The sequence below is a fragment of the Primulina eburnea genome, chromosome 14, assembly GCF_022965805.1.
Source record: "Primulina eburnea isolate SZY01 chromosome 14, ASM2296580v1, whole genome shotgun sequence".
NCBI lineage: Eukaryota > Viridiplantae > Streptophyta > Magnoliopsida > Lamiales > Gesneriaceae > Primulina > Primulina eburnea.
Window position 1 is genome coordinate 21,505,421 of NC_133114.1, and position 72,089 is coordinate 21,577,509.

The 72,089-nt window shown below is 37.3% G+C and overlaps 2 protein-coding genes across 4 annotated transcripts; one reads left to right on the forward strand and one right to left on the reverse strand.

Moving 5' to 3' along the window:
* Positions 1-12,807: 12,807 nt before the first annotated feature.
* Positions 12,808-45,397, forward strand: LOC140811547 (protein CASP). Of its 2 annotated transcripts, none has more exons than XM_073169488.1 (20): positions 12,808-13,026; positions 13,202-13,325; positions 13,984-14,094; positions 14,224-14,402; positions 20,904-21,053; positions 22,892-22,980; positions 23,129-23,238; positions 23,320-23,414; positions 24,286-24,341; positions 24,957-25,122; positions 26,100-26,192; positions 39,888-40,016; positions 40,215-40,334; positions 40,512-40,592; positions 41,404-41,511; positions 41,623-41,766; positions 41,846-41,947; positions 42,448-42,527; positions 44,885-44,977; positions 45,101-45,397. In XM_073169488.1, exons 2-20 carry the CDS (start codon positions 13,229-13,231, stop codon positions 45,156-45,158), a joined length of 2,061 nt encoding a protein of 686 aa, XP_073025589.1. In that variant the 5' UTR covers positions 12,808-13,026; positions 13,202-13,228; the 3' UTR covers positions 45,159-45,397. The 2 variants fall into 2 exon arrangements, with proteins under 2 accessions (XP_073025589.1, XP_073025590.1); XM_073169489.1 differs by having other exon boundaries at positions 12,826-13,026; positions 13,180-13,325.
* A 2,547-nt stretch (positions 45,398-47,944) lies between these two features.
* LOC140811844 (uncharacterized) lies at positions 47,945-55,811 on the reverse strand. 2 transcript variants are annotated; one of them, XM_073169945.1, is made up of 7 exons: positions 55,110-55,811; positions 49,263-49,379; positions 48,977-49,155; positions 48,779-48,872; positions 48,618-48,695; positions 48,421-48,522; positions 47,945-48,310 (listed from the first exon to the last, which is right to left on the reverse strand). In XM_073169945.1, the coding sequence occupies exons 1-7, from the start codon at positions 55,599-55,601 to the stop codon at positions 48,176-48,178; spliced, it is 1,197 nt and encodes a 398-aa protein (XP_073026046.1). In that variant the 5' UTR covers positions 55,602-55,811; the 3' UTR covers positions 47,945-48,175. The 2 variants fall into 2 exon arrangements, 1 of the variants encoding a protein (XP_073026046.1); XR_012113549.1 differs by having other exon boundaries at positions 48,187-48,310; positions 48,421-48,485.
* Positions 55,812-72,089: the final 16,278 nt, after the last annotated feature.

Genomic DNA, 72,089 nt, shown 5'->3' on the forward strand with positions numbered 1-72,089 from the left:
CAGAAGCAGGAGGCAGCCGTCATTGGAGAAAGACACGAGAAATCGGAGCGCATACACGCACAACCGGAGAAGACGGACAAAGAAAGATCACGAAGATGAACAACAACAAATCCGGGGACGGAGATGCCACTTCTGATTTGTCACCTCTTCTTCCGCTTCTTTATTTTACTATGTTGCGATGTCTAAAACGTTTAACATGTCTTGTTTTCGCTTGGATTTCTTGATATACTAATTTTCTAGTATAGAGAATGATGTAGCCTTGTTGATACGATGATTTGATACAATAGTTTATTTGATTGAATTCCGCTCTTGTTTAATTGTGTTTTCTGTGTTTATTTCACTGCAATTTACTGGCCATAAATTGTATGTTATTTGATTAATTTTATAACTCGGGAGAGGGACTAGGATTATAAATCATTAGAAACACATCGTTGAATGTTTATAACGTTCGAAAGGCGTATAACTTTAATTTAGCGAGGCTTGGGTAAGAACATTGTTTGCATTTATCGATGAAACTTAGATTTTAATTAGGAATATTAGAATCGAAGTTTGATTGGTACAGTTTATTCGTCACTTGGGAAAGGGGGAATAAAATAATTAAGTGTTCTTGGTCATTAAATAATTGGAATTCATTAATGTAAATTTAACTGGGAATAATTATCGTGGAAACTTGGTGAAATCATTTCTCTAGATGTTTTCTCTCATTGTTGTTTCTCAACTCGGTGATTAAATTAATTCTTTGTTTTCAATTAGTCCGATTAAACAAACCAAATCTCTTTTGACTTTTTTAAATAAAGTTGAGATTATTTTAATTACAAGCATTGATATAATTTAGTTTACACTCCTCGTGATATCGACATTCGTACTCAAAATTACATTTTACTATAACTTGACGTCGTGCGCTTGCGAGCAATTAAGAAAACACGCAACAAAATGCAAAATCTAATCTGTCTTTTTTCGGTTATTCAGTTACACAGGATATACAAATATATAAGTGTTTCTTAACGAATGATTATTTCGAGTGTTTTCCGCTTGGTTCTATACCAAACTCGATCTAATTTCATCGATGTATACATTCTTAGAACACGAGGTATTGTAGTTCTGGGAGAATATTTTGTTTGAAGCACCTCAAGGTGCTCTACAAACGATCCTTCATCATGTCATCATATACGTATTCATTTTCATTTAATTGAATTCAGTTCATTAGTTGTGACTTTCATATCAGCTCTATCGTATCAGCTCTATTCGATGGATTCATCTATGTGTAACCACGATACCGAGCGGTGGGGACATCAGCAAAAACATTACCCGTCCAATGAGCCTTGGCACTTAGATTTTGCTTCTCGATAGCTTCAGTTTTGTATCGGTAACTGATCAGTTTCAAAGCCTGATCGTTTCAGCTTTTTGCGCACTTACGTAAATTTGTTAGAAACAAAACAACAAGTTTTGTTAACCTCAAAATCAAGATTGCGATCATGAAATATTCCAACAATCTTTCCCTTTGATGATCACTAAACTTGTTAAAATAAAGTGATTTTAAAAATAAAACCTTTAAACAGAAGATAATCTTCCCCCTTTGTGAGAATCAAAAATATTTAAAATATTTAAACAAATAAAATTGAATTTTTAGTTCGAGGGATAAATGGTTAAAAACAATTAAAGGCTCCCCCTCATGAACTGAATTAAAAACGAACCCTTTAAAAATATAATCATTTACGTGTTTAATGAAGTTTTAGCATCTTTTAACATTCATGAAATTGAGACAAAAAATCTTAAGATAGAAGTTCAATTACATAGATACTAACTTGATAAACATGATATTCATTTAATCAAATACGTGTCCCTTGTATCATACATTTAAGCACACCAACATGTGTAAGGGAAATTGCTACTACAATAACAAATTTTTAAACAACTTCAAATGTCAATCAGTTTACACATAATAGAACTGAATATACCAATAAATGGTTGCCTTGAACGCTTGAAATGCTGCATCGATCTTGAGTTTCTTAGCCAGAAGAACAACTAATTGCCTTGAACTTGATCTATGTGCTGGCTAACTGGTCTAGCTGATGCAAACTGGAATCAACTTGATGTGGAACCGCATTGATAATCTAATTTGATCTGATATGACAATGAAATGGCGGTATAATGATGATGATTAAGCTGCTAATCATCCAACATTTCAGCTGGCAGTTGGGTTTCGTCTGTTGATCAGTTGAACTGGTAAGCTGGAAACTAAAATCCGATCCGCTGAGCAGTTTAGCTATTTTGTTGTCAGTTTGGACGCAAAACCCTACAAGTTGCTAAAACATCAATATTACGAAGGCGAAAGAAGTGGCTAAAATGTTAGTTACAGATCAAAAAATATTCCCTCTTCCCACGTTAAACTCATATAAATTTTTTTAGAGGATTTTGAATGTCATTTTAAATATCATTTTGAAACATTTTTTAAAATATCAGTTTTCAAATGTTCTTCTTAGTACAGCTAACTCTGATAACAATTGATGAGATCGGTTCTAGGCACCTACGAGGGTGCTTCAAACACAATATTCTCAATGAGCTGCAATAGCTCGTGTTCTAATAATGTAAACACCGATGAATTAAATTGAGTTTGATTTTAAGCCAAGCGGAAAATACTCGAAGTAATCCTTCGTTAAGAAAGTTGATCAATTTAAAGCTTTTAGCTTGTGTCAACTGATTAACTGAAATAAAGGGATCGGCTCTTGCTTGTATCAGTTAAGTTATGATAAAAACTAAAGTGATATGAGCTCGAACTAATCAAAAATCAGTTTAAAAACAAAATTTAAACAATTAAATACACAAGATATGCTTATTGATGTTCGAAGACTTCAACTGCTCCTACGTAACCCCTTTTACCACCTCGGGTAGGATCCACTAGAAGACTGATTTACACAACACCTTGTACAAACCCACTCAGCTTAGGACTTACGCTACTGACTAACTGAACTCTTAGTCTAGGCTGAAGGCAACACCTTTCCACCCAACACTTGTTAACATCTATATGTCAAAGACTACATACACAAGTTTAATGTCTTTGTGCAAGACTCACTCAGCTTATCAATACGCTCTATTCTCTGTGTATATGTGAGTGATGGTGTGTGCGTGTGTGAGAACTGATTTATTGATACAACACGAAAGTGTTCTCACACACTGAGAGAATTGTGTTTCTTATTTAAGTTGATAACACTTTGAAGTGTTCCCTTAAATCTGGCTGGTTGCTTCTTGTAAGCTAATATGAACACTTGTTTTTCCACACCCTTTCTTCACACACTTATTTATTGATGGTCTTGATTTTGTATTTATAGAGGCAATGTGACCGTACATCAAGACTAATCAAATGTGTTTGTTGTGTTTGAATTTATTCCTCAAAATTTGTGTCTTGTTTTTTCTGACAGCCATTCTGGAACGTCTCGATTGTAAGCTCTATTGCAATGTTTATTATTGTCCTTTTATTGGACAATTGCTTTCTTTAATACGCACAGCTGGATTCCACTTAGATAAGCTTGTCTTGTTCTGCAAATGGGTTGGCTCCGAACTGATGCTCTGAACTAGTCATTTGAACTGGTTTGGTGAAACAGTTGGCTCGTCAGCAGAACAGATTTCACTGATTCAGTTGAACTAGTCAGTTGAGTTCTTCATCAGCTGGCCGGGCTTCTGAAGGTCTTCTGCTGAACCACCTATTAACTGAACTGGTCTCTGATATTTCAGTTGGACTGGCTCATTTTGGGCAATCAGTTGAAACTTACAGTTTGTGTCTTGATAGCTTCAGTTTTGGCTCGATAATTGATCTGTTCAAAGCCTGATCAGTTTCAGCTTTCTGCACACTTAGGTAAATTCGTTAGAAACAAAACAAAAGGTTTTGTTAACATCAAAATCAATATTGCTAACATGTAATATTTTAACAAAGAGGCCCTAATGTGAGGGATGAGCACACACAAACACAGACACGTGGAATGATGGATAATATAAGTTTGATTTTCGAGATTTATAAGCAACTTTCCCTTGTATAATTAATAATCTTAACATCTGTGTTGGAAACAAGATTCTGGAGTTTGACAAAACGTAAATCAATCAATTAACAAAATATGAATCAACTGATGCGCACAAGCATTTTCGGCAACTGAAGACAGTTGATACAATGATAACAAAGTAAAATGATCAGTTGAAACTGATTAGTTAAAAACATAGTGTTTTAAAAGCTTCTCAATTGAAGACATCTCGGGAAAGACCAAAGGAGACAAACAAATTACAAGAGCGTCGCACCTCGATCACTACATAGAACAAAGTGTTTCGGCTATTGCATTTAAGATGCCGTATCACAATCAATGAAGAGAACATTGCCCAAGAATGATGAAATGGCAATCAACGGATACTAGAATTCAAATGCATATCAAAGTTACCGTTGAAAAAGAAGTATAAATATAACTGAAGAACAGCAGATGAAGCAGTGAGACAATCATTCAATCTTAAGCTTGCTGTTACTCTGTCAAAATCTTAGCTCACTCTCTTTTGAATTACTCGTAGCAATCAAGGCTACAATCTGAGCTTATTAGCACTCTCTAAAAGTTGTTAGACTCAATTGTGCTAATATCAGTTACGTACTGAAAACACTGTGTATAACTAAGAGTTTCAGTTTTGGCAGTTGTAAGTCCAAACTGAAGTGGGTCTGTACAAGTGTTGTACTTGATCAAAGTCTTTTAGTAAATATCTGATCGAGCAAAACTTGCACAGTAAAATCTCCAATAAAAATAAATAAAAATTCAGGCTCGAAATAATCGCAAGTGCACGATGTCAAGTTATAGTAAAACGTATAAGAGTACGAGTATCGATCCCACAGAGATTGATTAGACAAATTTACTTTAAATTAAATTCTTTAATTAATTAAAACGACAATTGAATTACTTATTAACTAAATTAATACTAAAACACTAAATTGAAACAAACACATTAAAAATAATATAAACTAAAATAATAAATAAGCGAGTGTTAGGATCTCGGTTCACCTACCCGTCATTAATTTAATTAATTAATATCGACACTGATTTACGCTTTTGACAGGATTTCCTAAGCAATTAACATACTCTCTCGAGCTATGCTAAACTAATTCTACACGAAAGAATAATAAAATCTCTTTTATTATTTACTAACGGTGAATTGCATGTCGATCTATGAAATCCCTTAGTTTTCGCTCTACTGGACTATGACTACCAACGTGTATCCAACTTCATATCTCTATGTAAATTGTAGATCCACGGATTATGCTACTTGTTCCTATCGCAAGTTATTCTCTCGAACTCACCCACAATATTAGATATTATTAAAGTTAGCTAGGCTTTAACAATTCAATGTAAAATAATAGCACAATCAAGAATGAATCAAAAGTCGAGAATTAAATATTCAAACAACGGTTCGGGGTCGGATCCCCTAAATCCTAACTACAATAAAAGAGTAAAGAGAAAACGCTGTTGAGTTCTTGTTCCGGTTCCGTTGAGCTATCGCCTGCTACCGTGCTCTCCCTTCCAAATCGCGGCGCCTCTTCTCGTGTATTAGGTTAGGTGGTTTTATAGAGTCCATAAAATTTGGAAACAAATCTTCTCGGATTTCTTCGCTCGCTAGGGCGGCCACTTTTGACCGCTGGGGCGAGTGGTTCTCGAATAGAAATCCTTGGCCGCGTCTTTGGTCTCGCTGGGGCGGTCACTTTTGACCGCCCTAGCGAGAGGTTCGCGCAAATACTCCTCGGCTGGATTAAAATGCTCGCTGGGGCGGTCACTTTTGACCGCCCTAGCGAGGCATTCTCGCTGCTCTGCATATAAAATCCCCCTTTTTGGTCCAATTCCTACAAAACAACCACCAAATACACGAGATCAGCCCAATGCTAAATAATGCTAAATGAATGCCAAATTAAACTAAAACAAACTAATATGATGCATGAATGCGACTCAAAACTAACACTAAAAACACGTAAAAACGAGTCCTATCAACCCCCTCATACTAACCTTTTGCTCGCCCTCGAGCAAAATAGGTGACAAGACACAACAAAAACTAAAAACAAAAACAAAAATCAAATAAATAAAATAAAATGAAAACTAATTCAATGATATGTAATGGCTCAACTCATGCATCAACAAATCTTAAGTATATTTTCCATTGATCAATGTACAACACAAGTCATCGCACACCCCTTGACATTTCCACAATAATTTTTATGCGTTGAACGTGAACGTGTGTGAGTGCAATGTTGTTTCCAGTATCGTGTCTTTCAAGTAGATTCATTCCTGAAATTTGCAAGATAACTCGATTTACATGTTAAATCAAGTTCACTTTCATGCTCCAGTCTCCACTCATTGCTAACCAGTAAGTACAACTAATTAGGACTTCATATTTGCACATTAGGATTCACTTATTATCAGAGTATAGTCAATTGATTAAAAGACGGGAATACACAGCTCATTTTCATTATGCACTTGTCAAATTTTTTTTTATCCGACATTCCTCGTCTCCTTACATCTCCAACTTTTTAGCCTAGGAATAGGATTTCATTCCTTTATTTGGCTCCCCCTCACCTTACATCTCCTTTTTTTTTTTTTTTTTTTTCAATAGTTCTTTTTTACAAAAAACTTTTTTTTTTTTTTTAAGTGCACAATTTTCACCATGTACTCCATATTCAAATCCATAAAAAAAATTTTCTAATTCATTATTGTGCCACTGGTTAGTAACTCATTTCATAGACATGCACTCAAGTTCAACTCACACCTCATGCTTCTCAAATTCCCCACAAAAATTCAAAATTGCACTACTATTCACAAAATTCACTAGTTACAACATGTGTTTAAAAATATTCAACATTCAAGCAAAAATTTCATGCTTCAACAACAGGGGTGTTTAAAACTTAATGAAGAAACAAGATCAATGAGCATGTTTATCATCAATTCGCATTCATCATTGGCCAAATTTCATCATCCAATTTTTTTTTTTTTTATTTTTTTTTAAATGATACCAAATAACTAAAAGAAAATACCTACCCCACCCCCTCATACTAAAGTCGTGCAATGTCCTCATTGCACTAGACGACATAGAAAAATTAAATAGATAAATAAAACCAAACAACTAAATGCATGCATAAAAAAAAAAAAAATTATTAATAATTAATAATTTAATAAAAATAAAATAAAAACTCCCCTGGTTGATTATATTGTAGTAGTTGTAGACATCAATCATCTCCTATTGTACGAGCTCCTAAGGCCATCAATCTCCCACGTCTTCCAGTATGCTCACCTGGCACAAAAGAAATTGAGCAAAATCAAATAACCACGAAACCCGGACTCAATGCAACAACTAAAATTAAAATAAATAACTAAAATATAAAACGCTTGGGTTGCCTCCCAAGTAGCGCCTGATTTCTAGTCGTCGGCTTGACCCTCCGAAGTCCTTATCAAAGAGCGGCTGATGCCCAAAGTAAGTGTCATATGACACCACATCTGGGTCTGGATTCCTAATGCCCTCAAGTCTGGCTAGATATAGGCACATTAAGCTCGTCACCTCAACAACACACAACTCTGAATAATCGGCATGAGATGAGAAAAATAGTGTCGGCACTCCTCTATCAGAAAATTCTTCAAAAATCTCTTCCGACTGAGGCTCATTTACCAGCGAAGGATCAAACAACTCTAGATTTTCAGTCTTATCCAACTCATTCTCACTATCTTGGTTGTTTGAGTCATCATCATCAAACCAAACCGGATCGATCACCGGTTGAGTATCTCGCTTCACTTCATGTTCTCGGCGACTCTGAAAGATGGATTTCTTGATATTCTCTATTTGCTCCTCAAGGTTGCGCAGAGAATTAATTTGATTTTCTATAGCTGCCTCAGTCAGTGCCACATACCTATCCACGGTATCTTCTAGTTGAGTCGTGATCAGTTCATGGCTATCTCTCTCATCATTTTGAAACTCAAATGGTTGGTCTATAAACTCTGGGTAATGATCTTGTGTGTATTGATGACTCCAACACTGTGGTGAAAGATCCCAATATCTATGGTAGTCAAAGTCCGCCATATCACCCAACAAAAGTATCATTTTCTCATCATCTCGGCAAAATAGTGGACTGCCTGTTGTTAGTGCTCCGTCGATCACCCATCTTCGTGTTAGTGCATCCAAACCATTAAGGAAAAATTTAAGAAGAGAATAGTTAGAAAAATCATGATACAGGAAATTGTTTTCTAAATAATCGAATCTCCCCCATGCTGCGTAAAAAGGCTCTCCGCGTTGTTGGGCAAATCTTGTGAATACTTTTCGATGAAACATCTCAAAATATTGCACAAGAAAATTTCTTGCAAAAAGAAAATAGAAAACGGTAGATCACGCTGGAATAAAATAAAATAAATAACTAAAAAAAATTAAATTAACTAAAGAAAATAACAAAAAGAAAAATTTGTCAATTTCAATCCCCGGCAACGGCGCCAAAAACTTGATCGAGCAAAACTTGCACAGTAAAATCTCCAATAAAAATAAATAAAAATTCAGGCTCGAAATAATCGCAAGTGCACGATGTCAAGTTATAGTAAAACGTATAAGAGTACGAGTATCGATCCCACAGAGATTGATTAGACAAATTTACTTTAAATTAAATTCTTTAATTAATTAAAACGACAATTGAATTACTTATTAACTAAATTAATACTAAAACACTAAATTGAAACAAACACATTAAAAATAATATAAACTAAAATAATAAATAAGCAAGTGTTAGGATCTCGGTTCACCTACCCGTCGTTAATTTAATTAATTAATATCGACACTGATTTACGCTTTTGACAGGATTTCCTAAGCAATTAACATACTCTCTCGAGCTATGCTAAACTAATTCTACACGAAAGAATAATAAAATCTCTTTTATTATTTACTAACGGTGAATTGCATGTCGATCTATGAAATCCCTTAGTTTTCGCTCTACTGGACTATGACTACCAACGTGTATCCAACTTCATATCTCTATGTAAATTGTAGATCCACGGATTATGCTACTTGTTCCTATCGCAAGTTATTCTCTCGAACTCACCCACAATATTAGATATTATTAAAGTTAGCTAGGCTTTAACAATTCAATGTAAAATAATAGCACAATCAAGAATGAATCAAAAGTCGAGAATTAAATATTCAAACAACGGTTCGGGGTCGGATCCCCTAAATCCTAACTACAATAAAAGAGTAAAGAGAAAACGCTGTTGAGTTCTTGTTCCGGTTCCGTTGAGCTATCGCCTGCTACCGTGCTCTCCCTTCCAAATCGCGGCGCCTCTTCTCGTGTATTAGGTTAGGTGGTTTTATAGAGTCCATAAAATTTGGAAACAAATCTTCTCGGATTTCGTCGCTCGCTAGGGCGGCCACTTTTGACCGCTGGGGCGAGTGGTTCTCGAATAAAAATCCTTGGCCGCGTCTTTGGTCTCGCTGGGGCGGTCACTTTTGACCGCCCTAGCGAGAGGTTCGCGCAAATACTCCTCGGCTGGATTAAAATGCTCGCTGGCCGCCCTAGCGAGGCATTCTCGCTGCTCTGCATATAAAATCCCCCTTTTTGGTCCAATTCCTACAAAACAACCACCAAATACACGAGATCAGCCCAATGCTAAATAATGCTAAATGAATGCTAAATTAAACTAAAATAAACTAATATGATGCATGAATGCGACTCAAAACTAACACTAAAAACACGTAAAAACGAGTCCTATCAATATCCTATCTTTGTGATAGAAGGGGTGACGTAGGAGTAATTAAATTCTCTGAACATCCAGAAACAAATCTTGCATATTTCTTTCAGTTTTTGTATTCTATCTTTCAGTCAGTTACTTTCCGCAACTACTCCAGTTTAACTGATTGTTATTGACCAACAAGATTCCGAGTTTCAGTTTGTCACTAAACTGAACTCAAATATTCTTAAAGAACAACTTTAAGTGTGAGTGTTTATTCAACCCTCCTTCTAAACACTCTTAGTGTGATAACCGATCCTATCAATCTGTTTGCTTAAAACACCATTAAAATTAGTAGATAAGGTATGAATTACCTGTCACAGGAGTCGCGTTGAGCTCACATATCATACTACTCAAGTTCAACTCGTTTTAAGTTTTGTAGCTCGATCTTGACTCGAACTCGATCGAATATTTAATTTCAAGTTCGAGATCGACTTGTGAAAATATCGAGTTACTCGAGCTCGTACTCGAAAATCTCACAAATGTTTGTAGCATAATTTTAGAATTTTAATGTATTTATATAGATAGAAATATAATTATAAATCCTCCAAAAAAGTTGATATATAATTACTCGAGTAGCTCACGAGCTCGAATAGAAACAATTAAAACTCGTACTCGATTCGAGTGAAAAGTTGAGTTACTCAGACTCGAATTGAGCTGGTCAAACAAGATCGAGTTAAGTTTTGACCAAACCGCTCATAAAAAAAAAATTACGTTATACGAGATGTGCTGTGCTAGAATTATGCAAGTAACAATAATTAAATGGCTTCACAATTGATACATATATATATATATATATATATATATATATATATATATATATATATATATATATATATATAAATACAAAAAAAAAACTAGTAATAATAAATATCCAAAATTATTATATTTGTCTTTGAAACGTCCCTCACTCCTACTTTAATTAAATAACACTAGAAATTTTTTTATACATAACTCACGAAAATAACTCTTCATTGAAAATAATTAATTAAAGCTTCAATTTGGGAAAATGCTAAATGAAAACTTAATTTGATACCATATCCATATAAATTTCAAAGTCTAAAAAAAGTACTCGAACATCCATAAAATCAAGTATTAAAAACTTCTCAAAAATAAAAATTAAACTTTCATTAAATCCTTTAAAACAACGCGGAAACGTGGGGTCTTCGGGTGTGTATTGTCCAGTCTATTCCAATCTGTTCAAGAGTCGAAGCCTCCAGCCTCATCATTTTCCTCAAATGCAACTATCAAACCTTGTGAGTCTAATGACTCAACATATTCTAACAATGATAGCAATTAATATATTTACAAACACATGCATTTAAAAAGAATACATTTAATAAAATACCTCTAAATAAAAAAAAAATCGTGAGCACACATATTTTCATAATTCATTTAAAATACTTAAAATTAAATAGCGTTTCCCCATCATTTATCGTAACTCATTTTTGGTGAAATTTGATCATTGAAAGTGACCATCATTTATTATATGTTCGATTGATCAATCTATAAACTATTTACCTGGCGGCAGGACATCAGCAACTCTTGTCACTGGAACATTGTCTAAGATAAAGTAAGTTCACCGCACCGAGCCCATGCATCCCACGTTGCTCCTCCCGACTCCATCCCTTAGCCACTATCTTAGACACTCCTCTAACCCTAGACCAAGCCCCCATACATCCCTTCTCCAGCCCCAACCCTTGGCCAAACCGTGAACCGAAGGTGGAACCCAGAAGAGGACAAGTGGCGCATTCCCTTCGGCGACATCACACGTGCAGCCGTTGTAGCCCGCCTCCCAGTCCTTTGGTTGACTTCCAGACGACCTCGTAAAACCATACATCTAAAATCTAGACATCCCTCCCAAGCGTCCCTTATGGCAGCAACGTTCTGTTGTATCAATAATCGTCCAAAACATATGTTAAAACAAACACACATATTATGGTTTGAATGATGCAAAAAGGAAGGGTTTAGAACGTGCTTTTGCGTTTAAAACACTTGAAATACGAATATCGGTGTGGTGGAACGCCAGTGACAAACAAATGACTATTTCTACCCTTTTTCCTTGACAAAACCGACCAGAAACCTACCTTCAGGTGCAAGGGAGTCGAGTGCTGGAAGAAAGAATGAGGCAATTGCAAGGAATCGGCCGCCGCTCTTCACGTAACTTGTGTGTGTGCGTGTAGGTGTTTAGGTGTGCGCGCGCGTTTAGCTTAGGACGCTTAAAAAAATAAATAATAAAAGACTTCCTAATCACTTAATTAATGAACTTATTTAACAATTGTTTTTAATTAATTAATTAGGTCCATTAAGATTAATAAAATCATTATACCTCAAATTAAAATATTTAAAAACACCTATTTCCAAAATTTCATATAAATTACATAAATTCCTTGTTCCCACTAATTAATTTAAATTTGACCCTAAAAATACTAAAAATTCTTAAATTATTTAAAATATATATTTTCTTAACTAAACATAAAAATTTAACTTTTAAATATTTAACACCTTGATCCTCTCCGTCCCTCTAACCCCGACCAACCACCGATATTTTCCTTAAAGCATTTAAATTATAAAACCATTCAAAATTACATAATTATTATTTAGTCATTCAAAATATATCATTCTTGCATCTAAAATCATTTAATTAAAATAATTTAGTTTAAAAATTTTTATGCATGCGATTTATGTAACCGGATTTTTGAACGTTACCATCTCATATCTGCTCACTTTTTATTATAATATTACATAGCAAGGGATAATTATCTTTAAATAAAAATTAATTATTTTAAAATAACATGTTACAAACAAAATATTCATGAAACCTTTTGTAAATATATATTTTAAAAATTAATCAAAATTGAAAATAAAAAAAATAAATTTGTGTAGTTATGAATATTTACATAAAAAATAAATTTTTAAATAATTTTCTTACATTAATTTTTTTAGTATACTTTTTGTATACTTCGTAGGAAAATTGAATATACCAGTAATATTTTATAAAAAGTAAATTGGGGAATAATGCTCATTTATTTTATAAACAAAAGGAAAAGGAACACATAAATTTCCTATTACTCGATGAAATAACTTCGCCTACGGTTGCTGCTCTCAGCTTTGCCAAAGACCGAGGGAACAGACTCAGGGACTCGAAGATTTCCGACGACTGGGGTTCTGCCGCCGTTGAAAGCTGACGGATTGCGGTGGCAAGGTTGCTCACGAGAATTAGCTAAGTATTTGGGAGCCTGGAGGTAATGTGAATCACAAGGTGAGAGACGAATCACTGACAATTCTGATTTTATAGATTTCAAAATCAATTATGATTTTTATTTGGTTTTTTTTTTTGTATTTTTTTTTTGTATTTCTATAGTGGAATTATCGAGAGTATTTGGTATATTTAATCACTGTAATTTGATTGAAGTTTGAGTGTAAATTGATTGAAGTTTGAGCGCTTCGGATCGAGATCGGCAATGGAAGGATCGGTCGGAGGGGGAGGTTTGGAGAGGGAAAAATGGACTCCATTGTCTTCCTCTAGCAATGTTTCTGCTGTCGCTACTTTCTGGAAAGGTATTTTTTGTGTAGATTGTCTTAGTTCGCGAGTTTTACGATCTACTTGGTTTCTGCATATTTCCAAGTGCGATTTGCTTTAATTTTTTTTTTAAATTTCTTGATTACCGCGATTCAGCTTTCTTTCATGATTAAACTTGGAAATTCGTACAGTAATTTTTGGCTTTCTGAAATCCAAGATTGACCTCCCATTTCATCCTTTGCTATTTTTTGACGGATTGGTGTTTTTAAGATTATAGGTGTCAAATGTAGTGTTGCAGCTTGAACTAAAAGCAAGATGTTCATTAGAACAGTAGAAGTTTCCTTTGAGATGATTTTGAAATGTTCTTTTTTTAATTAGAAACAAAATATAAGTTAGATAAACTATGGATGGATACGACGAACTGCATGCTGATATTCTGAGGAATAAGTTGAGAAACCAACTTGGCTAACCTGTTTCAACCTAATCATATTACACCATTATTGATCTAGACTAATATATGTTGCCACTCAAGTAATAATGAACTTAATGGAGTTTATTATCTGTCAAGATGCATTGCAATTATTCTTTAATAGGAGATGCTGCTTATAACGATACAAAGCATACATGTTTCATTCACCTTGAGAAAGGAAAAAGGTTGATGTTTAAAATGAAATGTGTAAATTTTATTACTTGCAGATTTTGATTTAGAGAAAGAAAGGAGCATCTTGGACGAGCAAGGACTGAGAATTGCAGAAAATCAAGAAAACAGCCAGAAAAATCGCCGAAAGCTTGCAGAAAGCACTAGAGGTATTGATTTATCTGATCAACAATTAGATATTTGTCATCATTCTGCGATACATGATTGTGAAAAGTGAAGCTTCAACATTTCAATAAATCAGTGCCAGCTTATTGTATGTTATTTTTTCATGCTAACAGATTTTAAGAAGGCTTCCAATGAAGAGAAGTTGGGGTTGTTCAAAGCATTACTTAAGGATTATCAAGAAGAGGTTGATAAACTAACCAAGAGAGCGAAATTCGGAGAAAATGCTTTTCTTAACATTTATCAAAAACTTTATGAAGCCCCAGATCCTTATCCACTTCTTACTTCCATTGCGGTCAGTTGCCTTTTCTTAAAGGGTTATTTTTCATATAGTTAGTTATTCATGTGAATACTATGAGATATTACACTTTTCTCTTTCCTAGAAACAAATATTTTTTTTATGTTGTGCAGCATTTGTAATTGATTTGCCACCTGGTGTAAACAAAGTAATTGATTTGGTTTCATCTTGTGGCAATAATGCCATAACACAGAAAGCGAATATGAGTTAGCACTCTGGTTTTTCAGGTTTACACAGGCCACTTAGGATTTGATTGGTTAGCGTTGACATTTGGTTGTGCACCTGATAGATAGGAATAGCTACCTTAATATTTTTGCCGCTTTATTACTACATTCAACCACTAGCCACTCTACTTCCTCTAGTTACTTCCTATTAGAGAATATAGGAATGGAATAATTAATTTTATTCTAGTGAAAAGAAAGAATACAATTTATAATTAGTAATGATACAAGAGAACTATTCTAGGAAACTAATAACTGTAGAAGAAATGCTTCTAGGAAATTAAATGAAATAAAAATCAGTTTGTATTGAGACACGTATCTTATAAAAGATTGTAAATTTAATGTGGTATCGTCCAACAATCTCCCTCAAGCTGACTTGTGTGGATGTCTTCCATAGCTAGCTTGCTGAGTAGAGGTTCAAACTCTTTATTGGTACGTCTTTGGTATATCAACGACCCCTTGAGAGGTTAGTACATATGAAACGCAATTGGGTCACTTCAAATATTGTAGGCTGTTACAGTTTCTAAACATCATATATTTCCCAGGGGTTCCCTTTAGGTGCCTTAATGTTCTGTAAATAGCATCAACGTGTTCCTATCTCAGTGAGTGCCTGAATTGTCTCACCAAGCTTATTGCAAAAGCTATATCAGGACTTGTATGTGACAAGTAGATTAATCTACCTACCAATCTTTGAAAATTATCTTTCGGTCACATCTATAGGTTTTGCGGGATTAAGCTTTATATTAGCTTCAATTGGAGTCTCAGCAGCCTTGCACCTCAGAAGTATTGTCTCTTTGAGTAGATCTAGAATGTACTTTCTTTGGTTTGCAATGATTTCTTCTCGTGATCTTGCAAATTCCATACTGAGAAAGTACTTTAGTAGTTCTAGGCCTTTTGATCTCAAAGCCTTCCTTTTTTTTTCTTTAAATGTGCCAAATTTTCAAGCGAATTCCCTGTTAAGATACTATGATCTGCATAGACAATAAAAAATGCAATTTTAGTTTTATTAGACTGTTTATATAACAATGTATAGTTGACGTGGCTCTGAAAATAACCATAGCTTTTTACAAATTTTGCAAAGCTTTTGAAACAAGCTCTTCGAGATTGTTTAAGCCATGTAAGGAATATCCGAGCTTGCAAACTTTGTTACAGCCGATTACCTCTTCAAATCCTTGTGGGAAACTCATAGAATCTTCCTCTTCTAAAACTCCATATTGGAAAGTGTGCTTTATGATCACTGGGTGAGTCTACAATTTCCTATGTCCCCCTTTTCCTCAAAGCCTTCATCTTTTCTGTCATTGTTTCTTCCTAAATGTTTCTTGGTACAAACAAGTTGGAAATATTGGATATAAAGGCCGCATGCATTTTTGAAAGCTTACCATAGGATAGATATTTGGAGATTGGATGATCAGTACAGGAGCGTTTTCCTTTCCTATTAGCTATAGGATTATCAAGATTGTCTAGTGGGTTTTTAGGACTAGATATGATACTAGGCTTGGAAAATTCATCAGGACAGGAAATGCTAGTTGATGAAGAAGTGTCTAGAGTACCTGAATCTTTTCTAGGTTTACTGCCAGGGTGTTAGATTGAGCTTGAGCTAAAGGAGTAGTGGGATCTCTACTCTTTTGATGATTCTTTCTCCTTGTGTAGACATGAAACTATAGATTTTGTATCTTAGGAACTGTAGATACCACTTCTCCTCATATGATAGAGTTAGCAATGCCAACAAAATGGTATTAGGAATAACAGTTTCATTTTCATTATCACGATTCACAGGTTTTTGTAGAGATAAAGTGGTGGGAATAATGTCCCAAAAAATATCTGTCTCTTTGGTTCTTCCCCAGGAGAGAAATTTTGTGAAAGTCTGGTTGATGTTCAAGGAAAGTAACATCCGTAGTTATTGTAGTCTTCCTAGTCTTTAGATTAAAACACTTGTAGCCTTTCTTGTTTGGTGCATAACCATCAAATTACTTTTTTCAGCCCTTGGATCTAATTTGAGTATCCTTTACTTGATAAATGGATAGAGCATCCAAATAATTTAGGAGGCAGATAAGATATTATACGTGTTTTCGGAAAATATTGCTCACGTCAATTTAGGGGTGTATTATAGTTCAAAACACTAGTAGACATTCTATTTATCAAATATGATGCAGTTAAAATAGCTTCTCCCCATAGGCGCACGGAAAACATAACTGCACGAGCAACTTCAAGTCGGTGTTTATTTTTACGTTCGGCAATACCTTTTTGCTGAGGTATATTAACACAAGTAGATGAATAATGAATGTCAGTTTCTTTCAAAAAGTTCCCAAGACTTCTTTAAAGTACTTTATTCTGTGATCGATATGAAGAATTCCAATTTTTCTTTGAAATCGATTTTCGATCAAAGAAACTTTTAATTAAAATTCCATCTTCAAACTTTTTGCTAATTAAATTAAATAAATCCATTTAGAGGGATATGATCATCAATAAAAGTCACCAACCATCTCTTACCGGACAAAGTATTGATTTTTGAGGGACCTCAAACATAACTAAAAAAGTCTTGAAGCTGATAAGGTCTTGAGGGATAAACAGTTATGTGACTTTTGATAAATGCAGTTTTCACAAAAAAACTTAGAAGAATCCTTTGCTAAAGCATAATCTGATCCTTAACAGAGATCAAACTAGTACTACTAAGACCTTTGATGTCTTTAATTTTAGATTCTGAATCTTCCGAATAGTAAAGGCCATCTATCTGTTTAGCACTGGCAATCGTCTTCCCTGAGCCTTGTTCCTGGAAGATGCAGTGAGATTCAAAGAAGATGGCACTACATTTATAACCTTTAGATAATTTCCTAACTGATAGAAGGTTACAAGCAAGTTTAGGGATATGAAGAATATATTTAAGAGAAAAAGTGTTAGATAAATTAGCGGGCTACTATCAAAAGTTTAGGCTTTCTTGGGTTAGCGGGCTACTATCAAAAGTTGGTACAAAATTATGGAATTATTGCTGCCCATTAACCAACATGCTGAAGAAACATGACTTCTCATGGTCCGGAGACAGCTTACGTGCCTTTGACACTCTGAAGAAGGCACTAGCATCAACCCTGTGCTGGCCCTTCCCGACTTCTCTTTCACTTTTATAGTGGAATGTGATGCATCATAATCTGGGCTTGGAGCCATCCTACAACAGCAAGGCCAGCCCATCGCATTTTTCAGTAGCACCCTTGCCCAACGTCTCAACAAACTACCGGTATATGAAAAGTAGTTGATTGGACTCACCAAGGCGGTACGACATTGGCGGTCTTATTTTTGGGGAAGCTCTTTTATTCTCCGCATAGATCATTATATCCTCAAATTCTTGTTGGAGCAACGCATCTCAACTTCACCACATCATTGGATAAGTAAATTAATGAGGTATGATTTTAAGGTAGAGTATCGCGCAGACAAACCCAATATAGTTAGCTGATGCTCTCTCGCGTCCAAATGACGATGAAGGTTGCTTGATGGCCATTTCAAAACCTAACTGGGACTTTGTGGCAGCAGTTCGAGAAACACAGTTCACCAATCTTGAAGTGCAGATCATAGTCCAGGAACTAATGCGTGGTGATGTGCTAGGACCATGGGAATTCCAGGATGGCATCTTAAGGTTCAAGTCCAAGATTTACGTTCCCCTTCACACAACTCTAACAACACCTATTGTGGCCATGGTCAATGAGAGTTGCCATGAGAGGCCGTGGTTTCTATTGGCCAGGCATGAAGCAACGGGTTCAGGATTTCGTCTCTAATTGTTCTACTTGCCAGCACAACAAAACTTAAGCTGTGAAGCCTGTAGAACTCCTACAGCCCTTGCCAACTCCTCATTTGGGCAGATATCTCGATGGATTTCATAGAAGGACTACCACGCTTGCAAGAGAAGAATGCCATTTTGGTGGTCGTTGATCGTTTTTCAAAATGTGCTCACTTTCTAGGACTCACCCATCCTTAATACAGCATTTTTAGTGGCCAAAATCTTTTTTGACAACATTTTTAAACTCCACGGAGTACCGGAGACAATCGTGAGCGATATGGATGCAACTTTCACAAGTGCTTTTTGGCAGGAACTCTTCAAGTTGAGTGGAAAAAAATTGTGCTTCAGCTCAGTCTATCACCCTCAATCCAACGGTCAAATTGAGGTGGTAAATCGCATTGGAAATGTACCTGCGCTGCTTTACAGAGGATCATCCACATAAATGGTTTGAGTGGCTATCACGGTCTGAATTCTGCTATAACACTAGTTTTCACACTACTCTGAAGGCTATCCCCCTTTCGAATTAGTTTATGGTCGCAAACCCCTAGTCTCTTGTCCTACATTCCAGGCCAAACACACACTGCAGAGGCCGATCATGCGTTGCAACAAAGTGACCAGCTTCTACACCAACTCCGTGATCGCCTTTTACAAGCACACAATGTCATGAAACTGAATTTTGATGCCAACCATCAAGATGTCAGCTTCGAGATAGGGGACTATGTACTCCGAAAACTTCCAACATATCGCCAACAGAGCACCGCACCTCGTAGTAATACCAAACTGTTTCCTCGCTACTTTGGGCCGTTTAAAGTATTAGAAAAGGTGGAACAGGTAGCATACCAATTACAGCTACTTGCATATTCCAAAATCCACCCAGTTTTCTACGTCTCCAAGTTATAGAAATTCAAGAGCGGACCATTCTCCAACCCAGTCCTACCTCCAGCCCCAACAACCAAGTCACAACTTTCACTGAGGACCATCTTGGACACACGTACACAACAAGGCAGAACTGAAATTTTAGTCCACTAGGATGGCCACCCCTTTGCGGAAGTTTCATGGGAAGATAAAGAAACGTTCACTGTCCAGTTTCCCTCCTTCGTGCTTGAGGTCAACCACGATCCCCAGAAGGGGACAAATGTCATGGATCCAAACACATCAAACTAGCCCAGTATGCAAACGGATCTAGATGCAAAGCCTAATGACATAATTTACCAACCATTCAGCCATGTAAGATTCAAGAATATACAGTAGGGATATCTACAAGGATTGATACGATCTTTAGTTAATTTCCATTTTTGCCATAAATGACATAATTTCAGGATGTAAGAATGCATTAATAAATAAGCGATGAATTTTTTTTTTGTATTTAAACTACTCTACTAATGAATAAAATAATATCTTGAATTCCAAATAATTAATGTACTAAAGAGATCGAGGGGTCCTTCGTGCTTGAGGTCAACCACGATCTCCAGAAGGGAACAAATGTCATGGATCCAAACACATCAAACTAGCCCAGTATGCAAACAGATCAAAATGCAAAGCCCAATGACATAATTTACCAACCACTCAGCCATGGAAGATTCAAGAATAAACAGAATCTGCAAGGATTGATACGATTTTTAGTTACTTTCCATTTTTGCCATAAATGACATAATTTTAGGATGTAAGAATGCATTAATCCATACCCTTCTTAAATAAGCGATGACTCTTTTTTTTGTATTTAAACTACTCTACTAATGAATAAAATGATATTTTGAATTCCAAATAATTACTGTACCAAAGAGATCGAGGGTTCTATCAAGGAACAAGCCCTTCAAAATTATTCAAAGATAGGTAAAAGTGACAGAAAAATTCTCAAACCTATCTTGGAGCTCAACGATCGATCTATCCATCTATCTATCCATCGTCCTATAACTAAATCTATCTCACAAGCTCATAACAGAGTGAGGGGAAGCAAGTATTTCTATGTCGTAGTGGGCTGTGGTTGGGATTTTGATCATTCTGAATTAATTGAAATTCATTGAGTTTACTAAAATTATATTTCAACGTGGATAGTAGTGCCATAACAATGCATTTTTTGTTCTGTTATAAAGTGTTGCTAAACAAAAACATTGTGAATGTGAATATATTCAGACAATGTTGCGTTCTTATTTTTTCTATTGTTTTATTTGACTTTTAGTTTATGCAAAAAACAGCCACAATTGCTTGGAATTATCATTTCTTGTTTCTCTATTTTGTTGTATTCATATTACTTTCTGTCTAAGATGAAATGTATGTCAGTATATGAATTGACCAAGTGTTATCAAAGAGATACATGATCCTAACAGTGTCTTTTTACCGATGATGATTGTTGGATACTGGCACTGCAATTCCTTGTTCATGTAAATTTAATAATACTGATTGCTCACGTCAATTTACCCTTTCTCAGTGTTGCTCACTTGGGCGAAGGAAGGTTATCAACATTTTGTGCATGGTTTTGTTATAGTTCATCTCTTTCCTTTAATTGAGCAGGAGAAGGATGCCATAATGTCTGAAGTGGAGTCAGCAAACAAAAAGATGAAAGTTGAGCTTGAGGAATTCCGCACCGAGGCAACTCATCTGAAAAATCAACAAGCTACAATAAGAAAACTTGAAGAGCGCACCCGCCAATTAGAACAACAGGTGATCAGTATATGTTGTATGACTTTTGCTGGTATCAGTTGCTATATTTTAATGTCATGCATGAGCGTGACATGAGACATAGAAAATGGACTCACCGACAATGATTATGTTCAATGTACGTTCTTCCTTTTGGGATAGGCTTTGGTTTGTTGGGTAAGAACTGAGTGGAAAACTTTTTTTGTGCTTGCTTTTCCATAGAAATCTCAAACCGGTCTTTGGTAACTCTGGTCCAACATGTATACTGATATATGACCTCTTGGGTGGGGCCAAATTGAGGTAAAAAAGCCTTAAAACTGACTGGACTGAGATACGTAAGCAATATCATGGAATAAAACAAATGTTGTGATAGTTTGAGAAATGTTAAACTCTGGGGCATGAATAATTTATTTATTTATTCATTTAATTTATTTACGTGTTTCCTCCCTACAATTAATGAGATAATTTCAAACTTATGGGCTGCTTTTGCAGTCTTCTCCTGTTTGGGTCTAATGCATGGCAAACTCTGCTTGTTTCTGTACCATTTATCGTGTCTCCCTACAATTAATGAGATAATTTCAAACTTATGGGCTGCTTTTGCAGTCTTCTCCTGTTTGGGCCTAATACATGGCAAACTCTAAGAATATTAAAATATCCCCCCGGTCTATGAAAGGGGAGGTTCTAGTTATAATCCAGAAAGGATTCGTACTTGTTTCTGTAGCATTTATCGTGTACTATTGGCATGCTTAAGCATTGGATGTTTGTCCGACATCATGCAATTAGCTATTGAATGCAGACAATGTAAATTGTCATGTTTATGCAATGTTCTAAATGGCGGCCACCGCCTAGGCCCTCGACTGCAACGCCTATGCATGAGGCGGGCGTTTTAGGCGCCCCAAGCTATACGACGTTGGGGAGGCGGGTCGAGGCGGCGGGGCGTCCTTTTATTCTAATTAGCAATTATGAGCTGGGATCGGTCGAGGCAGGCGAGGCGGCGAGCAGGCGGGCGAGGCAGACAGTTAAGATTTATAAGTTGTAGTCTACAATTTTAAAATCCTAGTCAACAATTTTTAAAACTTAGTCAACAATTTTAAAAACCTAGTCAAAGTCAACTAATTTTAAATATCAAAAGCACACCTCACTTTCTTTATTTTAATTTTTGGTTTTCACTCTGAAGTCTCAACCACCACACACCGCCCGCCGCCGCCGCCGCCAACAGTCAGAATATTTAGGTTAGGCATTGCGTATTTATTATTTATCACATTTTTGTTTATAATATTTAAAAATCAATTTTTTTCCAATTATTAATTTATTATTTTATTATTGACTTATTGTTGAATATTAATGGCGGAAAAAGATAAACGACCGGAGTTGGATACATCGGAGGAGGAGAATGAAGAAGATGTTGATTTTGAGTCCGATGATGGGAGGATCATGGATGTAGTAGATGGTGCATATGTAGATGATTTGAAAGATTATTTATGTTTAGTCTACTACTTGTTTTAATGATGGATAATTGATTGAAACTTTGAAATTTAAACTTATTTTTTTGGTAAAAGTAATTATATTACTTTGTTAGCATAATAACATTAATATGATGATGAATCTTTATTAATTGCACATTATTTAGATGATATTATATTGTATGAAGCTTCTTTGTACTTAAACATTATTTAATTGCACATTTTACATAAAAAATGATGACTATTTGTGATTATATTGCATGATTATCTATAAAAAATTACTTAAAAAAATGCAACTGCCTAGGCGGCTGATGACTTCCTCGCCACCTCCTCCCGCCATTTACAACCTTGTGTTTATGCGAATGCTACTTTGACTAACACTGCATGATATTGTTTTAGATGGAGGAAAAAGTGAAAGAAATTATCGAGATTAAGCAGCGGAACTTGGCGGAAGAGAATCAGAAAACCATGGAGGTTCTTAAAGAAAGGTGATGTATTCACTGGTGACAATAATGACATAATGTTACCAATAATTTCTATTAACAAGGTGTTAGTTCTTTGAGGGAAAGAAAATTGAAGACTTCATTTTCTGGTCTAATCATGAAAATGACATTGCACGCCCTTATGTTGGTGCAGGGAACGAATGTTACAAGATCAATTACGCCAAGCTCAGGAAAGTGTTTCTACGATGAGAAAACTACATGAATTTGCTCAGAGTCAGTTATTTGAGCTTCGTGCCCAATCAGGTCCATCCCCTTTACATGTTAGCCGTTCGTGAATTTGTTATGTATTCTTTTTATAAATGTTACTGTGTAATGCTATCTCAGAGGAGGAGAAAGCAGGAAAGCAATCAGAAGTAAATCTTTTAATGGATGAAATAGAGCATGCTCAAACCCGTCTTCTAAGTCTTGAAAGGGAGAAGGTGCGATTGCATGTCCTGCTTAATGCGTGTACTTATTTGCTACGACTGATGCTTATTTTTGCTTGAACTTTATTTAATGTCATTTTTTCTGTCACATTGACAAGAGAAAGAGAGAATTTCTCAGGATACGTTTCTAGTTGTTTAAACCAGTGGTCAGTGAAGCTTATAAACATTTGGGCAGTTTCAATAGAAATCACATTTTTCCGTATTTGGTTGATAAAAATAGAAACCTATAGGCTTGGGCTACATTTCTATATTTTATCATTTTATGTATCCGATTCTGTTTTTTCAAAAAAGAAAATTTTCTGTAGCAGTTTATTTGTATAAATTTTGTTTGGGGATTGATCTTTTAATATTTTATTGTTATTTATTCAGTTAAGGATGCATCAAAAGTACTTATAATACTGGGAGATGTAAAAGTGGGTGGTACTGTTGTTTTTCTTCTTAAAAACAGGAAAATGATTTTAAAATAGATAAACAAACAAAGCGTAGGAGTTTCTTTGTTTTTACTTTGGAGATTGTCTTTGATTAGAGTCATGTAAGAGAAATGCTGCTAGCCAGTCTCATAGCTTGGTCTAGTTTATTTTAACCAATTACATATTCAGGGGTTAATTATATTTCAGTGAGACTTCTCCCTTTTTTTTGCATCATGACTACCTTCTACCTCCAAATTTCACTCCCCTGTTTTTTGTATATTTTCATGATGATGATTTACACAAGCTCGCATTGTTGAGTTAGATACAAGCTAAATTTTCTCTCATGTGTGATATTTTCCGCTTTCCGCTTCACCTTTTCATAAAAGCTCGATTTGAATTCTTCACGTTAAATGTAATGTCATCAGTGGATAATTGTGTTGGCATTTCCTGACCAGGGTCTCTTACAGTCGCAGTTACACACAGCTAACCAAGAGAGTGGACAAGAAAAAAGGTATAGAGCAGCAAATAGAGTATTAGCATTGAATCCCTTTTTTTCTTTTCTTTCTCCATAACTGCTCATATGCATTCTGCAAATATATTGTATCTTACGTACCTGTTTTTGCTGGTGGAACAGTTCATTAAGCTGGCAATTGGTATAATTATTACTGCTGCATATAAATGTACATAGATGCTACTTGAACTCAACTGTTGAGTAAAATTTTAAACATACGTAATGTTGTATTTCAAAAAATATGTTTGATTAGGTTAAGTTCGGCGCATGCTAGTTATAATTAATTTTTACAACTAAACTGGCAGATATGATAACTTGTATATTCACATCTTTTCTAGAACATCTAAATTTCCTTTTTGTTCTCTGGAAAATATTATCCCACACCAGAAACTTGAGAAGGGATACAGCAGAAGGTGAAGTCATAGTATTATGTTGAATGTCCAAGGGAAAAAGCGTATATGGTTAGATATAATCTAAAATAATGCTAAAAAGAAACATATGAATCAATATGGAGTAAGGGCTGTGTGCTAAATGTCTGTTTCTCTTCTGATTAAGACACAAAGCTGCTGATTTTTACTTGTGTTTGATTTATAGTTTTTCTTTTTATTTCTGCAGTGATAAGTTGGATACAAATGCTGTGTTTGAGAATTCTCTAAGTGCGAAGGAAAAGATCATTTCTGACTTGAATATGGAACTTCACAATCTAGAGACCACACTATCGAATGAGCGTGATTTTCATTTGAATGAGCTTAAGAAGTTGAAGGCATTGATCAATGAAAAGGTAATTATTCTTATGTATTCAATGAAGTTCTTATTGCAAGTGTCCTAGGCAGTGCTATCCATGATACCTACCATGTAGAATCTCTTCATAGAGAGATAATGGCTTACGGTTCATATTTCTGAACCCAGAAAACCATAATAGTCCTTCAACAGACCAAACCCAAAAGCCAAAAGTTTTTGGTTTCTTGTTTTGCTCCGAACTTTCTAAATGACATTTTATTCAGAGACAAATGAAGACTGTGAAGTTCCTTTAAGGTCATTTGAACTATTTTTTAGTCAGTCAGTCGAGATTTGTAAATTGCAATTTGAATACCTTGCCTGAAAGCTTCTATAGGCGGTTTGAGGCTATCCGGCAGGCGAGCATGCGGAGAAAGCGATGGAGGCGGTCAGTGATTTTAAAATCTTAGTCAACTGTCAATGTCAAATAATTTTAAAAATCAAAGTCAGTCAATTTTAAAAACTCTAAATATAATAAAAAGATGTCTCACTCACTTTTTTATTTATTTTTGGTGTCACCTGCCTCAAACCGCCTCTAGGTGCCGCCTGCATCAGTAACCACCTTAATTATTTTGTTAGTTTACATTTATATATTTATTTGCACTTTATTTAGATTGTATTATATTGTGTGAAGTCTTTTTTTATGCATAAACATGATTATATAATTACCTATAAAAATTTGCTAAAAAAATTCAACCGTCTACCTATGCGACTGAGGCGGTAGTCGGTCATTGGCCGCACCCCATTTACAATATTTTTATATTTCTATATGTTTGTTCCACTTCAATTTTTCACAATCTCCACTACACTGCTATTAGCTATCGAATTTTCATCTTTCCTTTCTCAAAGCCTAATATCTCCATTTAAAACATTTGTTATTCTCTAATCTGGTATAATTTTCCTTCTATTACTAGTACTTAGCCTGATTGTTAATTTGTTGCAGCTTTATTTTCATCTTACTTTTGGCTTGTAAACTTCTAGGATCTTGAGTTAGAGGAGATGAAGAAAGAGATCCAGGCAAGGCCAACAGAAAAATTAGTCAATGATTTGCGGAAGAAAGTAAAGATTTTACAGGTGATGCATATTTTTCTTATTTGGGCCGAGTGAAGTGAGAGTACATATATGCAGGCTTGAGAACATAATTGGTTGAGGCAAGGATTTATCTTATTGTGCACTTGGAAATCTAAAAACTCAAAATTTATACAGGATCCTAAACACAAACTTTCAGAATTTTATGGACGTTTTTCAGATGAAATGATACTGGTTCTATAGGATGTGTTATGAACCCAAAGAATCGATAGTAACAATTTATACAAGATGTAGAACGAAACAAGAAGATTTTTTATTCAAAATAACATTAAGGGTTCCTTACTAAAGTAATGACCAAACCTTTAAAAGGAAATGGCCTCAACTTGCAAAGCTAGACACCACTCTTAACAAAAAATTTCTACTCTACTTAAACTATTAGATACCCCCGTTTTACATGCCTACACGAATCCTTCTAGAAACCTAGATTGGTCAAGCCCAGAGTCACCCCTAAGTCCAAACCATAACAATACTTCCCTTTCAAAATTAGCCTTGTCCTCAGGGCTAGGAAGTTGGAAATTAACTCCTGATTTGCTCCTTCCCTAGCACCCATCGCTCTTACTCAATGTCAGTTGGCACCTCTTCCTCTTCCTCCAAAATTGTGATATGTAAAGATTTAGTGGGACATTAATGTTAGGGCTGCTATCCCCTCCACAGGCCGTACTTCCTCCCCCTCCCTGAGAAGTGTTGGGCGCTGCTATCGTTCCTATTTCCCTTCATCGCGTTGTCATCCATGTGCGCTGTGGGCTGCTTTGCTGCGCGGATGATAGGCGCTTGATTTGGGTGCCCAATTCTCCTTTATAAGCACTATGTGTCCTAACTTTTCTTCTCAGTCCATTATTTAACCCACTAAGAAAGTAGCCCAAAATCTGCTTTTCTCTCAGCCCAACAACCTGTGCCAACAATAGCTCAAGTTGTGCCACATTTTCTTCCACTACGTGCTACCCTTTAGGCATGTAAACGAACCATGCCGTTCGTGAGCTATTTGAGGCTCGGCTCGGTAAAAAACTAGTTCAAAATTATTCGTTATTCTTATCAATCCGAGCTCAAGCTCGATTTCGAGCTCGACAATTTTATCTAGCCGAGCTCGAGCTTAAAGATATTCAGCTAGTAAGCTCGCTAGTCTGTTCGCGAGCTCGAGCTCGGCTAGTTTGTTCCCACATCAATATTTGGGTGAAAGAAGATATTGAAAGACTATAAAATGGGAAGTCTACCCCCTTAAATTCTCATATTATAGTCGGCCTTTTGGCTAAAAATACTTGACGTGCTAGAAAACGAGTTTGCTTAAGGATCTCGAAAACAAGCTCGCTTAACCACCCGATCTCGAGTCAAACTCGTTAAACATGATAAACGAATTATTAACGAAGCGAGCTCGAGCTATTCACGAGTTTAGTAATTGCAAAACGGGCCGACCTCGAGCCTATATATATATATATATATATATATATCTTAAACGAGCCAAGCTTGACGGTATATATATCTTAAAAGAGCCAAGCTTGAGCTTAAAGTCTACTGCCCTTGCTCGAGAAATGCCAACAATTCACAAGGATTTAATGCTTTCGTTCCACCATATCATCTTATGAGCTCTCGGGTAAATATTTCCTACTTGATATCAGATATTCGTTTCTTCACTCATCGACACCAATGAATAGCCCCTCGTTCCTTACGTATGACAACTATTGGAACTTTATTGTTTGTGAGAGTCTTGAATCTCAAAATTTTCCTTAGCCTTTGATAGCCATCAAATAGGATTGTCCTCCTCAAAACACAATCTTCCTTGCCAATTTTCCTTCCTCATCATCTCAACAGCTTGTTTTACACATTCACCTCCACCCTGATGAAGGAATTCTCCCCTCGTGTTGCAGGTCTCCATACCCATGTTCCCTGAAGGTAACCCAAAGTCCCCTTGGATGATTCTCTCCACCAACGGTTTCATTTGTAGCAATGATGATCAATGTCAACGTATTCTCCATTGACTCGATCTTCGCCTCACTTCTGGTTGTTGCCATGTCTCCTTTCCCATCTTCGGATCCGGCAGGTCGGATCGATTGTTTCGAATCAAAAGAAACAGTAGTAAAAAATTATACAAGATTTAGAACTCAAGAAGAAGATTTTTATTCTAAGTAATAATAACGAGGGTTCCTTACAAAAGTAATGACCAAACCTTTAAAAAAAAGGTTTTGAAGGAAATGGCCCTAAGAGATGGAAGAATATCCCAACAAAATCTTTTTCGTACACTTTCCATAGCAAAGCTAGATACCACTCTTAGCAAAGGCATTTGTGGTGCAATAGTGGAAATTCTCAAAAGGTTCGGCCTACATTCGGGACTTAAGATTAACTTGGAAAAAAGTGCGTTGATGGGACTTAATAGGTCGGAAGAGGAAATCGATGAATTGGCAATTGCAATTGGGTGCAAAAAAGGAAAACTGCCTATAAAATATTTATGGATTCCTTTGGGAGGAACACTAGGGCTATGGATTTTTGGGAACCGGTACTATCCAAAATGGCAAAAAGTTGGCAAGTTGGAAAAAGTCTTTTCAATCGAGGGGGGTCGGCTCACTTTGATTAAAGCAGTCTTATGTGCCATGCCATCTTATTTTATGTCGTTATTCAGCGTGCTTAATCAGGTGGCACAAAAGATGGAAAAAATAATGAGGAATTTCTTTTGGGAGGGAGCTGACGAGGAAAATCATTGTCATGCAGTAGGGGAAATATTTTCTTGAGAAACAGAGCACTTCTTGGCAAATGGCGGTGGAGAGGTTCTGTGGAAAAGGGGACTGTGGAAAAAAGTAATTAGCAGTCTTTATGGTTTTCAAGATAATGGATGAGACTTGGGTTGGCGGGGAATTCGACTTTCAGAAGTCCTTGGAAATGCATTTCTCGATCTTTCTCGACTTTTCATCAGTTAGTGAGGGGGATGTTCAAAGAGGGTAATATCATTCGTTTTTGGGAGGATGAGTGGGTGGGGGAGTCCAGTTTAGAGATCGTTTTCCTTCTTTATATCATATCTCTTCTGTGACTAACAAACCAATCATTAGCTTTGTAGATGTGACTATTAGCAGCGGCAACTCTCTAACCCATTGGGATTTACGTTTTAGAAGGAATTTAACTGAGACAGTAGAGCGCGAGTTTGCTGTCCTATTAGGGGTCTTAGAAACCGTTCGGGTTCAGTGGGGTGTTGGGGATTTTAGAAGGTGGTTGGGGATTCCTTAGGTTTGTTTTCTGTTAGATCATTCTATAATTATTTTTTCACATTTCCAAATCTCCAGTCCTTTTCTTTTTGTCACTTGGAACGTACCTGTCCCTCCGAAGATTCAAGTTTTCTCGTGGATTGTGGCACTGGGGAAACTACAAACTTGCGATTCTGTGCAAAGAAGGTGCCCGGCCTATGTTTTGTGCCCGCAATGGTGTTGCCTGTGCCAAAAACAAGAGGAGAATCAGTATCATTTGTTATTGCATTGTTCATTCTCAGCCAACATTTGGACAAAAGTGCTAAAAGAGATGGGGTTTCAATGGACGTGTCCGGAAAAGGCAAAAGACATGTTTATTATTAGCTTTGTAGATGTGACTATTAGCAGCGGCAACTCTCTCACCCATTGGGATTTACGTTTTAGAAGGAATTTAACCGAGACAGAAGAGCGCGAGTTTGCTGTCCTATTAGGGGTCTTAGAAACCGTTCGGGTTCAGTGGGGTGTTGGGGATTTTAGAAGGTGGTTGGGGATTCCTTAGGTTTGTTTTCTGTTAGATCATTCTATAATTATTTTTTCACATTTCCAAATCTCCAGTCCTTTTCTTTTTGTCACTTGGAACGTACCTGTCCCTCCGAAGATTCAAGTTTTCTCGTGGATTGTGGCATTGGGGAAACTACAAACTTGCGATTCTGTGCAAAGAAGGTGCTCGGCCTATGTTTTGTGCCCGCAATGGTGTTGCCTGTGCCGAAAACAAGAGGAGAATCAGTATCATTTGTTATTGCATTGTTCATTCTCAGCCAACATTTGGACAAAAGTGCTAAAAGAGATGGGGTTTCAATGGACGTGTCCGGAAAAGGCAAAAGACATGTTTATTATGGGACCGAGTTTGCAAACAGGGAGACGACACTTGACATTCTGGTATATGATAATCCATTGCACATTTTGGTCGTTATGGTTGGAAAGAAACACAAGAAAATTTGAAGAGAAGTCGGAGTCACAGGATGAAGTCTGGAAAAAAATAAAATTCAGGGTCGCGAGTTGGTCGATAGTATTGCCAGAATATAAACATCTTTTTTTTTTTTTGATAAGAAACGTTTATTTATTGCAATAGATTAAATTTTTACAACAGAAGTGGATAAGCAATCCACAAACAAAGAGAGATTACTACAGCCCTAATGTTAAAACCAAATAAACTTCCAATCCCTATTTAGGTCAGAAATTCGCAAATGTCGATACTTCTTCAAGTTGATCGTCCAAGTCGCAACTATGAACCTGATTTTGTCCCATAAATCTCCCTCCGAGTCGTGTTTGTCGTTGAAAATCCTGTTATTTCGTTCCAACCACACTGACCAGAAAACGCAGTGAATCACTAGATACCAGAAATCCATAAAATCTTTCCCTTTGATGAATGATTGATCCATTAACAGCATGTCTATCGATCTGCATGGGAAACACCATTGGAATTCCAAATGCTTCATGACCCTGTTCCATATTCCTCTCGTGAAATCACAATGAAGTAGTAAATGGTCCTGAGTCTCCAAATTGTTCTTGCATAAGCAGCACCATTGTGGACATATAATCATGCACGGACTTCTTCTCTGTAATTCATCGTTAGTCAGTAACTTCCCCAACGCCACAATCCAAGAAAACACTCACCTTTTGTAGTATTGGTACTCGCCAAACGGTGTTGTGATGTTTGAAAATTGGGAAAGTTTGAGAAGGAAAGAACGACGAATAAAAAGATGACACTGAAAAGACACCGGAAGGATCCCCCAACCACACACGAGCATCCGTGGCCTCACACGACAAAGTAACTGAATCCAAGACCCCTAGAAGCCTACTACACTCTTGCAACTCACAATCATTAAAATCTCTTCTAAACTTGATGTCCCAATTTAAGCTAGACTGACCCTCACTAGTATTATTCGAGTAGAAATGATTAATCGGTTTGTTAGTACTAGAGGAGAGACGGTAAAGACGTGGAAAACACTCTAATAATGGCAACTCACGTACCCAACGATCCTCCCAAAATCTAAGGATGTTCCCCCCCTTAAGCACAGTGCCAATGAGATTATGACAAGTCGTCTGAGTGCTAGAAATGAACTTCCAAGGGCTTCTCAAGGTTGTTGTTCTTGCCGACCTAACATCCCACCCATTATCCTCAAACCCATAAATGCTTCCCAAAACTTTTTTCCATAAAGAGTCTTTTTCTACCGCACACCTCCACCACCATTTCCCTAGCAAAGCTCTGTTTCTTAATCGAATGTTTCCCAACCCAAGACCCCCCTTATCTTTTGGCTTGCAGACTTGATCCCAACCAACAACATGGCAATGCAACTCTCCATCTCCTCCATCCCAAAGAAAGTCCCGCATCATTTTTTCCATGATCTTGGCCACCCTAACTGGAACCTTGAAAAGGGACATGTAATATGTTGGCAGTGCGCTTAGAACCGATTTTATCAAAGTCAATCTTCCCCATCTCGACAGAAAAGACTTCTTCCAACTTGCCAATTTCCTCGAAAGTTTAGCCATCACAGGTGCCCAAAATTCCAGTGTGTTAGGATTCCCACCCAAAGGTGCTCCCAAGTAAGTAATCGGCCAAACTTCCTTCTTGCATCCAATATGCGTGGCCAGAATGTCCAATTCATCATCCGAGTAATTTAATCCTAGGACAACACTTTTGTCGAAATTTACTTTCATACCCGATCTGCTGCAAAACAGTGCTAAAAGCTCGACCACCTTCATCATATGATCCTTGGATTGTGTAAGAAACAATGTGTCATCCGCGAATTGAATATGCGAAATCTCTATGTTATCTTTCCCAACCGCAAGTCCTCGCACCAAATCTGCCGACCTCGCCTTCTCCACCAGCCTTCCCAGCCCATCTATCACAATATTGAAGAGGAATGGGGATAGAGGATCTCCTTGTCGGAGCCCTCTTTCCCCTCTGAACTTGCCCCTCGGCTTGCCATTGATTAGAACGGAGAATGAAACACTTGACACGCAGCCCCTTATCCACCTCCTCCATCTTTCTCCAAATCCCTTTTTTCGAAGCACAAATTCTAAACATCTCCAGTCAACATTATCATAGGCTTTTTCGAAGTCGACTTTGAACAACCATCCCTTTTTCTTTTTCCTTCTATGCTCCTCTACAACCTCATTGGCAACGATACAACAATCAATTATCTGTCTCCCTTTAATGAACGCACACTGATTTTCCGATATAGTTTTTGTCATGACTGATTTTAGTCGCGTGGTGAGAACCTTTGCCAATATTTTGTACAAACTTGTAATCAAGCTGATAGGCCTAAAATCTTTGATCTTCATAGCATCTTTCTTTTTCGGTATAAGGCAAATGTAAGTTTCGTTTGTAATTGCATTTACAACTCCTCCCTCAAAGAACTCAGTGAATACCTTTAAGAGATCAGCCTTAATTATTTCCCAATTCTTTTGGTAGAATGTGATTGTGTAACCATCCGGCCCCGGTGCTTTTGATCCATCACATTCCATCACCGCTCGATGTATTTCCTCCTTTGAAAAAGGCAATTCCAGCCGGTCTGAGTCAACAGTCTCTATTTCAGCCCAATCCAAACCATCAAGGCCCAATCCATCTCCTTCTGATTTTTTGTATAAGTTTTTGTAATAACCCACAATATTTTCCTCAATTTCTTGTTCTTCGACACATAGTGACCCGTCCTCCAATTCGATCCTGTCTATCATTGCTCTATTCCTGCGGTTGTTCAAAAGAGAGTGGAAGAATTTTGAATTCTGATCCCCATCTTTTAGCCACTTCAGTTTTGTTTTTTGGGTGTCTATTTGTTGTTTTCGAATCACCTGTTCTTGCAATTCACAGCGTGCATCCCTTCTCTGCTCTTGTAACGTTTGGGACCAATCTCCCCTCGCCTCTCTGTCGTCCAACTGCTGTATAATACTTTCCCGCTCTTGAATTTTTAGATTTACATCGCCAAAAACCTCGATGTTCCATTGTTTAATCTCAGTTTTGATCCTTCTTAGCTTTTGCATGAACTTGTATCCCTCCCACCCATTATGGTTGCTTGTATTCCACCAAAGTTTGACCGAGTTTTTGAATTTTGGATGTAGCAGCCACGCATTTTCGAATCTGAACGGTGTAGGTCCCCACCGTAACTTTGTCGTATCCATCAAGATTGGATAATGATCCGAAGTGATTCTTGGCAAGACCGTTTGTCTGAAATTTGGGAATAGATCTTTCCATTCCCCTGTGAAAAGAAACCTATCGAGCCTGCAGCAAATTGGCTCTGCCCTGAAGTTCGACCAAGTATACCGTGCGTTCAACAAAGGAGGGTCATATAAATCTAAATCCCGAATCAATCTGTCAAAACAGTCCATACTCGGGGTTGTGGACCTGCTGTTCCTTTTTTCGGTAATGTTCCTTACCACATTAAAGTCTCCCCCAGCACACCACCTATCCCCGCAAATGGTATTCAAACCCGCAAGTTCATCCCAAAACAACTCTCTCTGCCTTGGTTTGCAAGGGCCATAAACCGCTGTGAACCACCAACTGATTTCATTCTCCATCTCGATCTGAATAGAAACCGTAAAGTCCCCAATCAAATTATCTCTTACAAAGACAACTCTAGGATCCCACATGACCGTAATTCATCCCGCTGTACCAATTGCCGGTAAACTCACCCATTCCACAAATCTTGATTTCCATAATGTGGCAACAAACCGACGATCCACCATTTCTTTTTTAGTTTCTAATACCACCACAATGTCCGGTTTGTCTTTCCGAATAACCCTACGTACAATTTCTCTCCTTCTAGATGATCCTCCTCCCCTAATATTCCATGATAGAATCTTCTAAAAAACTGGTGTGTCCCTCCGGAACTCGATCCTTTTTCATACTTGATATTCCTTTGAGACCCTGTCGAAGCATCTAGCCCTGAAGACGACTTGTCAATCACTCCTGGTTGTACCCCCCCCTACTAACCCACTTGACAACCCCAAAGCATTGAAGGAAGAAGGAAAAATGGCGTGTAGTGAAAAGGAATGATTAAGAGTCGATGGATTGAGACATGACGGTACCTTACCCACAATTGGCTTAGTGTTTTCAAGGAAGGATGGCTCGTTGTTGATATCTTTTTTCCCTTGCGAGAACAGCAACTCAATGTCTAAATCTTCAGTGTCGATGTACTCCCTTGTTTCAGAATACAATGATGCGAAGCTGCCAGAATCTGAGGATTCAGATCCGTCGTTCATGAGATCTTCTTGTGAGTCGTCACAGTTAAAGTCTTCTTTGTCATCGTAACAAGTTCCTCGTAGCTCGCTAATCTCCTCTTCATTGATTTCGACGGCCTTTGATCTGTCCTTGGGATCGCGGACACTCTCGTCCTCTCAGTTGGTATGATAGTTCTTCTACAATATGTACGTGCATAAGGTGACACCAAAGTTCCAGGTACTAATCCAAGCTGCTGCGCATTCCTTTCCGAGTGGATTTTGGTTGAGGCAGATTGAATCGGAGATCGTCTGAACTCCTCAATTTCTTTTGGTTTAATTCTTTGTAAGATTTTCTCCACCTTCCTATCCAACTTTTGTGTTGCCGGAGATCCTTGTTTTGAGTTTAATTCTTCTGAAACAGCATGTGGTAAAGCCCTCTGTTCTCCTTTCTCAAATTCTTCGTTGCAGCATGTAGCCTCCCCATTTGTTACCCCATTCCTATGAAGATTTAGTTAGAGATTTAGTTAGAGATTGGAAATATGTTTGGTCGTGAATACGGCCTTGTAATCTTGTTTTTATTTCCATTCTAATGTGCGGATTGCTTATTCGCTTGTTGTAGACTTTATTATCATTATAATAAATTATTGTTTCCTATAAAAAACACACACACATAGGGAGTTTAAAATTTATTATTCAAGGTTTTTGGGGATAATTGATTTGCTTTTGATTCACATGATTAATCCATTCGTATAATCATTCATTAATTGGAATAAACCTCACAACATCTATTAGGGATATCGTAACTATATATAGAACTTACATTGACACAAAAAACAAGGTGATCGGGGACCAGAATATTTTTCAAAACTTTCTTCCTAGACAAAAGTGGTATGTAAAACAATATCAAAATGGATGAAGATTTTTTTAGTTATTTTTGTTTGATTCTTTTTTGATATGGTTGGTATCTTTTAGAATGCTGATCCTTTGGGCACAAAGTTACATTAATCTAGCTGATGTGATGTTGATTAAATTAAAATGAAATATGTGAAGGGCCTTTTACACATAAACCCCTGGCAATTGCTAGTATTTCCCTAGCCTAAGCTAGTTACAAAACTCAATGCTCAACTCAACCTCTTCCCCTTTCCCCCTTTAAAAGCTATTCCTTCTATAAACTTTGGCCAATTTTATTTTCCGTAACTTAACCGCCCTCTTGAAAATCAGGCTTGAGGACAAGGCTGTGACTTGAAACTAGGTCTTCAGTGAATTCAACATCCTTCCAACCAACATCAAACCCAACTAACTCAAAACCAAGGTCACAACATATGAAATCAAGAGGGTCCCCTTCAGCCCACACTTTAGTTACAGTAGAAGTGTTGGCTGCTTTGAAAAATGTTTGCAATTTTGAATCAAATCAAGAGCTCTATTTTTCAGTTCTTGCAACCATAACCTCTCCATTCTGCAGTGTACCGAAAAGCACAACAGTAAGTAGCTTATTCTTCCTTTCCAGTGGATGCAAAAGGAGCCCTTCGTTTCTCTTGTGCCTTTCATCAAAACAACTTCTTCTCATTATCCACCCTTTTCTCTTCAAAAAACCCATCAATGAAAACTTTATGCACAAATCTCAAGGTTCTAAAATTCGCTAGGCGCTAGTCGGCGGCGCCAGACCAGCGGCTAGCGCCTAGGCCGCATAGGCGGGGACTAGGCGCCGCTAATCGAATTCTACAGTATCAACATAATAAATCACATACTAGAACTTCAACATAATAAATCACATACTAGAAATTCAACATAATAACATTAAATTTATATGTTCAAATTATTCCCTACATAATCTATTGAGTCATCTCAATAAAATAAGAAAGAATTCAAATGGATTGCTTGTCATTGTTACTCTCCAAATATGTTTGATTCCAAGAAGCGAAATAAAGAGAAAGAATTATGCATTAAGAGCCGTAATATATTAAGAGCCATATATAAGTACTGCATAATTGGTATTGCCCAACATCCACATATATATTAAGAGCCATAACATATTATGCATAATTAGTATTTAACCCGTGCGATGCAGGGATGATCGAAACGGGGAGATTGAGATAACGATAAAACTAGAGGAAGTTGATTAATTAAATGGTACCAGAATCAGTGATGAAAATTCTTCAAATTTGTTTCATGTACTTGAGGTAGCAAATGGTACCAGAAGTTGATGCTTCTGGTGACGTTGAGCCAAAGACTGGCTTGGCTATAAAAAACAGTGGGTTTTCCGAGTTGCTGTAAAATCGCTCCAACACCCATAATCAGAAGCATCATCACATTCCACATTTCCACTATGAAGGGCTGAGAGAAGTCTGGCAGTGAGAGAATCAGAGCGGAGGTGAGAGCCTTTTTCATTACCTCAAACGCAGTGTTCTAAAATTTTTCCTAGGCGGTGCCAAGGCGCTAGGCGCCGGACGACCGTACCGAAAATGTGCCTTAGGGTGGTAGTTTGGGGATGTAGTCTGGGTAAGAGCGATTGTGTCTGTTATAACAGTTGCGGTGGCGGTCTTTCGGAATTTCCATGATTTTGACGGGAGAATCCAGAACAATTGGACACCAATGGGATTATCTAGGGTTAGGGAACGTAGTAATATATAATCAATTATGGGCCGGTTAATGTGACAAGCCCATTAACTCACAAATGAGCTTAATTTATTGACTTACAAATAGGTCCAGTAACTAAAATAGTTTATCTAGTAACTAGAATTTCTAAAATTCTCTAATTTTTTTATCACGTCTAGCAGCGCCTAGTCCCCGGCTAGTTCCCACCCAGCGCCTAGCGCTTAGGCGAATTTTAGAACCTTGCTCAAATGCATGTAACGGCTCCGGCACCAGTGAAAGAATTCTTGCGCGGTATGTTGGTGACTCAAACGTTTGACAAATGATTGAGTTGCAAAATTAACCGCTGGCTTTTTGGTGTTGCTGTTGGATTATGTATATGATGAGGACTCGATTATTGTAAATAAAGGCAGGCGAGATGCATTGCTCTCAGCAGATTCATGGGAAGATGGATCAACACCTCCACCGCGATGTGTTCCTTCAAACCCGTAATAGGAGCTCCACCTCCTGCTCTTTCGATAAGGCACTTGCACGGGTCGACAACTGTTCGAATCGGTGCTGATATTCATCCATTGTACCTGTATGTTGTGACCTTGTTAACTCACCCAACTTGGTGCCGCAAAGCTGGACCAAAATGTTGATTACACTGTTCTTTGAAATCCTCCCAACACATGGCTTGTTCATCCCTTTCCACTTTCCAAAGCCAAAGTTGCAAATCCCACTTGAGATTGTAACAGGCAGTGCCAACCTTCGTGTGATCTTCTGTATTCTTATGGTGGAAGTAGTGTTTGCAGCGGCTGAACCAACCCAAGGGATCTGAGAGGCCATCAAATTCTAGAAAATTCAATTTGAAAATTTTGGAAAAATCGAATTGGAATCCCAATGTCACCATCTCCACGCCTGTTGTCGTGGGGGTCCTAGATAATGTTGCTATGCTCGCGATTACCAATGGTTTTTGAGCACACGATTGCAATATTAAGTGAGTGTCTCCAACCGTCCACAAAGTTACCGCTGGTTCTGTTCCTGCACCTTTCTGTCGTCCAAATACATTTTTATGAAAGCCTCGAAATGTTTCTGTAGCTCCGATGTTTCACGCATAACGCCTGTCTCTTGTACCAATTTGTTCAGTAGCTTAGTTTGGGATCTTTTTAAGGGACATTGCTGAGTAAAATCCTTAAAGCCAGGCTGGTATTCTTTCTTGTTAGATCTACGCCCTATTTTGAGGAATGTAAGTTCATCTCCGATCTTTTGCAAGTCTTTTTGTTAAAATTCAGATTGATTTATTACTTCACGTCAAAACAATAAATACACGAGACTTGAGACTCCTTATTAAATCAAATACCACCCTATCTTTATTCAAAATGAAAACCACGGACCGATAAATCCTAATCTAGAAATCTATGACCGAAAACAAACCAAACCTAACCTATATAATTTCCGATCTGCATAAAAATATGAAAATGCTTCAATCTGAATGTTGCTGTTTGAAACAGTTTCACGTAAACCTCTTGTACACCTGTGGCTCATATCTTCTGGACTCTTCCTTGAGAATGTAACATTCACGCACGTTTTGAGCTTCCAATCCCTAATCATGCATAAATTTCTATGCGTCGTACAAGTACTTTGATCGTGCTACCTTGTGGCTTTTGCGTAGTCAGAAAACAAGCCGTAGTACAATGCTTATCGAATAAGGTTGTAATAGCTTATTGGTTCATAAGGATTAATGATGCGCGATAGTAAATATAATTTCTCTACAGCTAGTGGGAATCATTTAGAATATTTAGGTTATTCAAGAAACTAATCTCACGAGTACCTAGTTAAGTATGTAGATGACCCTAGTTACCCTACATTTTTGCTAAGCAATGTGTTATGACAGTTCATGAACATAGGTCTCGAGCAAGTAAATCAATATCCTTTCTTATTATATAGCTAATTGATCACTAATAATTTTAGAGATTACCATTTCTAGAAAAATGGAATTCATAATTGTCAACCATTGTGCAACCACATTACATGTGGCATCTAGCAATTTCAATTTTTTATTTGTACAAAAGTATGGGTATGTAGATAAAAGGTGCAAAAATGAAAATATAATTAATTGATTAAAGAGTGTTTTACTGATCACTGTTACATATCCCACTAGGCCACAACTACAAATTTGTTGGTTGGACTCTTGATATAACATTGATTTAATTAAGGGGTGGCATTCACGATTGTTGCCTAGAATTCAAGAGTTAGTTATCCTATCTTTTAATTCAAATTTCAATCATCTTGTAAATTGTTACCTTTTCAAATGTAAGATATCTATGGAATCTTTGTCCTTGTACGTGCAATTGGATGCCTTAGAATGATGGTGATGATGACAATTGTTTTGATTCTGTTAGTTTGTTACCTTTTACATCTTCTATTCTCATTGTAGCCCCTAGTTTCCCTTTAAAACACATTGTAATTATTAAAAACACATTGTAATTATGTCTTCTAACACATGAAAGATGTGTGTAAGAAAAGGTGGAAAAGGCAATTGGAGTTACGGTATAAAGCGGAATCTAAAAAAGTTTTTGTATATAAGAATGGGCTCATTTACAACAATAAATAAATTTGACAAACCTTTCCCAACAAAAATTATTGAAAAACTGATGGCATATCACCAGCTAGTGCTTTATGTGTTGTTTGATTGACAACGCATTGTACGAGTGTATAGGCAGTTGGCTATAATTCAATCGAAGCTGAGGATTGGGAGGTGGCTACGAGTGGGGAAGCACCGAGCAAACTGGAGTCTTTGCTTCTTGACAAGAATCGGAAAATGGAGCATGAACTGACACAATTGAAGGTACCATATCCTGCAGCAATTGATTTTCCATGAGAGCGTTGGCACTTGCTGCTAATGACTCCGATGTTAATGAAGAGTGAGATGTAACGCGAAGAAAAATATTCTAGATGATTAATCATATTTCTGTCTTGGACATTTTAATATTTAATATAATATTAATATTAACATTGATATAAATTATCTTGCAACTCCACTTAGGTCAAGCTGGCTGAGACGTCATCCTTGCTGGAAGCTGCTGAAGTTAAGATCAGCGAACAGACGTCAAAGATCAATGACCAGCAAAAACTAATCCAGAAACTCGAAGATGATATATCAAAGGTTCATTCATATTAATGTTTGTCTTCCTTTTCTTGAGTTCAGACTTCATAGGTAACGATGTGTTATATGCTTACTCTTTAAAATTTAGGTTCAGTTTTATGAGTGATTTATATCCAGTTGATATGAAAATGATTTTCTTTCCACTAACTGTTTCAATCTATGAATTGTGATATGTAGGGATACAATTCCAATGATAAGAAAGGCATGTTGTTTGATGAATGGGACTTAACAGAGTCCGGAGGCATTGACCTAGTTGATGTAAGTTTGTGTTATTTTCAAGACTCTCAGATTCTCATTTAAAAAGTATTGACAATAGTTCGTCTAACATTTCAAGAAAGTACTTTAACTGGCCTTTGATATCTTATCTTGGTTTTTTCTTGCCAAGCTTTTCTTCCATATGCCTATCTCTTTCAAATCATCTCCTGTCAATAATATGTTGTCAACGTAGACAAACCATACAAAGATCGTTTCTATATTGGATCTTTTTGTGAAACGAATGATCAGACAGCCCTTGAACTTAGCCCTGGCCTTTAACAAATCTGATGAATCTTTCAAACCATGTCATTGGAGATTGTTTCGGTCCATAGTGACTTGGAACATTGCAAGCAAACATTATGGATCTGGCCACCTCAAGTAAGTGACAATTTTTCTGCCCGGAGACTCCATTTTTCGGTGGGGGTATGAACACGAGCTTTGGTAAACAATACCCTACCTTTGAAGATATGAACCAAGAACAGAATTAAAGTAATCACGGGCGCGATCAGATTTCAAAATTTGGATGCGGTTGGAGAAAGTTTGGATCATTATGTTATATTGTTAAAAAGGCGGGGAGTCTCGAAGTCTGACATGTTTAGCTATTTTAGGAGATGTGAGTTTCTAGAGAGAAGAGGAAAATATATAATTTAGATCATGAAATTATTGACTGGCTCTTGTACCATGTGAAAATCAGAAAATCTCAAACTATATTCAATAAAATTGTTCAATGTTTTGGATTGATTAAAATAAATCTAGACTATTGGAAAACACATGAAAATGGGAGAATATGATGACCGTACATTTCCTGATACAGAATGCTGAACAAAGGCGTCCTCCAGCAGATGTAGATCAAAGCTCCATGCTTAAGGTGATCTGCAATCAACGCGATCGTTTTCGTGCTCGTTTACGGGAGACTGAAGAGGTCTGCTAACACCCCTTTTCTTGCACAGTGCCAAGATTTAATATGGCTAATCTTTCTCCATTTTCAAATCTGTCTTCTTTATAATGGTGCCCAAATTTGAAATTCTTCCAGGAAATAAGACAACTGAAGGAGAAGATCGGAATTTTAACTGCTGAACTTGAAAAAACCAAAGCTGATAATGTGAAACTGTATGGGAAAATTCGTTATGTTCAGGATTATAATTCAGAGAAAATTATATCCAGAGGATCAAAGAAGGTGTACCTAATTTCAGATGGTAGTGTGAATATCTACTCCCTCTGTGTTTGGTTTAACATATCTGCTTCATTATTTTCAGCAAGCAGAAGACATAGAAAGCGGCTTCAGCTCTGATGTGGAATCCAAGTACAAAAAAATTTATGAGGATGATATAAATCCATTTGCAGCATTTTCAAGGAAGGTGGATGATCTTCTATATCAATATCAATTGTTTACTGATTGGAATTTTTCTTCACTGCTTTATTACAACTTTTCTTTGTCAAGTGATTTGACTCTTATCAATTATCGTTTGACATTTTACTATCCTAGTTTTCTGGTTCTTAAAATGTTCAATTGAAGTTTATCATTCTATTTACATCTCTTGCAGATGATAATGTGAGGCATTATGGTTCTAGATTCGCAGCTGTAATTTAGAAATTGTCCTTTATTTCTTTGGATATAATGCTTTCAGTTTGGGTGTAATTATGTCCTACTAAAGCTTTTATGTGTCCATCTTAAGTGTTTTGCTTCCAGTGAGCTTTACTTTTCTCAGAATCCTGCCTCGCACCAAGAATCACATTTTTTAGCTTGTAACTCTCCTTTGCATGTTTAAAGCTTGTTTGAAGTTAGCATTGCACTATTTGTTTAGACGGTGATGTCCAGAACTCAGCCCATCTTTATTTCTTGGTTGATTAAAAATAGGAAAAAGAACTAAGATACAGGGAGCTGGGGCTAAGAGATAAAATCACGCTCAGCAGTGGACGGTTTCTTCTTGGTAACAAGTATGATTCTCAACTCTCAGATCCTATTTTATCTTATTGTGCTTAATCTATTGCTTTTTGTCAATCGTTGGCATTACAATATTATTAAAGTTTATTATGTGAGAATTGTCAAAAAATCAATGAAATAAGATTGTTAAAAAAAATTAAATCCTTTGATCAATAATTTGTATATATAATTACAGGCAAGGGGAATTTTTTTTTTTTAAGATAAATATAGAATGTTTACAGAACTCGTTTTTTATAATTAAATCAATGGCTGTCATTTCAAATATTTTTAAAATATAAACAAAAATATGTTCGAAGCAAATATGGAATACAAAATTTCTAACTTACACAACATATCCGGGTTGAAAATTTGAAAATCTGAAACATAGCATAAGAGAAATTGAGTTTGGTCTATGATATGCAAATGAGTACAGCTGGATTTTGTACATGGTTTCAGTTTCAGAAGTGGTGTTGACATGCATCCTATCATATGCTGCATTTAATGGCTAAAATTACGCAATCCGTTGTAGGTTCGAATAATATTTATCCAAAGAGCAGTGCAACAATGTTAAAATTTTCACCACATTAAAATTTGGGTACCTAAAATATGGAAAAAATGGTTTGAAGTCTCTCATCCATGAAGAACATAAAAGCAAATGGCTTGACTTGATTGTAGGATATGTTCATTTTGAATATCCTTCTATGCTCTCTAAAAATTTCAAAATTTATAGAAATGAATATAATTTTAATTTAAAGAGGCATCCAAAGAATGTAAAATCATGTGTTAATATTGAAGCTTAAAAGTCTAAAATTAGTTTTGAATTTTAATTCAATACTTTCAATAATGCTATATCTCATGGAAGTAGAAATGTGCTAACTATTTTTGTAACGTGTTCACCATGTGACCGCCACTCATGTTCATCATATTCTTTTAAATGCCACCTCTTTGGCTGGTTGAGTTCACCCTACCCTTAGGGTATTATCGAACAACTCATATTTATTCTTGTATGTCGTGTCCATATTTGTTTTTGGGATCCCACATGTGATAATGAATAAGGACTATTCGATGCAACGTGAGGTAATATCCTGATGCTAGCGTCTCATTAACCCCTTTGGCCACTCTTCCTCAAGGCACACATCTTGTCTGTTATCCCTAGCTTCTAGTTCCTATCGAAAGTTTCTAATGATGTAAAGTTTCTCGTCCACTTCCACAAAATCATTTTGCTTGTATGCTACCACATTGTTACGTTGTGTTCCTCACCCTTTCATCCTTCCCTTTCATCCTTTGGCTTACATGGGACTCTTCGACATCCCTTCTTTGGCGCTATAATCCCCCACCCCTGTCCTCTCTCACTTAAAACTGGTTTAAGGTCTATACTTGTGGGGTTTTGGTGGTAATGCTTGAGTCTGTTTGCTGCATAAAAACTATCGAGACTCTCCCAATGTCACCTAAAGTTCACCATGCATTTACTTCTCTCCTGCACTAAGTTAGCTGTAGAACACTTGGTCATTCTCGAGGGCTTGCAAGTCTGCACTTCAATAGGGTTTGTTCACATTTGTGTAGAAATAGGTTTGACCGGATAGGGATTTGAAAAATATGTATGCCATCAGCAGTGTCAAGGATATTGTGATGGCACCATCTGTAACCTCTCACATGTCTTTGGAAACAGCTGGCTGACTTATGACCTAACTAACGTTATATCGCATCGGAAGCCATTTTGTGGTGGAGAGAGAAATCGTGTGTAATGTCCGGAAATTTCTTAAATTTAAGCATTAAGTGGGCATGTGTCAACTGCTAGTAACGTTTTTTAATGTTGTGAGACCTATGGGCCAAAGCGGATAGTATTACCACTGAGCGGGGCAGCCGTGACATCATGAACTCATGGTATATTTTCCTTGTATAGAATATCCCTCTGCAGACTCAAAATTTTATATTGATGGTTATTTCTGTTGGTTCATTTACCATTGTAGAAATTGAGATGGCCTCGTAAGTGTCTATACCCGTTCACCCCTTCCTAGCCCTTGGCTTGGAGAGTTACCCTAACGTTTCACTGTTTGGATTACTTTGGCACCCACTCCTTCCCGTGGCTGCTGGGGATGTTATCTCAATTAGACACTTCCCCTTTTGCACAGATACGGCTCTTGGTTTTGTCTTCAATTAGACACTTCCCCTTTTGCACAGATACGGCTCTTGGTTTTGTCTTTAATTTCTTTTAACTCCTTCACCATCACCATACTAAATACCTCCTTGCAAGGGGCAATATTTTTCTCTCTTCTTTGTGCATCTTGTGCCTTTAATAAATGTGCATAAAACAGTTTTTCGAACCATGACCTTGTTTGAATATATACGCAACGACGTTGTTTTATTGCAGGTATGCGAGAACCTTCGTATTTTTCTATACCATTGGCCTGCACATATTGGTTTTCACTTGCCTCTACAGGATGTCTGCTTTAAGTTACCTCAGGTAACAAGTCATTTTTTTACCGCTTTGGGTACCTCTGCTTGATGTCCTTCCAAATTTCATCACTCCACTTTGATTAACTCTAGATGTTTTATGTTCACTAGCTAACCCGTGTATTTTTTGCAGCCACGGCCCTGACGAAACATTAATTGGAGATAACATCAATCTTCGACGTCCTCAATAATCCGTCATTATTTGATTCCGCTTTGTTTTATTTTGCTTTTCAAAACCTTTTTCTTGGTTTCACAACAACCTCATCTATTCTAAGTAGGAAGCTGCATCGACGCATTGTAAATGGTTTATGGGACTATACTGCTAAATTCATACTAGATGTCGCATGTATAAGGAACCAAAGGATGAGTTGTATTTGCATTGCTCTCTTGGCGTTGACACTTTAAGAATGATAGCTCTTCCTCTGTTCAAGCACATATACAGAACACAAAGTATCACCCTATTTTTCGGTAATTAGACATACTTTTAGCTAGCACGATAAGCGTTTCACAGTGTACAACATTTTTCCACAAATTCTACATTTCTCCCAAGGGTCATACATCTACGAGCCAAAGCATGACGCTATTTGGAGAGTTTTGGGAAATTTTGGCTCATAAATGGCCATAATTTATATCTACATGATACGAAAAAATAAACAAGTATTACCCATTCATCTTTTATTTTGTTTCATAAAAACGCCTTCATTTTTCACAACATAAAAAATAAGGGGTTTCACACATTTTTAATGTTGCACGACAGGGGAATATAAATACAATTTGCTCTCCACAACTGAAATAAGAATACTTAGTACAAGTTCATCTCTTGTTGCCTTCGGAAACTATATAAGATTGGTTCAAGTGATAAATGAAAAAATATATGTACAATCAATGGTCATCCTTTTTCGGTTGAATTTTTACTTTTTAGGAACAAGCCGGAATTAAGCCCGCACTTCACGCAATTTATACACAATCTCCTTGACTTCTTGTCTCTTTCAAAAGAAGTGATTCTCTATCATAAATTGAACAGTATTACTGATGAAACCATTAAATTATTTATCTACCCTTTTCACAAATAAATAGAAAACAAAAAAAAAATGTTGCATTTTACTTTGATTTCTGATCTCTTCGACAAATGAAATATGAACCTAAAAATGAAACTCGTTTCTTGTCAATGGGCAGTTGAATGTTTCTTTGATAAAATATTTTGTCAATTTCTTTCCAAGTTTAGCAATAGCGAAGAGCAATCGAGACAAGCACAAACTTTTGGGAAGGTTAACCAGCATTAATGGTGTTGGCTTACAGAACAATTCGGATATGTTTCGTTTTGGCAAGTTATTATATTTTTTTGGGGAAATGCATTGAAATTGTGGGTAATTAATTTTTTCCCTAAAATTATGATTTATTTTTAACAAAATTTTGTTTTAATTTTCAAAAAGAGGAGAAATAAGAAAAATAAAAAATGGTTGTGGGGGCATCTTGGTCATTATATGAAAATATCCAAATTTAATATAATATTTTAAAATCACATCAAGCATCAAAGAATTTATCTCAATATATTTTTTTATCATATATGTTATTTTCATATCACTCTTGTTACATATCATTCATTTATCGTATCACATAAACCAAGCGGTATTTTCAAGAACATAAATCAAGGATGAATGAACTTTCCAATTGCTTGTCCATGGGCCTGAGAAGAGAGAGAACTAATTTCCGTGCAAGTGGAACAATTGAAGTAGTTTTTGATTTTGTCTTCCATCATAGGCCGGAGACAGACTAACAACATCGGGCTTTTTCATCGTTTACAACAAAATTGTTAAAAATTTAATAAAATTACATAAAAAAAAATTAACAAACTAAGGTGTCACGTCTCTTCACTTGCCTTTAATTTTTTTAGAAAAAAAGCAAGTCAAGAGGCGTGACTTGCCTTAAATTTTTGTTTAAAAAAAGCAAGTCACAAATTTATAGTATTACGAATTTAATGTGCATACAGATGGAAAAATGTATTCACATGGACACATACACCTACACATTCTGTGCGAATCATTCGTGATGTACTTGACACGATGGGACATTGTCATGTGTTTACATTTCATTAAATATAAATGCAATGATACTATATTTTACGGTGTGATGTCCTATAATAACATTACCACCTATGCATTATTGAGTACAGGGTTGTCAGTATTTCACATGCCACAGTTCTTTACCGCAAACGTCCAACAATTATTTTAAAAAAAATTCAACAAGTCACGCCTATTTACTAGGCGTGACATATTTAAAAAAAAAATTAAAATTAAGCAGATGGCGTGACTTGCTTTTTTTAAAAAAAATAATTTAGCAAGTCACGCCATTGGAGATGGCGTGACTTTCTTTTTTTTTTCCAATGGCGTGACACATTAGTTTGTTAATTTTTTTTTTACTTTATTTTATTAATCTTTTATCATGTAAGCTTGTACTTGCACTATTATTTATTGATAGTCTGCTCATAAACTGCATTATATACCCATAATGTGTATTAACTTGAGTATTTTTTTTTAAAAAAAAAACCCATGAAATTATAGTTGAACCCCGTCGATTACAAGTTTTTTTTTTTTTAAGTAAGAAAAAACATTAATTAACTTATTATTTGCTTGATATTGATTTTTCATAAATTTATATTTTGTTCTGACATGATCAATTCTAGTATAGAAAACCTGCTTTGCTTGGGCCATCAAATTTGAAAACTGTGTTTTGTTGGAAAACTCTAATCCGGCTTCATCATAACTATAATGTTGCAAGCCAATCAACTCATCTAATTTTAAACCATAGGGCGAGGCGACAGAGAAGAGAAATGTATTTGAAAAATGGAAGGTATGAAATGTAACAAGTAAAAAAAGACAAAAAATAGTAAGAAAGTTAATATTACTATTATTATTACTCTAATACATAAAATGATTATAAACTCATGTTAAAGGTATATTTCATCTTTCTGAGGATGCATGGTGAACAGGCGCCATGCAATTTCCCTTTCACTTGTATCATCTTACAATAAAGCCGCAGCCAAGTTACTGCAGCTATCCAAAATGCATTTTTCCCAACACATAAATTTACAATAGAACATGAATCTCATCTATCCAAACCGCTTGAATCTCCCTTTCCTGTTGTAACTTAAACAATTCTTTCTGCTACAAAACAAGGCATCCTATTCGACTGGAGATAAGAAGTCTGACTATTTATCATCACCGTTAAGAGAATTTAGTCGTCTTACCCTCTGATCAAGCTCAGCCATCACTGCTGGCTCCTGTTTTTTCCTTTGCTTTGATATATTGGTAGTTGTCATAAAACCCATCATGTCAAATGCAGCCTATCGTTATCGAGAAAATTTCTTTGTCATTTAGACGGTTATTTTACAAACAATAGCAGCAGAAAACTAACTTCACGGAGTAAACCACGCCACAGCGAGAAAAATATTACCGTTAATAATTCATCAGGATCAAAGAGATTATGTGTAGTTCTCTGTATAACATTGATCACTTCGCCTACGTGATGAGTCAAAATCAACTCATCTTCATTCATCTGAATTTATTATCGAATGAAAAAAGCAAACTGATCTTTGATCAATAATAAAACAAAGCTAGCTCATTCATTTATGGATTATGTAAATATGGCACCTTGAAAATTGCCAATGCTACGTTGAATAAAATCTTTGCCCCTTCATAGAAAAGAACGTCCCATACACGTAGAGTTGTCTGAAACGAAGAAATAGTTAATCGGGAGCGATACGGTTCAATAAGCCAATAATATATGAGATGGAAGTATAGATAGGTATAACCTCCGAGGGCAAGCTTTTAGAATATAGGCATAAAAACCACTCTGTGCATACTAGAGAAACATCAAACTCCAAAGCTTCCAAATGAGTAGATATCCTGCACCAATTGTTTAATCTTCCTCAAATATAATAAACTATTAACAAATTGCAAAGAAGGCCATGCTGGATATACATATCAATCAAATGAAAGTAAGAGACAACCTTGGACATTTTTTGGTCAGCATATCTTTAAACACTCTTTGTTCCACATGGCACCCAGACAAGTTATTTGTGTAACAATCATTAACTAATACATTTTCTAACAAAACAGCAAGCATCCAGAAAGCTTCTTCTTCAGTTTTCATCACAAGTAACAACAAAGCCGCAACATAATTTAAACCCTGCATTTATTAAAGTTGAAACTTGAAATAGCAACACACACAAACAAAAAAGTTAGGTAAAATATATTATTGCAAGTAAAAGATAAAAGGAAGAAGAAAGAATCCACCTGACAATAGCCGACATCAGAATCACGAAAAGAATACCCAACAAGAACACGCCTAAGAGCAGCATGCCCCTCCAGAGTGTCCAACCACGGGTGACCCGGGAAAGTTCGTGGTAGGTCCTGCACTCATGTTATTATAAAAGAAACTACTATGAGAATAAATTAACAAAATAAATGAAATATCAGGATATTTGATAAATGCACTAAGATCCCGATCACTGAAAAGCAATGTCTCAAGTTTTTATATTCAAATCACAACCAATAAATTTTTTTGAGTCAATTCATCTTAAACCCATATATTTCGCAAGACTTGCAGAAAAGGATGCAAATCATCATAATCATTACTATATAGCACATCCCCGCTAGTTGCAAGATCGCCTACATGGATATTAGTTCTCAAAATTAAGCGATTTTCCCATATGTCATCTCTTAAATCAAGATCTTAGATATCCTTCTTGACCACCTTTATCGAAGTTTTCAATAGTCTACCTCTCCTTCTCCTTCTCCTTCCATTGACCAGTCTATCTAAGATATGTCAGATTGGAGCCGTGTTGGTTTCCTTTTTACATGAACAAACCATGTTAGACGTCTCTCCCTATTCTTATCCTCTATTGGGGCTACACCTTAATAGCTCATAATTCTTTCGTTCCAAATTCTATCCTTGCGCATTTTTCCACACATCCATCTTAACATAAACATCTCTGCTATCATCATTTTATGCATATGTAGTCCGAGCCATAAAACATAGCAGGTCGAACAATAGTCTTGTAACATTTTCCTTTCAATCTCGCAGACATTCTTCTATCTTCTATCGCATAAAACTCTTGATGTCATCCTCTATTTCATCCACCATTCTTTAATCCCATGGTCTATATCCTCTCTAATGTCCCCAGTCTTTTGGATAATAGATTTTAAATAACGAAAAGCTTCACACTTCGGTCTCGACAAAGTTACAAGCTAAATATTCTGTTTTTAAGCGACTAATTCTAAAATCTTTACACTCACGAGCTTCACTTCTTCTATCTAATTTTTTATTTACGCCTTCTTTAGTTTCGTCTATCTGGACAATATCATCTGCAAACAACATACACCAAGGTACATCATCCTGAATATGTCCCCATCAGCTCATCTATAACCAAAGCATGAAGTCCTACTGCCACAAGAAATTCACATGACATCCGTTTAACAGACCTAACACTAGTTACGACATCTTTATACCTATCTTTAATGATCTCAATGTAGCATTGAGGCACATGCTTCCTTCTAAGTATCCACCATATTCTATAGGCACTCTATCATAGGCATTATCTAAGTCGATTAATACCATACGCAGGCTCTTCTATTGTTCTCTATATTTCTCATTACTTGTTTAATCAAAGAAAATAGCTTCCATTGTAGACCTACCCGACATAAAATCAAATTGGTTATTTGATAGAATGGTGATACTCTTTTTTTTTTAAGAAACATAATAATATTATTAATATGAGAAGTTTACAGTAGAAGAAGTGGACTAGTGATCCACTGCCATAAACTAGTTAGTTCTAACAATACACATATGGTCTCTCAAAATATCTGATGTAGACAATCCCTGAAAGTTTTTATCTGTCCGAATCCAGTTCGCTGTTGTGAACTTGATTTTTCCCCAACATTCTTCCGCTGTTTCTTCTAATTCTTCAAAAATTCTTCTATTTCTCTCCAACCAAACCGCCCAACTAATTCCATGGATCACTACTTTCCAAAAAATTTTACCTCTTTTGCCAAGCATATATCCCAGATCCGTAGTAAACAAATCTTGTGTTGTCTTCGGCACAACCCAAACCAGTCTCATCTCTTTCAAAGCCCTGGCCCACAACGCATGAGTGAACTTGCAGGAATAAACAAATGATCTTGTGTTTCCCCATGCTTACGACACAACACACACCAGTTCTGACCATAAGCTTAATCCTTCGATAGTTTGAGCATTCTTGTATCTCTTTTGTTCTAATAATTTGGTACTAAAATACTATGCCTCCAAGATTTTGGCATTTTCCTAGCATCTAGAATTCAATTAAAGGGCCTAGCCATCCATTGGATTCCAAATTCCCCTAAACACCTCTATACCTCACTTGGTATCTCATCCGGTCCAACTCTCTTCCTCGGTTTCATCATCTTCAGTGTCTCTGTTACTTCCTTAGCACTAGCTCTACGATGGAACACTAGATGACTTACTTCTTGAACCTCATGTTTACCACGCTTAACTCTTCCGTAGTTGTCTCATTGAGTAAGTTCTTAAAGTAATCCCTCCACCTATTTAGGATAGATTTATCTTGCATTAAAACTCTACCATCTTCATGCTTGACACAACTGACATGGCTCAAGTCTATGGCTCAAGTCATCAGTGTTCCGATTCCTAGCTTTCGCTATCTTAAAAATATCTTTTTTCCTTCTTTTGTACCTAGCCTATCGTAAAAATCATTAAGCTCTTCTCAGCATCTCCTACTGCTTTACTGCTGAGTATCTTAGCTTGTTTATACAGCTCATACGACCTTTGGTCTCTAGCTTCCTGCCAGTTCTTGAACTTTATTTTCTTTTCTCTAATGGCTTGTTGCACCTCATTGTTCCAGCACCATGTCCCCTTGTCGTTTCGTCCCTTCCTTTTAGCCTCTCCAAGTACTTCCCTCGCCCTACTCTCTGTATATATGGTTAGCCATGAGTTCAAATAGATCAGAAGTATCACTCTTATCCTTACACCTCACATCCTTCGAGGAATAACGGACTACCTAAAATCTTATTCCTAAGGCTAAGAGTTTGGCAAACATCTCCCTTCACAGTCCACCATTTGATTCTCGGCCTAATCTGACCTTTGTTTACTCAGTTTCGACTCTTAAGGCAAAGATCTTAGATTAATAATCTAAGTTGGCTTGTCAAGCATTATCCTGGTATGACTTTACAAATTTTACTACTGCTTAGATCTTCTTTCCTTACAAGTAATCAATTGACTTATATTATGCCCACTACAAAAGGTTACTAAATGACTCTCCCTTTTCTTATACAAAATGTTTGTTATCCCAAGATCACTAGCTAAAACAAAGTTTAGAATAGAAACCCCATGTTATTTTGAACCCCAAAGCCTTGACCTCCGTGCACCTTCTTATACCCAACTCTATCCTTACCTACATGGCCATTTAAATCTCCGTCTAAAGAGATCTTTTCCTCACTGGGGATTCTACTAACCACATCTCCTAGAGAGTCCCAAAACTCCTCAATCTCATCATATAATCCCACTTGTGGTGCATACGCACTAATAATATGAACAATATCTAGTTCTACGGCTACAGTTATACTCAAAATCCTATCTCCAAACCTCCTAACCGCAACAACTGCATCCCTATAAGCTTTGTCCACCGCTATTCCCACTTAATTTCTAGTTTTATCTGATCTTGAATAAAAAAGTTTGAAAACTTCTCCTAATTCAAGCTATATTTACCTTCCTTTTTTGCATGACATAAATTAACTCTATTGACTTGCCCATCAATGTTCTTATGTTCCAAGAGGCTAATATAATCTTCCTAATCCTAGTCTGAACTAGCTTTTTTACTCGCTCTCGTCCAGTAATGTGCGATAACCCTTGCCTATATATCACTGCAATCAGGCGCCGCTACAGCGCGCTTAGCTCATTTGACACTACACCCGAGCGTAGGTGAAGCGCGTCGCATAAAGAGGGCGACAACCTAGCATTTCGCGTTACTCAGAAAAGGAAGCAAACAAAAAATTTTAAGCTAAGCCATGTGCTTTGCTCTCATTAATTCAAAACTACTTATCTTAACAATATGGTGCATCAAAACCTTATTGAATGTTTTCCCATAAATAGTCCATCATATGTTACATATTTAGGCCTTTAAAGAATTTAAGAAAACCCAGATTAAGAAAAAGAAGATAAATGATACCAATCAACACATCATGCCAGCATCTTGCATCCTTCATGGTCAATGACCAAAGACATCACACACCAAATTAAATTTACGGGGCTTAATCAGTACCCAAAGGCTTTGTGTAAAATTATGGAATTGTACTGTGGGTGTTAGAACAGAAAATGGAATGAAAAATCACCATCAAATCCCAATGGACTAACAAATTCAATTTGAATATCGTTGGAAACACGGAAAGTGAAGGCAAATTACCGGTCATTTTGGATATCAAAGGGATTTGAGTTAAATTATGGAATATATTGGGAGTGTTTCAATGGTAAAATAGAATCAAAATCCAGTTGCACTGACGCCAATATTCAGCGAATCAGCTGGTAAGATGAAGAAACGAGGGGAAGTTATTGGCCACTAACTGACACATTCCAACTGTGTGTGTGGCAGACAAAGTTATGAAATCCAATCTGTAGGGATGAATTCCCCAAATATCCAGGCAGAGATTACCACGATGACCCTATAACTGGGTAACTTTTCTCAGTGACTAACACTCAGTATGGCTTTCTACAGACAATATTCTTGATACATACTGCCCACTATCATTTGATAAATCACAAATCCAAAATCAATATAATAAGCTACCAACATATCATATTAGAACTTTATGAGGAAAGTGTTTGATTCATTTCTTGATGCTGTGAAATGAAACTTATATATTTCCAGTCTCATTAAAGTAAAGTGGCATATACCCTATCTAGTGGGCTTGCGTTTCATTAGAGAAGCCCTGGCTTAATGGGTAACAATGCAAGGAAAAAATTCCATGCCTGTCACTTGTATGAACATCTCAACAGTGCGCTAAAAAATTCACCACAAAATTTGGTTTTTTGATTCCTCTCATGCTTAAAACAATTTTTCATGGAGCAGAGATGATGGGTGACAGGAATCTCTTTTGTTGGGCTAGCTGTCACCCTCAAAAGAAATGGAAACCTAGCTAAGCAAACAGAAGAAACCAAAGCCTACATTAATAGGTAGCTAATAATAACAGCATTTCACTTAGATAAAATGCTTTGTGCTGCACATGTTCAACTCTGCTCATCCTTGCCTCAGCCTTTCATGGAAGCTCATCCATGGAGTTGGATCAGGAAATATTTTCAAGCTACTTTTAAAACTAGCTAATAGTGTAAAATTGGTATAATGTTACATAAGTCAAAAACCACAAGGCGATTAATTGCATAAAAGAACAAGGATACTTTCAAACAAACAGATGCATAAATTGAGTGAATTAAAGAATAGAAGGAGCATGGATGGCATTTTTAGTTTTGTCAGAGAGACAAGCTTTGTGAGTCTTATGCAACTTTAACTCAAACATCAAACCTAAGAGATTCAATTCATACGACTTCCAAGATTGAAATACACGCTTTTCATGGAATCTGAGCCACATAAGTCAGAAAAAAAATAAGAATGTCCAGAAGAATCATCCTTCCATTCTTCCACCAGATGAACACACCCATCTGATCTTTGACTGTCCAATGTAACCAGTTCCAGTAATACGAAACAAAAAATCATATTCTCAAAGATATTTACCGATTCAACACATTTTTTTTCTAAAACCAAGCGATTTCAAAGATTCTAATCACACAATCAAACAAAGAAATCCAATTCATTGCATGTCTTGTGCAGCTCAATTCATCATTCATTATCTTCAATTTTCGGTACGGAATGCTACAAATAGGTGATTAATTCATAGCCTATATAGCACAAAGAACAAAAAGGAAATCAATTAAGGTTAACAAATAGTAAGGACAAATGCAAACCAATTAAGAAAACATTAAGCTACAACAATCATTTCCCAACAAAACTTCAATGCTTCGAAACAACAAATTAAGCATCCAAACGAATGCGCCGATTCAATCCTAAAACTGATCATAAAGAAAACAAAAAAAATACTCACGTGATCAATCTGCTTGGTGGCGGGGGTAATCTTATCCTCAACAGCGCGAGTCAAATCATTGTAATAGCTCTCAGGAACCGTGGATTTCTTCTTAGCGGCACCAGACAAAGAAAACCAAACCTTAGGCCTTAAATTCGGCGGAATCCCTTTCCTAATCAGCCGTTTAAGAGTAATGGCATTCACCAACGAAGAAAACTTGAGGGAAGATTTTAGGGTCGAAGAAACATGAGTTTCCAAATACCAATTAGCACCTTTGCTGGCCTCCATAGCCCACCAAACCCTCCCCTGTTGCCTCACCTTCTCCCTCACCTCATTTAATACGTTCACATCATCAACATTTCCTTCCACCGTGAACTCATATAGATCTTGGAATTTCACCGTCATGTTGGCCCTTCTTGCATGGATGCTTGGCCTCAACGTCTGTATCTGAGCTTGGTATTCTATGGCCAGGTCCCTTTTGCTCTGAATCCCACTGCCGCCTCCTCCATACATCTTCCACTTCTTCCCGTTGCTATAATTTTGAAAAATATACGAAGAATGGAATCGAAATCACAATTAGTTGAGGACCCAGAATTTTTTATATCGGTTTGGAGAATGAACGTGGATGGATGTAAATTTTGAGAGGAAACGGTCAGCGATTTCTGAAAATGAAATGATGAAGGAAAGAAAATCGAAGGCTTTACCGCTTTATAATGAAGAAAAATAAATGGAACGATTAATAATCGATGTAAGAACTCATGATAACCAAAAAAAGTAGTGGGGTCCACATATTAGGATTATTTAATTAACGATAACTATTTTCAATTGAATTCTTTAACAAATAGATAAACGATAGATTAATTTATTTATCAATGTTTTTATAATACTACGTGATATATACAAAAAGGTTGATGTTTTCTATGACAAAATATTTGTAACATATTTTTTAAAAAAAAATTGTAAACTATTTTTACATGCTAAAAAATTCTTGTATCTTGAATTTAGTGTGACGAGCTAAATTAACCAAATGATAATATCAGGCAAAGTACAAATCCCAAGGTTGGGAAAGAACCGAATTGAATCTTGCTTAGATGAAAAGTCGTTAGATGACACCGAAAGTGTTTTCGGCATAATCTCTCTCATACTTAAGTCAGTCCGGAGAACAAATATAAGCAATGCAAATATAGTATAGTTCTTGTGTAAAACAAGGACTAAATGAATTAATGAAGGGTAACACATGATATTTATAGAATAGGGTGAGACGTGTGCTTTTTATGGGAAAAAATCTAAATGAGGTTAGTTACCTTGAATAGGGGATTTGATATGATCTTATCGCGTTTTTTGTAATATCAAAAAATTGTGTGAGACAGTCTCACGGGTCGTATTTTGTGAGACGGATTTCTTATTTGGGTCATCCATGAAAAAGTATTACTTTTTATGCTAAAAATATTACTATTGTGAATATCACTAGGGTTGACGTATCTCACGAATAAGGATTTGTGAGACCGCCTCAAAAGAGACATAATTTTTTGTAATTTGTATGGTATATCCTTATTTTTATATGATTATTTATTTGTCACAGAAGATTTTTCGAGAGTTTTATATGGCGAGGACTTTGTCCACCGCCTTATTTCCCTGAGTTCAAGTCAGGATCCACTTAGGTCGGCTGTTCGGACATGTCGTGTTGAACTCCTCCACATTCGCCATACCGAGGAGTGATTCTCGAGCCGAGGAGATTTGAGCTCATGTTGGACATGTGGGATCCTGGTCGGTTATACCATCTTTGGGTCGGGCAGGATTTTTCAGGGGTAACAATATCATTTCCCCCTGTTGGTCTAAAAGAAGTATTAAGTTTAGACCAAGTGTTTGGGTAACAGACAACCCGCATATTTACCCATTTCTGTGTCAGCTTGGCTCGTATTTAAAGTGTCGAAAACAAAATTCCACGAACGGTAAGGATCAAATTCCGTGTGAACTATACCATGATACGCGTGACTTCTATTTTTGGTCATTCGATATACACGTGGACGACCTCGATTACGCTTTTGTTCATATTCTCGAGAGCATGGGTCTGTGCCCATTTGAGTTCACGTCGCGTGATCGTATTCGATCATGCAGTTGTGTTTGCTTAACTCTCGTTATAAATATGTGAGTTTTCTTTTTTATTTTTACCGTTTTATTTCCATTTCGTTACTTTGCCGAATTCACTTCTTTTCTCAACTCCCGACCAAAAATTTATATTCGGACCACCACTTTCACCCCCAATAAGTTAATTTGTAGCCTTATAACTTTAACATGTCGATTCTAGACTATAGGATAGTTCAGGAATTGGCCGAGGAAGTAGATGCTCACCAAATCGAAAGAGCATATTCCTTACGAGGTGATTGAGTAGACATTGTCGAACCGAATACCACTTCTTCGAGATCCGAGGAGCTCTTGGGTTCCGAGCAGGATTCTTCCCACCAACTTAGACTTAGAATTGTCAAGGCCTTAGAAAGACATTTAAAACAGAGGGGGGATTAAATTCGTATGAACTGTCAGGGTTTTATCTCGATTATAGCAAGGGAGACCTTATCAGGGAGAGGCATGCCCAATGGTTATAACTTGGCCATGCTCTAGGCTGAGGACCAAGCCCATAGCCCCCTCTTGATTACCGTACTTTCTACACTAACCAAGTAGTTATGGGCCTTAGATTTTCCATTCCCGAGACTGTGAGGGCCCGTGCTCCTGATTAATTTTTAATTACCAAACAACCAAGATTTATTAGCATAAACAGCAAAAAGAGTAAGAATTTTCTATTTTGGGCTTACAGAAATTTCGGCATTACCTCCCAATAAATAGGAAAACATAAAAATAGATCAAAACAACACAACCAAACATATATATATATATATATATATATATATATATATATATATATATATATATATAACTTGGCCAATTATGTCAGTGAAATGTTTCCGAGTCACTACCTTGGCGCAGGACTACATCTAATGCCACTTCAAGTTCTCAAGAAAGGATCGAAATAGAGGGGGACCTTGATAAGATTTGGGTTTTTTTTTGTGCCCATTTTCTTTGTTCTTTACCCCAATTTACAATAATTATCTTCTTTCTACCTCTTTTCTTTTTTTGTTTAGATGACTAAAGCCGAGATGCTAAGCTTAGGAAAATAAAGAAGGATGAGGTAGAGGGTGAGGCCTCCTAGCAACCATCTCCCAAACTGGTGGAGATACTGCTTTGAAAAAATAAGAAATAACCTTCACAAGACCCTCCCATGCGAGAGGCTATACCACGGGGAGGGCGTGGTCGGGTGATCGGAGGTCCTTCCTCGGAAGCTTGAGCTCCCGATAATAGTTCGATGGTTGACCTAGTGGTTTCCCTCCACCCACTCTCCTACCCAACATCTGAGGCCCCTTTTTCCCCCCCGAGGTCTCGTTTCTACAGAGTGATCAGGTTTAGGCTGCCCTTCACCTACTAAATAATCTGAATTCCAAGGAAGATCTGTTTAAGGTTCAGGGGCCCAGTGATAGAGATGCGGAGAAAAGAATGGCCCTTGGCCTTTTTCAGGTACACTAATTGCCTGAACTGTTTCTACTTTAATTCTTTAATCATCCTTTTCATCTTTAGTTGCCATCACCTCTTGTAGGTTCTTTCTATGCCGCCCAATGCTCCCCCAAGCAGACAAGGCTTAGGAAATGGTCCACACTCGGACTAAGGACATGGAGGATGTCCTGACCCATCATTCTCAACAAGAGTTAGGATTCCAAAGAAAGTGCCTCTTCTGAGGCTGAAATTAAAGATGCTCGGGAAAGGGCTGAGCTGGCCTAGCGGGAGAGAGATGAATACTTAAGAGAACTTGGCTCTAGAAAGTTAGTTGTTGAACCAACGGCAGGAGACCAAGGCTCTTTGGGCTAGCAAGAAGGAAAATTTAGTCAATCCAAAAGTTTTTGTGTCCTCGGCTCGGGAAAGTCTCTGTCATTTTTTGAGCTAGGCTTTCAAGGCTGCCTGGATCAATTTTGGGCTAATGGTTTAGTTCTATAATTTTTATTTTTTTTGTTTTTTGGTAGGTGTAATAGTTGGGTTCGAGCGCTCAATGAAAGTTCCAAATATTTTCCTTAACATCTTCCCAGTATAGGACCCTTCTTTCGAGCAGGTCTTCTGCTCGAGGTTTAATTGAAATTATATTGAAATTTTACTAATTGCTAAATGTCTCCCACAACTAGGATCTCTAATAAAGAATTAATTGAAAATGAGTAAAATATGATAAAGTTTTGATAAGAGTGGAAGCCTTTGCACGACCAGGACCTCTGCTCGGGGTTTAATTGAACATAAGTAAAATATGATGAAATTTTGCTAAGTGTTGAAACCTTTTTCCGGAGCAGGACCTCTGCTCGGAGTTGAATTGAACTTAAGTAAAATGTGATGAAATGTTGTTGAGTGTTGGAACCGTTGCCAAGCAAGACCTCTACTCGGGGTATAACTTAACCTAAGTGAAATATGATGAAATTTTTCTTAATGTTGGAACATTTTCCCTAACAGGATCTCTTCTTGGGGTTTAATTGAGCGTAACTAAAGTACGATGAAATTTTGCTAAGTGTTGAAACATTTACTCGAGCAAGACCTAAGTTCAAGTTTTAATTGAACATAAGTAAAATATGATGAAATTTTGCCAAGTGTTGAAACCTTTTCCCGATCAGTACTTATTCTCGAGATATAGTAACCTCTGCTCGGGGTTTAATTGCTCTGCAACACTGCTGAAAATTTCACCTCTAAAAAATAATAGTAACCATCTACTGGATGAAAATACTGCAATTTTAAAAATAAAATAAATATGAACGAGTAAAAATCATGATAACCAATAACATAATAAAATGTATGAGTAAAAATATTCTTGTCCACTCATATCTCATAAACGTGATGTGTGGAAGAATTAAGGTCCTCGGGTTCACGTGGGTACGTCCAACTCCGACTACTCACTCTTCGGCACCTCCAACCTCTTGATCAAAATGATCACCTGCATCTTTCACACCTATTGAGTCTAAAGACACAACACACCTGTAACGTTAATAGCAAGTACATATATATAACATGCAACAATGAAAAGTACCTTACTAAAAACAATTTCATGAACTTGAGAAGAAACATGAACTTAAACATTTCATATCATATCATAGTGTATCAAAAACATCTCATCATATCTTCATATATTTGTTCATTTTCCTTAATCGAATTCAGTTCGTTAGTTGTGACTTTCGTATCAATTCTATTCGATGTATCCATGTACATATAACTATGGTACCCGGCGACGGGGACATCAGCGACAATATTACCCATCCATTGAGCCTTGTCCATACAGCTCATCGTATACATATATCATCAGTCACAACCAACTCTCATCCTTCAAAACATCATCATTTTCATCACTTATAAAAACATGCATATACGTAATTTTCCTTAAACCAAGCATGCAACTTATTTTTTTCATATTTACCAAAACTTTCATATATATGATACGTAAACATTTAAAAACATGATAAATTTGTGATCAGGGCGCTACCAGGATAAAAACTCGTCCCGCGTGCAAAATGACCATTTTGCCACTAGAAACCCTAAATGACCATTTTACCCATGGACCTCAAAATTTCGACCCTAAGCCAACCGAACTCCTTAAAACACCTAAAACATAATAATTAGCGTTCCTTAGATGTAAACGCGAGCTCATTACAAAAACTTATACGATTCATTTTAAAACTTGGACCGGGGTCCCGGTTTTAATCGAATCAACCAGAAACTTAACCAATTTTTTTCTAAATTAAACCATGACTTTAAACTACACCACCAGCCCCTAAACCAATTTTTTCAGACCACTTAGGACCTACTAATCATGCCTGGAAGCTACTGGAAAATTCCAACGGGTTGAAACCTACAAACCTTAACGTGCCAAGCCACTAACCTTCGACTCTAGCTTACTCTAAGACGGACCAGCTTCGAACCAGCATACCTAGGAACAATCTCGGACCGAGAGTGCCCTACTGGACCAACCTTAGCCATGCATACAGCTCCATGTGCTCGGCCACGCGTGAGGTACCTGAAACAAGCCTCACAACCAGATTCTCCCTAACACAAGCACCACAACCGACTCCTAGCTGTGACCAGCCACAGTTGAGCCATCATGGACCACATCTCAGACCCCTTAGGGTCCTCACTGTGACCTCGGTCGGCTCTCTCACAGTTGGTTCCATTCCCCTTGCCCGATCTATAACCCACGCAACAAATCATGCATAGCTTCGATTGTCCCTCATCCAAACTCGATCACGCCCCAACTATGGCACCATGACACCTAACCCTTGATGTGTACAGCCCCTTAGCAATATAACTCGGCAGCCCCTTACACAACATTTCAAGAAAAACGTGAGTTATGTGCGTAAACATGCGAGTTTCGTGACACCGAATGCATAAACGATTAATATGCAAGAACTACGAAAAATATTCATACACGGCACACACATCAGCATAAATACAACATGAATGATGATAAAAAGGAGAAATATGGCGTGCCTTAGTATTTAGACGCTAGAAAACTTGAAAGTCTACGCATGGGACCTGAACCGGAGAGGCGAGGAAGCCTTTTTTCTTGAAAAAAATCAAAGGCCGAAGCTTTCTGCTAGTTTGCTGCTTTATAACGTGGGGATTGGCTGCTAGAAAATGGGGTGGGCGGACAAGTGAAGAAAAATACGTTTAGGGTTGCTAATGAGGGTTTTTTAAAAAGTTTAATTAAGTACTAATGGGCTTTAATATAAAATTAAGGGATCAAAAGGTTTTTGAGCCCATTAAGCATAAAAATAAACTCATCGAGCCCAATAACACTCCCGAAAAATATTCTATTTAGATACGTTTTAAAAAATATTTTCTGAACCCTCAAAAAGTCACCCCTCTCGCTAAATTTTGTGTATCGGTAAAAAAATTATAACCCGACGAGTAAAAATACCTAATCAAGGTCTATTTTCAAAAATAATACTTACAAAAACACCTCATAATAAATAATTAAAATTAATTATTCAATAAAAATATTTTTCCTGATTAACCCTTGTCTCCGTTACTCGTTCGAGCGCGAAATATAACTTAAAATCCTAATGCATGAAACTTTAAAATAATCTTGAAATAAACCCTAGCCATGAAATAATCATGCATTAAATGCATAAAAATTATTAAACACATATTTTAAATAATACCCTAGATTGCATGCAGTCGGGTTACGTAGTTCGAATTTCCTAGACCTTACAATTCCCTACCCTTAAATTGAATTTCGTCCTCGAAATTTAAAACGTACCGAATAACTCCGGGTAACGACTCCTCATCTCGGCTTCAGTCTCCCAATTAGGCTCCTCCTCGGAATGATTCAGCCACTTGACTTTGACCATGTGGATCACCTTGTTCCGGAGTCTCCTCTCATGTCTGTCCAATATCTGAGTGGGTCTCTCCTCGAAAGACAGGTTCAGTGTCAGCTGAAGTGGCTCATAGTTTAGCACATGCAAAGGATTTGACATGTACTTCCGCAACATAGAGACGTGGAACACATTATGAACTCTTGCCATATTCGAAGGTAATGTAACTATGTAAGCAAGTGTCCCAACTCTCTCTAGTATCTCAAATGGCCATATGAATCTAGGACTGAGCTTGCCCTTCTTCCCAAATCTCATCACACCCTTCATCGGTGCGACCTTCACGAACACGTGATCCCCTATGGCAAACTCAAGATCTCTGTGCCGCTGATCTGCGTAATTCTTCTGCCGGCTCTGAGCGGTCTTCATCTTTTCTTGGATCTTGACCACTAACTCTGTAGTCTGACTGACAGTATCTGGCCCTATCTTTGCCCTCTCTCATAACTCGTCCCAATACACTGGGGACCTGCACTTCCTCCCATATAATGCCTCATATGGAGCCATATCGATTGATGACTGATAACTGTTGTTGTACGTGAACTCCACAAGATGTAATTTTGGCTCCCAACTGCCATGGAAGTCGGTCACACACGCTCTGAATAGATCCTCCAATGTCTAAATCACCCTCTCTGGCTGTTTCTTCGATTTGAGGATGAAAGGAAGTACTGAATAGCAGCTTAGTACCCAATGCCTAATGTAGACTCTTCCAGAATGAAAACGTGAACCTCGGATCCCTGTCTGACATGATGGACACTGGAAATCCCATGCAGTCTGACTATCTATCGGATATATAGCTTTGCGTACTGAGTCATAGTGAAAGTCTTCTTGATCGATAAAAAGTGTGATGATTTAGTGAATCGATCAACTATCACCCAAATGGCATTATACCCATCAATCGTCCTTGGAAGCACTATAACGAAATACATGGTAATATTCTCCCATTTCTACTTGGGAATAGGGAGTGGTCTCAGCTTCCCTACATGTCTCTAATGCTCGGCCTTAATCTGCTGACATGTCAAACACTCGGAGACGAAATGCAGAATATCCCACTTCATGCTCGGTCACCAATAAAGAGACTAAAGATCCTTATACATATTCTTACTCCCTGGATGGATGGAGTACGAAGTGCTATGGGCCTCGCTCAAGATATTTGCTCACAGGGAATCACTGTTAGGAACCCATAGTCGGTCCCTATATCTGACTATGCCATCCACCACTGTATACAACCTCCAGCCCTTAGCCTCATCCCTATGTCTTCACTTCTATGGCTGCTCGTCAGAAGTCTGCCCTGCTCGAATTCTGTCTCTCAGTGTCGACTGCACTGTCAGGGTAGAAAGATTAGGGGCACTTCTCCTAAACTGCAAGCTCAAATCGCTGGATCTCTGCCTGCAATGGTCTCTGTACTGACAACTGAGCGATCATTGAATTCTTCCTACTCAGGGCATCTGCAACTACATTAGCCTTATCTGTATGGTAGCTAATGTCACAGTCATAATCCCTCATTAGCTCTAGCAACCTCTGTTGTCTCATGTTCATCTCTTTCTGTGTGAAGAAGTATTTCAGGCTCTTGTGGTCAGTGAAAATCCAGCACTTCGCTCCATACAGATAATGTATCCAAATCTTTAAGGCGAAAACCACTGCTGCTAGCTCGAGGTCATGAGTTGGATAATTAGGTTCATGGACTTTCAATTGTCGGGACGCATAAGCTATAACTCTGTCATGATGCATAAACATTGCGCCCAAAAATTATTGCTAATTGACCGAAGTGAGAAGCAAAAATATTATGATAAAGACGTTCCTCAGTAATATCATCATGACTTTTGAAATCATGTGCGGTAGCAATACCAAACCAAATACGACGAGTAGTGGGGTCCTGAGTTCTTTGAATAGTAAAAAGGAAAAGCAATCACACAAAAAAAGGGGTCCGGTCTTCATATGTGCATCGAGGGACTTTTTTAATGATTTCTCGGCTTGAGTAACACAAACATTGGTGAGAATCCAATGCCCGAAAACCTAAGGGTTCCTCCGCAAGGTTCGTCCAAATCGAGCTTCTAAGCATCTGTATATACCACTAACTCTCCTTGCCCTGATGGCATAGCTAGAACTGGTGTCGTGGTTAGCCCCTGCTTCAACCAGTCAAAACTCTCCTGACATTCCAGTCCCCAAATAAACTTGGCATTCTTCTTCATCAAGACGGTCATAGGCACCGCAATAGAAGAGAAGCCCTGAATAAACTTTCTGTAATATCCAGCCAATCCCAAGAAGCTACGGATCTCAGTCAAACTCTTAGGCACTGTCCAATCCCTGACTACCTCAACTTTACTGGGGTCGACTCAATACCATCTCGAGATACAATATGGCCCAAGAATTCCGCTCTGTCTAGCCAAACTCACACTTACTGAACTTGGCATACAACCGTCTGTCCTGTAAAGTTTGCAGTATGATTCTCAGATGTTGACTATGCTCCTCTCTGCTCTTCGAATAGATCAGGATGTCGTCGATGAAAACTATGACGAACTGATCCAAATATGACCGAAACACGTGATTCATGAGATCCATGAAGATTGCTAGCACGTTAGTCAGACCGAAGGACATCACCAGAAACTCATAGTGCCATAACGCGTCTTGAAGCCCGTCTTATGTACGTCAGACTCTCTTAATTTCAGCTAGATATCCAGATCGGAGATCTATCTTCAAAAATACCGGCTGATCAAATAGATCATAGATCCTGGGCAGTGGATACTTGTTCTTGACTGTGACACGGTTCAGCTCCCTGTAGTCAATGCAAAGCCGCATGTTGCCATCCTTCTTCTTAACAAACAGTACCGGTGCGCCCCATGGGGAAAATATAGGGTGAATGAAACACTTATTTTGCAAGTCCTATAACTAATCCTTCATTTCTTTCATCTCTACATGTTCTAGATGATAGGGTGCCTTAGAAATCGGCATTGTACATGGCATAAGCTCGATCGAAAAGTCCACCTCCCTGTCCGGTAGAATGCCTGAAACATCGTCTAAGAAAACACTGGGGAAGTCCTTGACTACTTCGACCTCCTCTAACCTCTGGCTGAATGGCTCTGAAACTGTCAGAATGCTGGCCAAAAACACCTGGCAGCCTCTCCTCATGAGCTTCCTCGCACAGATGCAAGAAATGATGTGTGACATCTGCTGATGTCTGGCTGTCTCAAATATAAATGGCTTACCACTGGACCCGTCAAAATCTATGACAGCTCTGTTATAAAAAAAGCTAGTCCATGACCAGAATAATATCAAACTCCAGCAACGGTAGCACAATCAAATATGCCTGTAATGCATTTTTCTATAACCGAAGCTCCAATTTCTTCACTATCTGGTAGGTAAACATTTGATCCCTAGATGGAATCGATCGCCACTGGTATGATTTCTAATCGCTTGACAAAATATTCGGATATAAACAAATGTGTAGCTCCGGAATCCAGCAATACATAAGTGGCTACACATGAAATATATATCCTTCATGCGACAAAACATACCATCAAATCCATTCGCGTTGAAACTTAAGAAATTTTCCTACCGGAAATTAACCAAAAAAATCCTCAAAAATTACTGATTTAACCCACGTGTTCATCAAAATTTTTGAATTAAATCCCCAAAATTTTCGGAAATTACAATTTGGCCTTAAAGTTTTCAAAAATTATATTTTGGCCCTAGATTTATTCAAATTTGCATTTTTGTCCCTATAAAATTTTTGAATTTTAGCCCCATTAAACCTGAAAATCCTCGAAACTCAGGATTTAATCCCAAAAGTTCAGAAAATTCAAAAATAGTCCATTATAATTTCATTTTTTGCACTTCGGTCCTCATATTATTGATTTTTACAATTAGGTCCTTAAAATTATCAATTCGTGCAATTCAATCCTTAAATCCAACTAGGTAGATCATGAATCCTAATTTACTCTATGTTCTCAATCCCATAATTTAGTTCCCACAACAATCATATTGGTGATCATTGTAGAGTCTAGTTCAGCCTCTGCCTCCTGCATGCATCACATATGCTCTACCGGCAGTGGGGCCCTTGTTCCTAGGGCAATCCGCCAAATTATGACCTTTCTGCTTTCATAAACATTTGTAGCTCCCCCATAAAAATTTGTCGAGGTAAAACCGGTTGCACTGCTTGCATGGCTGCCACTCTGCCGGCTTCGGAGCCCCTGGTACCTGTGGTGGCCTCTGCTAACCCGGCCTCTTAATATGTCCTTGGGGCTTCTGCTGCCCCTGATATCTTGGTGGCCCCAAGAACTGTTTCTTCTGCGGTTGGGAGCGGGACTGGGCCTGAGATCTCTTCCTCTGCATCTCAAAATCAATGTCCCTCAGAGTGTGCTCCGCCTGAAAACACAAGCGATGGCCTCACCATAGCTCGCCGGTCTCATCAGCATAATATCTCGGCCCAATTTGGGTCTCAACTCATCCATGAAATGCCTCATCTTCTGGGAGGCATCTCTCGCAATAAGGGGAACAAAATGACAGCGCCTGTCTAACTTCTTGATAAAGTCGGCCACAATCGAGTCCCCCTAGCGGAGACTCATAAATTCTATCGTCAAGCGGCCCCTGACGTCTGCTGGAAAATACTTGCCATAGAACACCTCCTTGAATTGATCCCACGTGAGGGTAGTCGAGTTCAACTCGTGCGCTGCTCCCTTCCACCAAAGGGATGCGTCATCTCTCAACATGTAAGTTACGCACCTGACCTGGTCGAGACTACTCACAAATTTCTGTCTGTGGTCGAGGAGCCTGCTGCGCCTGCTCCAGAATTCTAGCCATGCCCTCGATAATTCGAGTAGCTGCATTCAATGGCGGCGGTGGTGGAGATGGAAAGCCTCTATCATCTCCGGAAGTATCATCATGAAGATCTATGCTAGGGGCGCGTTTGGGAGGCATGATATCTGAATACAGCCCAAATTCTAAACGTAACTCATCATGCAATTTAATCTAGTTTTTCAAAACATTTAATCCTTAAATCATGAAAGCATCTAAACATGTACTGTAAACTGCGGAAAAACGTATAACATGCAATCATGCAGGTGATAGCAATAAACTATTTAAAATATTTAAAACATATAAGCTTACAGACTTGAGTCTTGAAGACTAAGCTGTCAAAGCTGGCGATGGCATAACCCTACAAGGGACCCTAACCCTTGCTCTGATACCAACTGAAATATCTACTACTTAAAATTGCTACTAATTTTTTTTTCACAAGCTCATTTTCAAAAATTCAAAATTATGTATGCATGCAACACAGCTGAAAATTTAACCTCTAAAAAAATAATAGTAACCATCTACCGTATGAAAAAACCGGAGTTTAAAAAATAAAAAAATATGAACGAGTAAAAATCCTGATAACCAATAACATAACAACATGTATGAGTAAAAATATTCATGTCCACTCCTATATCAAAAACGTGATGTGTGGAAGAATTCAGGTCCTCGGGTTCACGTACGCACATCCAGCTCCGCCTACTCAGTCTTCGGCACCTCCAACCTCTTGATCAAAGTGCTCACCTGCATCGTTCACACCTAGAGATTTTAAAGACTCAACACTCCTGTAACTTTAATAGCAAGTACATATACATAACATGCAACAGTGAAAAGTACCGTACTAAATTTACATTTCATGAGCTTGAAAAGAAACATGAACTTAAACATTTCATATCATAGCATAGCATCTCAAAAACATCTCATCATACCATCATATACTTTTTCATTTTCCTAAATCGAATTCAATTCTTTAGTTGTGATTTTTATATCAGCTCTCTTCGATGGATCCATCTACATATAACCATGGTACTCGGCGGCGGAGACATCAGCGACAGTATTACACATCCACTGAGCCTTGGCCATACAGCTCATCGTATACATATATCATCAGTCACAAACAACTCCCATCCTTCAAAAACATCATCATATTCATCGCTAATAAAAACATGCATATACGTAATTTTCTTTAAAACCAAGCATGCAACGTATTTTTTCATATTTATCAAAAAGGTCATATACATGATACATAAACATTTAAAAACATGATAAATTTGTGATCAGGACATTACCAGGACTAAAAACTTGACCCGAGTGCAAAATGACCATTTTTCCCCTAGAAACCCTAAATGACCATTTTACCCATGGACCTCAAAATTTTGACCCGAAGCCAACTGAACTCCTTAAAACACCTAAACACATAATAATAAGCGTTCCTTAGACGTAAAATCGAGCTCGTTACAAAAACCTATATAATTCGTTTTAAAACTTAGACTGGGATCTCGGTTTTAACTTGAAGCAACCCGAAACTTAACCAAAATTTTCTCAACTTAAACAATGACTTTAACATACACCACGAGCCCCTATATCACTCTTTTTAGACCCCTTTGGACCTACTAATCTCGCATGGAAGCTGCTGCAAAATCCCAGCACGTTGAAACCTACAAACCCTAACGCGCCAAACCACTAACCTTCGACTCTAGCCTACTCTAAGCCAGACCAGATTCAAACCAGCATACCCTAGGACCAAGCTCAGACCGAGAGTGCCCTAATGGACCAACCTTATCCCTTCCTACAGCTCCATGTGCTCGTCCATGCGTTAAGTACCCGAAACAAGACCCACAACCCGATTCTCCCTAACACACGCACCACAACCGACTCCTAGCTGTGACCAGCCATGGTTGAGCCGTCATGGACCATGTATCAGACCCTTTAGGGTCCTCACTATGGCTTGGATCGGCTCTCTCATAGCTGTTTCAATTCCCCTTGCCCGATCTATAACCCACACAACAAATCGCGCCTAGCTTCGATCGTCCCTCGGCCATACTCGATCACGCCCCAACTGTAGCACCATGACACCTAACCCTCAACGTGTACAACCCCTTAGCAACGTAACTAAGAGGCCCCTTACATAACAGTTCAAGATAAACGTGAGTTATATGCGTAAACATGCGGATTTCGTGACAACCGAATGCATAAACGATTAATATGCAAGAACTGCAAAAAATCTTATACACGAAACACATATCAGCATAAATACAACATGAATGATGAGAAAAAAGAGATACATGACGCGCCTTAACGTTTAGGTGCTAGAAACTTGAAAGTCTACGCGCGGGACGTGAACTAGAGAGGCAGGAAAGCCTTTTTTCTTGAAAAAAATCAAAGGCCGAAGCTTGCTGCTGAAAAATGTGGGAGTGGTTGTTGGAAAATGGGGTGGGTGGCCACGTGTAGAAAAATAGGTTTAGGGTTGCTAATGAGAGTTTTTTAAATAGTTTAATTAAGCACTAATGAGCTCTAACATAAAAACTAATGGATGAAAAGGGTTTTGAGCCCATTTAGTATAAAAATAAACCCATCGAGCCTAATAATACTCCCAAAAAATATTTCGTTAATATTGCCTGAACCCTCAAAATTTCGCCCGTCTCACTAAATTTTGTGTACAAGTAAAAATATATAACCTAGCGAGTAAAAATACCCAACCAAAGTCCATTTTCAAAAATCATACTTTAAAACACCTCATAATAAATAATTAAAATTAATTATTCAATAAAAATATTTTCATGTTAAACCCGATCTCCGTTACTCGTTCGAGCGCGAAATGCAACTTAAAACCATAATGCATGAAACTTAAAAATAATCTTGAAATAAACCCTAGCCATGCAATAATCATTCATTAAATGCATAAAAATCATTAAACACATGTTTTAAATAAAACCCTATATTGTATGCAATCGAGTTACGTAGTTCGAATTTCCTAGACCTTACACGTTCAATGGTTTGATAATCCCACAAAACACTAAGAAGCTTGTCCTCCACTTTTTTTTTTGCCGAGCCAAGCCTTAACTTTATTGCTTGTACTATTGGACGGTTAGTGACCTCTACTTGTCCATTGCTACGTGGATAGGCTACCAAGGTGAAGACCTGTTTGATTTTCATTTCCCAGCACCCATCTAATACTTTAGAACTGCAGAGCTGTCTCCCATTATCCGAGGTGATTCTTCAAGGTTTGCAAAGAGACGAACAATATTCTTCCATAGGAAGTGTAAAACCTCTTTCTTAGTAATCCGAGCTAATGACTCAGTTTCCACCCACTTAAAAAATAATCAATGGCTACAAGTTTGGAATTTTTTTTTGAACTATTGCTGAAGGGAAGGGTCCAACAATATCCAATCCCCATTGGTCGAAGGTACAAGCAAATGTTACGAACTTAATGAATTCAGCCGGTTTCCACTACAAATTAGCATTTCACTTACAGATTTGAAATTTATTCACTAGGACGCTTGCATCTTTCCTCTTGGTCGACCAAAAAAAAACCGTCCAACAAGGATTTCCGAACCAAAGCTATGCTTCCTAAGTGATTATGCAACATCTTCATGAATTTATCTGAGGAAATATTCAGCTTCTTCTTCTCCCAAGAATTTCAAGAAAGTATGGGAGAAGAATATTTTATATAACACACCGTCCAAGAGGACAAAGTGCAAAGCACTTTGATAAGATCGATTAACTGGTGAAAGAGTATTTAAAAGGGGGGAGGGGTTTGAATAAACACTCACGATTTTCACATTCTTTTCGAATGTTGAGCCAGTTTAGTGACAAACTGAACCTCGGAATCTTGTCAGTCGATATAAATCAGTTAACAATAAAGTGCGGAAATAAACTGACTGATAGGTAGAATAAAAACTGAAATAAGAACACACGAGATTTTATGGATGTTCGGAGATTTCAATCACTCCTATGTCACCCCTTCTATCACAAGGATATGATATCCAATAAAAGACTTTGATCGATACAAACACTTGTACAGACCCATTTCAGTTTGGACTTAACAATGCTAAAACTGAAACTCTTAGTTTACAATATGTTTCACAGTTATCAACTGGACTTAGCACAACTGATCTCTTTTAAGATCGAATTTACAACAAAATAATTCGTGCTAGTAAGCTCGAAAAGTAACCTAGAATGCTACGAATATATCTGATAAGTGCGAGCTTCTAATTTTTTTTGAATATGAGCGAGAATTTCAGCAGAGTAACAGCAAGATTGATAGAATGGTGAATCGTTGTTTTTCAACTGCTCTTCTCTGCTATTTATAAGCTTCTCTTCAACAGTAATAATCAATATAATTTGAATCTTTATATCCGTTGTTTGCCACGTCAATATTTTTCTGACATTCGTACACTGTAGTTTTTCTGAAATGCGGCGTTCCCACTATTAGTTGCAGTCTGCTTTGTACTGTTGTCGGTTGAATGTCCTTTTCGTTAACTGATGACGTGTACAGCTGAAGGATCAGCTGATAAGCTCACAACTGAATGTAGCAACTGATCAGTTTCCAACTGATCAGTCAGTTGTCTGCGTAAGTTCAGTTCAGCTGGTTCAGTTACCTTTTTTAATCTGCGCATTAATATTCAGTTGTAGGCAACTGTCAATTTGAGTATTTGTTCATTTACTTTCGAACTTTTGATCAGTTAATCCAATCGTTTTAAGCACTTAGTTTGTCAAACAACCGAAATTTAGTTTCCAACAGATTTATCTTAGTTTCCCACTTTCT

Bases quoted from the DNA above. Each gene is read 5' to 3' on its own strand.
- LOC140811547 (XM_073169488.1), top strand. From the start codon at position 13,229: ATGGAAGGATCGGTCGGAGGGGGAGGTTTGGAGAGGGAAAAATGGACT. The intron at 23,239-23,319 runs GTCCATCCCCTT...ATGCTATCTCAG, and splicing joins TGAGCTTCGTGCCCAATCAG to AGGAGGAGAAAGCAGGAAAG. The intron at 23,415-24,285 runs GTGCGATTGCAT...TTTCCTGACCAG, and splicing joins TAAGTCTTGAAAGGGAGAAG to GGTCTCTTACAGTCGCAGTT.
- LOC140811844 (XM_073169945.1), bottom strand. From the start codon at position 55,601: ATGTATGGAGGAGGCGGCAGTGGGATTCAGAGCAAAAGGGACCTGGCC. The intron at 49,380-55,109 runs GTGAGTATTTTT...ACATGAGTGCAG, and splicing joins CCACCAAGCAGATTGATCAC to GACCTACCACGAACTTTCCC. The intron at 48,873-48,976 runs GTTGTCTCTTAC...CAATTGGTGCAG, and splicing joins CTGACCAAAAAATGTCCAAG to GATATCTACTCATTTGGAAG.